This window comes from Triticum aestivum, chromosome 6B, assembly GCF_018294505.1.
Source record: "Triticum aestivum cultivar Chinese Spring chromosome 6B, IWGSC CS RefSeq v2.1, whole genome shotgun sequence".
NCBI lineage: Eukaryota > Viridiplantae > Streptophyta > Magnoliopsida > Poales > Poaceae > Triticum > Triticum aestivum.
In genome coordinates this window covers 613,847,274-613,919,362 of record NC_057810.1, presented here as the reverse complement: position 1 = coordinate 613,919,362, position 72,089 = coordinate 613,847,274, and positions in this window count along the sequence as shown.

The following is a 72,089-nucleotide window of genomic DNA, read 5'->3' as shown; positions in this document are numbered from 1 at the left end:
GAGAGAGAGTGTTGCTTTTTATCTCTCTTGCTTTTGGTTGAACTTCTTGTTTGTGTGCTTATGAGCTACTTGTTTACTTGTTTGATCATGTGTTTGATCACATGCTACATTTAATGCTTGTTGGATGATATTATCTCTTATATCCCTATATGATCATTCACTTGCTTGGTGAAGAGTGCATGCTTTTAACTTCTATCATTTTGAGCGCTCCACCAAGATGTATGTGACATGAAAGAGTAACCCATGATCCTAACACATTGTGCATTTGCAGTCCAAATCAAATTTTAAATAATGCACAAATTTTGGGGGAGCTCTTGCTTATCACATACTTCTCAAAGCGACGATGTTTTTCAATCTTATTATCATTTGTCAAAGCTTTGATCTATATGTTGTCATCAGTTACCAAAAAGGGGGAGATTGAAAGTGCAACTATCCCTAGGTGGTTTTGGTAATTCCTAACAACATATATCTCATTGAGCTAATGCTATTTCAAGATAAATATTTCAGGAAAGCTCAATGTTTGGCATGGCATGGATGAGAAACGTGGACTCCTCAAAATGCTAAGGACAAAAGGATTGACTCAAGCTCAAAGCACAAGACTCTACATTTTACTTTTAGTGATCCAAGATCACATTGAGTCCATAGGAAAGCCAATACTATTAAGAGGGGATGAGGTGTTGCTAAATGGCTTACATGCTCAAAGTGCTTAGTGATATGCTCCAAAGCCCTCAACTACTTTATCACATCCACATTTGTCCCAAACCAAAAGTCAAACTCGTCCCCACCGAATCTTTCTATCTGGCGCCACCGAGTTCAGTTGACATAGCCACTGCCAGAAACCCTAGTCTTTTCGATCTCACCGATAGGGATCTCGGTCTCACTGAGATGGGATTGTAATCTCTCTATTTCCCTTCGTAATGTTTTGGTCCAATGAGATGAGCGATCGGTCCCACTGAGATTGCAATGCAAACTCTCTGTTTCCCTTTCGTAACATTTAGGTCCAACCGAGATGAGCGAATCGGTCCCACCGAGTTTGCCTGACCAACTCTCTGGTTAGCTTATTACCAAAATCGGTCTCACCAAGTTTGTGTAACCAGTCTCACCGAGATTACGTTATGCCCTAACCCTAACGATATCGGTCCCACCGAGTTGACATGTCGGTCCCACCGAAATACCTAAAGGTCACATTATGAACTAAATCGGTCTGACCGGGTTTAACGATTCGGTCCCACCGAGTTTGGTAAATTGTGTGTAATGGTTAGATTTTGTGTGGAGGCTATATATACCCCTCCACCCACTCTTCATTCGTGGAGAGAGGCATCAGAACATGCCTACACTTCCAACATACATTTTCTGAGAGAGAACCACCTACACTTGTGTTGAGGTCAAGATATTCCATTCCTACCACATGAATCTTGATCTCTAGCCTTCCCCAAGTTGCTTTCCACTCAAATCTTCTTTCAACCAAATCCATATCCTATGAGAGAGAGTTGAGTGTTGGGGAGACTATCATTTGAAGCACAAGAGCAAGGAGTTCATCTCAACACACCATCTATTACCTTTTGGAGAGTGGTGTCTCCTAGATTGGTTAGGTGTCACTTGGGAGCCTCCGTCAAGATTGTGGAGTTGAACCAAGGAGTTTGTAAGGGCAAGGAGATCGCCTACTTCGTGAAGATCTACCCTAGTGAGGCAAGTCCTTCGTGGGCGACGACCATGGTGGGATAGACGAGGTTGCTTCTTCGTGGACTCTTCGTGGGTGGATCCCTCCGTGGACTCGCGCAGCCTTTACCCTTCGTGGGTTGAAGTCTCCATCAACGTGGATGTACGATAGCACCACCTATCAGAACCACAACAAAAACATCCGTGTCTCCTATTGCGTTTGCACTCTCCAAACCCCTCCCTTTACATTCTTGCAAGTTGCATGCTTTACTTTCCGCTACTTATATACTCATTGCATGCTTTCTTGAATTGTGCTAAGATTGCTTGGCTTGTGCTAAGCTGTTAAAATCTGCCAAGAACTAAAATTAGGAAAAGGCTAGATTTTTATTTGGTCAAGTAGTCTAATCACCCCCCTCTAGACATACTTTCGATCCTACACCGGGGCCGCGGAGGCCGCCCCAGCAAGGGTCTTGCCGGGGGAGTCCACCTCGCCTCCTTGCTCTTTGCGCTTCTGGTCTCGGTGTCGCCTTGATCGTCTTGCGGCCTCGGCTTCCCTCCTCTGCCCTGCTAAGTGTGGCCGTGGGCGCGGCTCTGACTGCCCGTGCACAAGTAAAGGGGTACAAAAAGAGTGCCCCTATTTTTGTACACCGACAGGAGCCCCCAATCCTGGGCCACACATAAGCGCAACGCGTTGTTGGGCTAGGCCCAGAACGGTACGCGGGCAGGCGGGGCCTTTTTTATCGCAGTAACTCTTTCGTCCGCTGCGCTTCCCCACATCTCGCGTTGAATGCGTGACGTGGGGATCGTGCGCGGGGATGACTGAAGCATGCCTGCATCATCTTGTGGTGAATAGTAAAGAGGCGGCTTGTGTGTCCTTTTAAGACCGCAGGGCCGCTGCTCATTTACTTTCTTTGCCTTGCAACCGTTGTTCCACGTGTCCCACTACACCCGCCCCTTGCGCCACGTACACCGCATGCACGGTGCGGGGTAGTTGACAGGCGCATGGAATATGGGAAGGCGTGTGCGCGCGCGGGCCAATACCCACGCGCCTTCAATTGGGTGAGGAGGGCGGTCGACGGCCTCGCCTGCTGCCACCTTAATGAGCTGGATTGGTTGAGAGAGGCGGCCGAGCCCCGATCCCTCCCCTTTATAAGGAGGGAAGGGGAAGGGATGACACCCCTCAATCTTTTGCCATCCACCTCCTCCTACCTTGGCTTATTTCTTCCTTCCGCTATGGCGAGAGGGCACGCCGGTGCTTCGATGGTGGCGACGAGGGTCTCCGCCCGACAACATGCCCCTCCTTCCCAAGAGTTTGTGGTGGCGGAGCCGGCCATGAGGGGAAGGGGGAGGGGACGAGGCCGAGGTCGCCCTGGAGCTCGAGAAAGAGGAGGACAGGGCGGCGCATCGGCCTTGCCTCCACCGGCGGTCCCTGTCACAATGGAGGGCCACGTCGGGGACCAGCCTCGCGAATTCTTCATCAGGCTGCGCCGGCCAGCGCGTCGTCGTCTTTGTCTCCCTACTCCATTTGCTCGGGAGATGGAGCTCGACCCGCCACAGACTCTGAGATTGCATATGAGGGGCTGTGGGAATAGCGGCATGTGGGTTGATGTCGACTTCCCGACCCCTCATTTCATGTATCTTCGTCGCGGATGGAAGACCTTTGCTCGTATCCACAACCTGACGGTAGAACTCGTTCTCTATTTCAAACTAATGGAGAACGGTCTGCTCTCTATCAAGGTCTTTGGAGACTTTGGAACTTGCCTAAAGTGCTGCATGGAGAGCTCCTCTGATGACGAAGACTCTTCCTCAAGCGGGAGTGATGAGGAGGACATCGACATCGACAACAAGGGTGTCAGGCGAGAGGATGACAGTTCCGACTAGGTGCCGGATGCACCGTCCCTGGGCGGCGCCGACAACAGCATCATCTGCACTTGGCCCTTCCTCCTGACAGAGCAATTTGCCGGGGGTGGGGCCAGTTCCTTGAACTTCTTGGGGTCGCCTCCTTGGGCGGCTGGTGTGGGAAGGCCGGAGAAGGCGAAGAAGGTAGGTGGCAGGCCGTCAAGTCGGAGTACGATGGCACCGACGCCTTCATAGCGTATTGGCGGCCCGCTGCCTCATCTTCCAGCTCTTCTCCTGGCCCCATCATCACAAACCCTCTCCTGGGCGGCCGCCGATATGTTCTTTTGGTGCTTTATGCTGCTCGTACCTCGCCTAGGCACTCCTTTTGCCCTCCTGCTATCTTGTTCTGTTTCCTGAGGAGAGGGACAAGAAAGGGATTACGGGCATCTTATCTCTTTTTAGTTTGTAAGCCTACGTGCCTTAGTCAAATTTAAAACTTGTAATCCCCTTGCTCATGTTTACATTCCATACGAACTGTACCTGTATGGGACGTATTAATGAAAAAGGGTGCTTGCCGGGTTCTTTGTGCGTGAGCGAGGCCCATGCCAAGGAATAAATCCTTGTTATTTTTAAGATAAATGCTGTCGCCTGGCAACAGGCCTTGCCGCCCCCCACTTCATTCGACCATACTTGCGCTCTTGGTGGAGGCAGGGGCGAAGTAGGGTTAGGCCCTATGCTTGCTTCCTCGTTGCTTCGACTACAACCGGGTTCCGATCCAGAAAAAGTCCTTGGATACAGGAAAAGGGGAGCACGACAACCTAGGAATAAAACGAGGTTTCATATGTCCCAATTTCATATGGAGATGCATAACAGGGGATGAAAGACTTATCTGAATCTGCAGCCCACCCCCGGCAACTTTGGCTTGCCGTGGTTGGACCCTTGTGTTTGCAGCCCCCGACAACCTTGGCTTGCCGGGACTGGAGCACCCACTTGTTCTCTTTCTTCCAAATAGCTCAGCAGAAATGTCCATGTACCCTATGAACCAAAGAGGATGGAAAGGAATAGAGAGACGCAGACTCGACCTCTATGCTAGGGGTTAGTCGCCGCTAAGCACTATCAACCCTAACCGAGGGAGAGACTCGACCTAGCATGCATGCTATAACTTAGGGAGCCAGCGCTTCATTTATTTATGCTCAGGGTCTGCGTCTGGCTTGTATAGAGGGTTACATGCCTTGCCGGCAAGGCTCGTACAAAAGGTGGCTTGCCGGGGGGCCCGGCAAGCCGCGCCTTATGGGTAAAACTTGCGAAGATGTTCGATGTTCCAGGAGTTGCTCACTGGAATGGCATCTTTGGTCTCCAGGCGGACTGCGCCGGGCCTGGTGACTCGTATTACCCGATAAGGGCCTTCCCAGTTTGGCGTCAACTTGTTGGAATTCTTGGCCGATTGAACGTGTGGAAGAACAAGGTCACCTTCCTCAAAGCTTCGGGCATGAACTGTGCGGCTATGGTAGCGACGCAAGGCTTGCTAGTAGCATGCTGCTCTCACAGCTGCCCAAAGACGATCTTCCTCGAGGACCTTTGCGTCATCTTGCCGCAATAGCTCTTGCTCAAGCTCGTCATAAGCGAGCATTCGAGGTGACCTGTATATGAGTTCCGTGGGGTGAACTGCCTCTGCCCCGTATACCAAGGCAAAGGGTGTCTGGCCGGTGGCTCGATTTGGCATCGTTCTGATCGACCAAAGAACCACTGGCAACTCATCAATCCAACACCTTCCGCTCTTGTGCAGCCTGTCAAAAGTCTTCATCCTCAGGCCTCGCAGTACTTCAACATTTGCCCTCTCCGCTTGGCTGTTGCTTCGTGGGTGTGCCACGGAAGCAAAACAGACCTTGCTGCCGAGATCTTCAATGTATTGCATGAAGGTGTGGCTTGTGAACTGCGTGCCATTGTCGGTGATGACTCTGTTTGGCACACCAAAACGGCAAACTAGCCCCTTGAAGAATTTGACGGCTGACTGCGCTGTCACCTTCCTCACTGCTTCCACCTCCGGCCACTTTGTGAACTTGTCGATTGCAACGTACAAGTACTCAAAGCCCCCGACAGCACGGGTGAAAGGGCCCAGTATGTTGATCCCCCAGACCGAGAATGGCCAGGAGAGAGGGATTGTTTGAAGGGCTTGAGCTGGCTGATGAAGCTTCTTTGAATGGAACTGACATGCTTCGCACTTGGTTACTAGTGTCGTTGCATCCTGGAGGGCAGTGGGCCAGAAGAAACCTTGCCGGAAAGCCTTGCCGGCAAGGGCCCTCGACCCTATGTGGGAGCCACATATGCCTCCACGTATCTCTGCCAACAGCTCCAGTCCTTCCTCCCGGGGAATGCACTTCAATTTCACACCGTTTGGTGTTTTCCTGTACAGAACATTGTCAACGAACTGATACATGGCAGACCGACGGGCTACTTTCTCGGCTTCTCCCTGCTCCGCAGGAGGCTCCCCTTTCTGTAGGAAAGGAACAAAGAGACACAGACTCGACCTCTATGCTAGGGGTTAGTCGCCTCTAAGCACTATCAACCCTAACCGAGGGAGAGACTCGACCTAGCATGCATGCTATAACTTAGGGCGCCATCACTTCATTTATTTATGCTCAGGGTCTGCGCCTGGCTTTGTACAGAGGGTCCTTGGGCTAAGAGATGAAAAATCAAAGGCAACCTCTGTGTCAACATTTGCGGGAGGGGGCGTTTTCTTCTTGGACACCGCGGCCTTCTTCTTTGCTCCCGCGGCCTTCGTCACACGCGTGGCCTCCCCATTGACCCCTTCCCGCTGCTCGGCCCTGCCGGACCAGACCGGCTCGCCAGAGCTGGCCCACCGCAGGACACACCTTTTCTCCATGGCCGAAGGGTCGTCAGCTTCCGCCTCTGCCATGGGAGCGGCTGTCTCTACGGCTAGGGCTTGACGCCCTGCCGGAGTCGGTTGCCCCACGACAGGCTCAGTGTCCACGGCAACATCTTCGCCAGCGGCTCCAGGGAGCTCGGTGAGAAAGTACTTGCCGGGGTCTGATTTCCTCCGTTTGTTCTACTCTGTTGATGGTTCAACAGACGGTTGAGTTAACCAAAGCACAAAAGTACCTGGTTCCACAAGTAGTTTGAGGGCAACGCGCTTCGAGAGATAGTCGGCGATGTCGTTCTCCACTCGGGGGACATGCTCTGCCTGTATCTCGTCAAAATGCTCCTCCAGCTTCCTCACCTCGTCTATGTATGCTTCCATCAATGGCTTTGATAATCCTTGTTGATTTGTCTGACGACAAGCTGTGAATCACCCCTGACGATGAGCTTTTTGACCCCGAGGTCAACCGTGATCCTGAGACCGGCAAGCAATCCCTCTTATTCAGCGGTGTTGTTCATCGACATCTCCCTGGGTAAGTGCATCTGGATTACATACTTGAGGTGCTCTCCGGTGGGTGCGACGAGCAGCACGCCATCACCGGCGCCTTGTAGCGAGAAAGCTCCATCAAAGTACATAACCTAGTTGCGACTTGTTCCCTTGCCGGGGAGAGTGGTTTCCTGGATCTCCTCGTCAGGCGTCGAGGTCCACTCTGCAACGAACTCTGTGAAGACTCGGCTGTGAATTGTTGGAGTACTTTCAAACTTCAAACCAAAACTTGATAGCTCCAAGGCCCATTCCACAATCCTCCCCGTTGCATCTGGGTTATTGAAAGTGCAACCATCCCTAGGTGGTTTTGGTAATTCCTAACAACATATAGCTCATTTAGCTAATGCTATCCCAAGATAAATATTTCAGGAAAGCTCAATGATTGGCATGGAATGGATGAGAAAAGTGGACCCCTCAAAATGCTAAGGACAAAAGGATTGGCGCAAGCTCAAAGCTCAAGACTCTACATTTTCTATTTTAGTGATCCAAGATCACATTGAGTCTATAGGAAAAGCCAATACTATCAAGGAGGGATGAGGTGTTGCTTAATGAGGTTCTTGCTCAAAGTGCTTAGTGATATGCTCAAAAGCCCTCAACTACTTTCTCACACCCACATATGACCTAAACCAAAAGTCAAACTCGGCCCACCGATTCTTTCTATCCGGCGCCACCGAGTTCAGATGTCATAGCCATTGCCACAAACCCTAGGCAAATCGGTCTCACCGATAGGGATCTCGGTCTCAGCGAGGTGGGATTGTAATCTCTCTGTTTCCCTTCGTAACGTTTCGGTCCCACCGAGATGAGCGATCGGTCCCACCGAGATTGCAATGTAAAGTCTCCGTTTCCCTTTCGTAACGTTTCGGTCCCACCGAGATGAGCAAATCGGTCCCACCGAGTTTACCTGACCAACTTTCTGGTTAGCTTATTACCAAAATCGGTCTCACCGAGTTTGTGTAATCGGTCTCACCGAGATTATGTTATGCCCTAACCCTAACCATATCGGTCCTACCAAGTTGCATGTCGGTCCCACTGAAAATCCTAACGGTCACTAGATTTACGAATCGGTCTGACAGAGTTTCTCAACTCGGTCCCACCGAGATTGGTAAGTTGTGTGTAACTGTTAGATTTTGTGTGGAGGCTATATATAGCCCTCACCTCCTCTTTATTCGTGGAGAGAGCCATCAGAACATGCCTACACTTCCAACTTACATTTTCTGAGAGAGAACCACCTACACTTGTGTTGAGGTCAAGATATTCCAATCCTACCATATGAATCTTGATCTCTAGCCTTCCCCAAGTTGCTTTCCACTCAAATCTTCTTTCCACCAAATCCATATCCTGTGAGAGAGAGTTGAGTGTTGGGGAGACTATCATTTGAAGCACAAGAGCAAGGAGTTCATCATCAACACACCATTTGTTACTTCTTGGAGAGTGGTGTCTCCTAGATTAGCTAGGTGACACTTAGGAGTCTCCGACAAGATTGTGGAGTTGAACCAAGGAGTTTGTACGCGCAAGGAGATCGCCTACTTCGTGAAGATCTACCCCTAGTGAGGCAAGTCCTTTGTGGGCGACGACCATGGTGGGATAGACAAGGTTGCTACTTCATGGACCCTTCGTGGGTGGAGCCCTCCGTGGACTCGCGCAACTGTTACCCTTCGTGGGTTGAAGTCTCCATCAACGTGGATGTACGATAGCACCACCTATCGGAACCACGGCTCAAAAATCTCTGTGTCTCCAAATTGCGTTTGCCTCCTCAAACTCCTCATGTTTACCTTCATATGCAATTGTGTTACTTTCCGCTGCTATACTCTAGAATTGCATCTGTAGGTTGATTGCTTGACTCATGCTAAGTTGCTATACCTGCCAAGAATTAAAATTGGGAAAAGGCTAAGATTTTATTTTGTCAAGTAGTCTAATCACCCCCCTCTAGACATACTTTCGATCCTACAAGTGGTATCAGAGCCTTGATCTCCATTTGCTTTTATTTCCATAGCTTTTGGTGGTCATAGCCTTGGTTTCACAACCTAGGAGAGTATGTGTCTAGCGAGGGAAATTATCACCGTAGAGGTCCTTACTTTGATGGTACTAATTTTGCTAGTTGGAAGCATAAGATGAAAATGCACATTCTTGTACATAACCCTGCCGTATGGGCTATTGTGTGTATTGGCTTGCAAGGTGAATTCTTTGATGGGAGAGAACCGAATCGTGAAGCTAGCGCGGAAGAGTTGAAGATGCTGCAATACAATGCTCAAGCTTGTGATATCCTCTTCAACGGATGGTGCCCCGAAGAATTCAACAAAATCAGCCGTCTTGAGAATGCAAAGGAAATTTGGGACACTTTGATTGACATGCACGAAGGTACCGACTCCGTCAAGGAATCCAAATTGGATGTGTTGCAAAGTAAACTTGACAAGTTCAAGATGAAGGATGGTGAAGGCGTTGCTGAAATGTAATCTAGGCTTGCTCTCATCACAAATGAGATTGTCGGCTTAGGAAGTGAAGAGATGACCGACAAGTTCATCATCAAGAAGATCGTAAGAGCCTTGGATGGAAAATATGATACCGTGTGCATATTGATCCAAATGATGCCCAATTAAAAGAATCTTAAGCCAACAGATGTCATTGGAAGAATTCACTACAAAAAAAAGACACATCCGTGACATTTTGGGCTGAACGAATTTTTTTCTGTCATACATATGACACTTCTATGACGATAATTGTGACAAAACCCGGTATCATCATAGATGTGGTGGGCTCCTACTTCTATGACAAACAATCATGATAGAAAATGGGCTTTTCGTCCTGGGCAGGCCGGAGACGCAACTGCATGACATTCTTTGGGCCGTCCATGAAGGAAAAAACCATGATAGAAGCGAGGGCGAGGAAAATTTCGGGGAGTTCCCGGTTATGGTGGGAGGTCAGGGGCCGAGCGATGCGCGTTTCTCTCATACACGTACGCGCGTGTGTGCGAGGCGTTGGCTCTAACTGAACCCGAGCGAGGCGTTGGGCTCTAACTGAACCCGAGCGATTGCACTGCAGGCTACGCATTACTGAACCCGAGCGATCGATTCCTTCGCTACTGCTGCTAACTGAAGCCGATCGATGCTGCCTCTCTGGATGAACAGTGGTTGTTTAGGGGGGGGGGTGAAAGAACATGCGGTGCCCCCATGTTTGGTTTTGGTAATTGATGACAATCTCTATGGACTAATGGTTGTCTTGAGTTGTATTTGAAGGATTTGTCCATAGGTTTTTCTTGAAGTCCATGTGTTGGTTTCAAGGAGTTTTTGAGTTGACCAAGGTGCTATTAAGGAATTATCCGAAGATTGGTCATGCGAGTGTTGAGCTTATTGCAAGCATGTCTTGAAGAAGAAGGTTGTGTGATCATTCATGTTTACCTTCAAGACATCATCCAAATGAAGAGAGTTGCAAAGATTCAAGGTTGATCAAGACTAAGTCAAGAGTGAATCAAGTTGATCAAGTCACAAAGCGTAGAAGATGTACCGAGAGGGATCAAGTGATCCCATGGTATGGTAAGCATTGTCCATTACACTTCATGTACTAACCCATGGTCTATGTGAGAGTTGTATGTGGGGTTAGGTACATATCCATGGGCTTGCGTCAAGAGGAAGATATCATACAACCCATGGAAAGGATGACATCAAGTGGTGATCGTCATCAAGATTGCCGTGTGCAAGTTCAAGTGGAGCATCACGAAGAGATCAAGTGCTTGAATCTTGCCATCCATTGTGGTGTCAATGGACTTGTGAAGATGTGCCGAAGAGTGGCTGACCCATAGTGAACTATGGGGGAGCAATCATCTAGTCTTCATCGAGCCAACGCAATCAAGAAAGGTGGTCCAACTTGAGGGAGTCAAGATCGTCTTCATCTAGCTCAAGTGGACCATGTGCAAGGCAAAGGTTTTTCCTTGATAGGTTTTCTATTTTACCGGTCTTGTGGTGGTAGTTGGGAGACCGAGTTATAGGATCGTTTGCCGTACTATCAAGGGGGCTCTCAAGTTGGTAGCTTGATCGTATCGTTAGTAGAGAGCTCAAACCATTGCATCCTTGCATCATGTTTCTTGGTTCTTGTTTGCTTATCTTTGTGAGTCTTAGAGCTTATGGTCATCTTGATGACAAGCTTGAGTTCATCGAAAACGGAGTTCGCATGCGTCTTCTATGATGTTTTCGGTGTTGGAGGTTTTACCGGTCTTATCCGATGAAGGGTTCTCACCATTTTCTTATGGGACTTTTCTCATTTGCTTATTCTTGATATTTCTATCAATATTGTGTTAGCCCATGTCGTTAGCTTTCCAACAAACTTGGTTTCGTTGAATTCGGAGTCCGTTTGCAGAAGTTGTGGCTGTTTTGGTAAAGGCTGCATCGGTACTACCGCGACTAGAGCGGATGAGTACCGCTCCAGAGCAGTACTCCCGTGGCTCCTATGCGGTAGTACCGCCCCGGACCAAAATCTCGTGTTTTCTCTCTTGTTTGGGCTGTTTTGGCCGTGCTAAGCGGTAGTACCGCTCCTCCAAGCGGCAGTACCGCTTGTGCACGACCTGAGCACATATCGGTTGGATTCGGGAGGTCCTATAAAAGGGGGTCTTCTTCCCCAATGAACCTAATCCTTTGAGCTCGTGTTCTTCCCCCATTGTTGACCTTCTTCGAGCTTGCTAACTCTCAATCCCTCCATGGATTCTTGCTAGTTTTTGAGGGAAAAGAGAGAGGAGATCTAGATCCACATTTCCACCAATCACTTTCTCCTCTATGTGAGGGGAACCCCTTGGATCTAGTTCTTGGAGTTCTTGGTGTTCTCCTTCTTGTTCTTCCTCTCATTTTCCTCCCTAGCATTAGTTGCTTCGGTGGGATTTGAGAGACAAGGACTTGGGCACTCTGTGTGCCCTTGCCATTGCATTTGGTGCATCGGTTTGAGTTCTCCACAGTGATACGTGGAAGTTACAAGTTGAGAAGCTTATTACTCTTGGGTGCTTGGTACCCTTGAGCTTGTTCCTCTTGGGTGCTTGGGCGCCCTAGACGGTTGGTGGTGTTCGGAGCTCAATCATTGTGGTGTAAAGCTCCGGGCAAGCGTTGGGGTCTCCAATTAGGTTGTGGAGATCACCCCAAGCAATTTGACGGGTACCGGTGACCGCCCCCAAGGGTTGCCAAAGTGTACTGGTTCGGTGACCACCCCCAAGGGTTGCCATTTGTACGGGTTCGGTGACCGCCCTCAAGGGTCCCTTAGTGGAATCACGACATCTTGCATTGTGCGAGGGCGTGAGGAGATTACGGTGGCCCTAGTGGCTTCTTGGGGAGCATTGTGCCTCCACACCGCTCCAAACGGAGATTAGCATCCGCAAGGGTGTGAACTTCGGGATACATCATCGTCTCCGCGTGCCTCGGTTATCTCTTACCCGAGCCCTTTACTTATGCACTTTACTTTGTGATAGCCATATTGTTTCTTGTCATATATCTTGCTATCACCTAAGTAGTTTTTCTTGCTTAGCATAAGTTGTTGGTGCACATAGGTGAGCCTAGTTGTTTTAGGTTTTGTGCTTGACAAATTAACCGCTAGGTTTATTCCGCATTTGTTCAAGCCTCAACCGTAATTATTTTAAAGTGCCTATTCACCCCCCCTCTAGGCGACATCCACAATCTTTCAGGGGGGTTTGGATGAACAGTGAGCGGTGGGAGTGGATGAACAGAACCCGCGGCGTTGCCTCTGGATGAACAGGACCCCGTGGTGTGGAGGGGTGGATGAACAGGATGGCCCCGTGGAGGGGTGGATGAACAGTAGATGGTGGAGGGGTGGATGACAGTAGCCCATGGATGGGTGGTTGAATAGGAGCCCGTGGAGAGGGGTGGTTGAATAGTACCCGGTGGAGTAGCGGAGGCTGGATGAACAGGAGCCCGTGGATGAACAGTCGCAGGTGGAGGCTGGAGGAGGTCGACGGTGGATGAACAATAGCCGTGGAGGCTGGAGGAGGTCGACGATGGAGATGAACAATATCCCGTGGAGTCCCGTTTTGCGGTACGCCACACCCCTCCTGATGAACATGACCCCTGTTTCGACCGTAGCGCTCCAACACAAGTCCGTTTCGTCCGTTTTGAGGTACGCCACACCCCTCCCGATCAACAGGACCCCCATTTCGACCGTAGGAGGTCCGTTTCGTCCGTTTTGCGGTATGCCACACCCCTCCTGATCAATAGGACCCCTGTTTTGACCGAGGAGTTCCATTTCCTCCATTTTGCAGTACGCCACACCCCTCCCGATGAACAGGATCCCGTTTCGAACGTGGCCGGTCGAACACAAGGCCGTTTCCTTCGTTCTGCGGTACGCCAGGCCTCGTTTCCATCGCCTGTTCCATCCAAGCCCTCCCGATGAACACGACGCATTCCGTTCCGACCCAGCCGGTTGGCTCCCCATGAACACGACGACGATGCTATTTCTCCGTTCCGACCCAGCCATGTACACAAGCCCTGGCTGTATGTATGCGCGAGTAGGCGTTCGAGACCCCGCCCGTATGTACACATACGTGGTCGTATTTTCTTTCTTGCGCACTGGCCGCTGTACGTACGTGTACATGCTACGTGCGCACCTCTACTACGACACGTGCGCACCTCTACTACGACCAGTATATATGTACATACACGTTCGTGACCAGAATGACTACGCTACGTACGCTTCGACCAGGTGGATCCCGACTGCCAGGCACTTCCTTGCGTGCGAAGATGTAGCTGGTGGGTCCCAACAGTCAGGGGGAAATGTTTTTTTTCGTGAAATACGGTGGCCCGTCCGGTGGGTACCCGCTGTTAGGTGGAGGAGTAATTATTTTGCATGTAATAAGGAGGCACTTCCTTGCTGCGGCCGTGGACCCAACTGTTAGCCTCTCCACGTACAGTCCACATCTGATGGAAGCCGTTCCTTGACCACGTTGACCACGCCGCGCCGAGAGCACCAGGGCGGTGGACGACGGCAAGGCCTAGGAAAGGGACGACGTGGAGCCGGGGAAGATGCGATAGTGGATGCCCACGCGTAGAGGAGTACGAGGGTGCACTGGTTCGCTGCGGTGTGAGGCTGCCATCGCCGTAGAATAACAGGGGGTGTGGGTGAGTAGAGGGATGGCCTGGCCAGCGGTGGGAGTAGTAGGCGGCGGTGAGGCCTCCGCCGCATCGCAGCCGGCCACGGGAGGCAGGAGCACGAGGCACGACCGGCGCTGGTTTGGGCGGCTGGAGCAAGAAGACCAGAGGTTGAAGAAGCACTACGACCGTTGGATGGACATCGTACGATCACTGGAGCTAGAATCGTGCATATTGACTAAGTTGACAAAGCCCTCCGTTCCCGTCAACTTAGTAGGTCCACAAGTCAGCCTGCCACTATACTGGGTCCCAGCTAACAGGGGGAGTATTCATTTTTTGTGTAATAAGGAGGCACTTCCTTGAATGCGAAGATATAGCTGGTGGGTCCAAGCTGTCAGCGACGGTAACGTTTTTTTCGCGAAATACAGAGGCCCTTTTGGTGGGTACCTGATGTCAGGTGGAGGAATCATTATTTTGCGTGTAATAAGGAGGCATTTCCTTGCGTGCGGCCGTGGACCCAGCTATCGGCCTCTCCACGTACAGTCCACTTCAGATGCATGTCGATCGTTGACCATGTTGACTAGGCCGCGGCGAGAACACCAGGGCGGTGGATGACGGCGAGGCCTAGGAAGGGAACGACATGGAGGCAGGGAAGACTCGGTAGTTGTTTCCCACGCGGAGGGGAGTACGACTGTACAAGGGTTTACTAGTTCGTCTGCCATCGCCGGAGAATAGCAGCAGGTGTGGGTGAGTAGAGGGATGGCTAGGCCAGCGATGAGAGTACGGTGGGGCGGTGAGGCCTGCGCGGCAGCATAGCCAGCCGCGGGGAGGAGGGAGCAGGCAGTCCCGCCGGCGCTTGTTTGACCGGCTGGAGCAGGAAGAGCAGAGATTGAAGAAGCACGACGGTCGTTCGATGGACATCCAACAGTCACTGCTTGTGCATCAACCTTTTTTAGGAAAGCCTCAAATCTGTGGAAAACATCATACAACCCATCTGCCATTATTTCTAATAATTAACAGCCCATTTGCTAATTCTTAAGGTTTTTTTGGAGCCCATATTATTTTTGTTAGCATTACATCCCATATTGTGACCACGGTTAAAAAATTATATGAAATTTTGCATATTTCGGTGCGGTCCGAACTGTTTTTAATCCCGAAATTTTGAGTCACATTCAAACTGATTTTAAAAATAAATGTATATCAATATAAAGTCCAACAAATTGTCCACGCAAAAAAATCAATGCAATTTAAAATCTCGAAATGAAAAAAAGAAATTTGAAACTAATTGCCGGTTTGATGTGTTTTAAAAATGTACAACCCATTTCTCATTACTGATAGGCCATTTTCTCGGCCAGCCGAATGAAGCTCTCCTCGTCTTGAAAGATTTGCAGCCCAACAGGCTTGACAAAGCAACTTACTTGGCAAATCACAAAAAAACTGGGCTGTGGCCATGGACCCAGCTGTCAGCCTCTCCACGTACAGTACTCTTCCGACGAAAGTCGGTCGTTGACCACATTGACCACGCCGTGCCGAGAGCACCACGGCGGTGGATGACGGCGAGGCCTAGGAAGGGGACGACACGGAGCCGGGGAAGACGCAGCAATGGATGCCCACGCGGAGAGGAGTACAAGGGTTCACTGGTTCGGCTGCGGCGTGAGGCTGCCGTCGCTGCAGAATAACAGGGGGTGTGGGTGAGTAGAGGGATACCCTGGGACAGCGGTGGGAGTAGTAGGGGGCGGTGAGGCCTCCGCAGCATCACAACCGGCCACAAGAGGCAGGAGCACGTGGCACGACCGGCGCTGCTTTGGGCGGCTGGAGCAAGAAGACCAGAGGTTGAAGAAGCACTATGGCCGTTGGATGGACATCGTACGGTCACTGTTGCTAGAATCGTTCATATTGACTAAGTTGATAAAGCCCTCTGTCCTCGTCAACTTAGTAGGCCGACAAGTCAGCCATCCACTATGGTGGGTCCCAGCTAGCAGGGGGTATTCATTTTTTGGTGTGTAATAAGGAGGCACTTCCTTGCGTGCGTAGATATAGCTGGTGGGTCCGACCTGTCAGCGAGGGGAACATTTTTTCGCGAAATACAGAAGCCCTTCTCACGTACAGTGCACATACATTGCGTAATATGGAGGAACTTTCCTTGCGTGCGACCATGGACCTCGTGGGTCCCAGCCGTCAGGCTCTCCACGTATAGTCCTCTTCCGACGACTCTCGTATGTTGACCACGCCGTGCCGAGCGCACCAAGGCGGTGGACGATGACGAGGCCCCAGACTGGAACGACCCGGAGATGGGGAAGACGCAGCAGTGGAGTCGCAGACGGAGAGGAGTGGGAAACTTGACTGGTTCAGGTGCGGGGTGGGCCTACACTCGGCAGAGAATAACAGGAGGTGCAGAGTGGAGGGATGGCCTGGCCGTCGGCGGGGTAGCGTTTAGCTGAGGACCGCAAAACAACGCCGCTGGACGACGAAGGCTGGAACAGGCGGTTCCGGCAGCGCTGGGGGAAGAAGACGAGAGATTGAAGAAGAATGCCGGCCGTTGGATGTAAATCCAACGCCTTCTGAGGCTTCGACCTACTGGCCCACATGTCAGCCAATCCATTTATTTTTTAGTCCATTTGGTGGGCTGGGTGAAACAGTGATGTAATATCTATGCAGCCCGTTTAAATCCCATTTGCATTTTTCTCAAAATCCGTGGACTTGCTGGGCTGGGTGAAAATATCATGTTGGGCTAGACGGAGAAATGTTATAAAAACATAAACACATGATTGCACGTCAGTAAAATCTTTGCAAGCTTATGTACGCAATCACTAGGAGTTAACTTGCCAAGTTATATATAAACAATTATTATTATTATTTTGTAAGAACTTTCAACTTACGAAATAAAATATCATTTTAATTTGATGAGTTAATAGTACGTGGGGTATTATTATTTTTTAGGCTGGATGTGGGATAGTTGAGTTGGTTCTAGGGGGAAGTACTGGGAGAAAACTTAGTTTACATCAAAAAAGAAAGTGGGAGAAAATTCAGAGACCTGCTGGGTCCACCTGAGGAGGGAACTATGTTGGGAGGAAGGAGATTCAAAGCACGGCAACTGAGTGAACTAGCTTTTTACGGACAAGTGAACTAGTTTACATACATACAAAAATATCCACTAAAAACCAATCAGGTTAATGGGTTCTTAAAAGAAATATTTCAGACAAAACAGATAATTACGACACATAGGCTAATGCATGAAACACCCAGATGATAAAGGTGCTTATAAACAGATAAAGTACAACATCTAGACCTTCCTGACAAGCTTGATCATGACGCTGCGGCTGTCCGTGTACTCGTCGGTTACAGGAAGCAGACATGCCCTCATGTCCAAGATCTGCCTGTACATGTGGTAGCATGCGTATGCGTCCTTGGCCGCGTAGGTTATGTAGGCTAGATTCAAAGGTACCTCCCACGTGTTCAGGTCGTCTTCTTTCATGTTGGCGTATCAGGGGTCGATGATGGTCTTAGTGAGGTCAACCACAGAGTCCTTCTCCTGCCCGTTGATGATGATCTTGTATTGCTTATGGATGTCGACAAGCTTGTTGCACCAGATGGCCGAATCGTCGCGTTCTTCCTTCTCTCCACCGTAGCGAAGGTGCAGTCGGCGCTGCCGATGAAACGGGCGAATGCTCCAGAACCTGGTGCAGCCATAGGACTGAGGCGAGGCAGAGCTTCACCGAGTCCTTATCATTGGTGTACATCACATTCAACTTGGTGCAGCCATATGACTGAACGGCGAACTCAAAGAGGAACTCCTTGCTGAAGTCCATATCCAGTAGGCTCACCCCTCGGATCGCCATTGGAGTCACTTCGAGTGAACGAGTGTGTAGGCGGCGGAAGCAGTTCGTTTTTCAGCTCTTGGGGAACTGGATTCAACAGTAAGCTGAGTGTGTACAAGCGACAACAGTTACTACCCCTCCCTCGTCCGCTGCACGCCCGGCAGAAGATGCACCCTCAGTTCATTGAAATGCCTCCATTAAGAAACCTACTCCGGCCACACGTCAGCTCACGAGTGGGTCTGTATTGGTACTGTAATAACAGGAGTTAGTGGTCACTTTACTTAAATTTAATTAGCTTTAATAGAAATTTATACTTAAAACAGGCAATGCATTCGCTCGTTCTATCAGTGCCACAGGAACAACATGCACAACAATTAGAATTATTATTCTCAGGACACACACGATCAGCACATTTGTCACACTTTCACAAAGATAATACTACCAAGTTTGAACTGTTTGTTATGGTTGTTGTCCTCTGCATCATCATGCCGTGTTTCCCAGCTTGCAAGATTCAGAACCAACAAATAAGATCCAAATAATAAGTACAACAAAGATGCCTACACATCTCATTGATTCACAGCTTGCAAGATTCAGAACCAACAAATAAGATCCAAATAATAAGTACAACAAAGATGCCTACACATCTCATTGATTCCCAGCTTGCAAGATTCAGAACCAACAAATAAGATTCAAATAATAAGTACAACAAAGATGCCTACACATCTCACTGATTCCCAGCTTGCAAGATTCAGAACCAACCCATTAGAGCCTTTTGATAAAGTGAATATCGGGATTAAATCCATCTTGGCTAGCCATGTCATACAATCGAAGAACTTGGCGAATGCTCTTGACCGTCACAACATCTGTAGTTGAGTATTCCTGTTTGCACAGCATGTTTGCACAACACAAACAAGGAGACATGAGAGCATGATTTCGCTTTAATAGCGGCCTCCTTGAACTCAACCTCCAGCTCTACTTGGATGAGGTCTGCCTGGAGTTCCATGATTCAATTCATGCGCCTTTTTCTGCAGTTCACCTGAAATGAAGCAAAGATTGCATCATTCAGCTAGCAAGAAGTACTTGCTCTTGTGAGCTGGCAGCCTCTTCTTTAGTAGTTGCACTAAAATTGAGGAACATTAAGGTTGGCTGTCCGGCTCATGTAAGGTGCAACTATAATTTTCTTATCCTTTTGTGCAGTTCCACTAAAATAAAGTGCCATTGTGGTGACAGTGATGGCTCCATCTTGCAAAGGCTAATAAAATGTTGCACGAGATTACCGGCAGAACTTGACGGAGATTTTGGAAACTCCAATCACCATTTTGTGCAGTTCCACCAAAATTGAGAGATGTTGCCCACGTGACATTTTAGTTGAACTGCACAAGACACTCATTCCAAAAAAAGTGTTTTGTGCAGTTCACCAAAAGGTCACAATAGCAACAAGGTGAAATGGATATCCCTATCTGCACAAAAAGATAGAAAGTAAACAGTTGCTGGTCAATAAGAATATACAAAACATATACAAAATGAAAATAAGCATCTTAATTATGTTCATAGGAATCACGCAAGGACAGTAGAAATTTTAAAACGTCAATAATGCTTCATGTTACCAGAAGCATTATGATCAACAATGAGATTCCTCAAATATGGGATTACTTTAATGGTGGCATTGCTTGTTTACCAGACACAGTAAATCAACAACAGCTAAGGAGTTGGTTTAAGGGCATGGGACCGTGGGGACACCAGGACACTCTACAGCGTAAAGGAGCAACTTACTTATCATACTGGGAAAAACAGCAGGAGTGCCATTTGTAACATAGTTTAGTTACATCTTATCATGAGAGGCATTAGATTAACAATAACACTGGTTAAACATGTCCCTGAGGTAACGGTGTGATCGCTTCATTTTACATGTGCCCTTACATTAACAACAGCAAAAGGTTGGTATAAGGACATGCAACTGTGGACGCATCAGCACAATGTACCTACAAGGAGGCATAAAGTGGTGATGCAGAGTTTGTTCATGCTATGTGAGGGCAGCAAACCTTCCTGGAGACCTTGTACTATGTGAGGGCAGCAAATCTAATCCTGGAGACCTTTTACTATGTGAGGGCAGAAAATCTAATCCTGGAGACCTTTTACTATGTGAGGGCAGCAAATCTAATCCTGAGACCTTTTACTATGTGAGGGCAGCAAATCTAATCCTGAGACCTTTTACTATGCGAGGGCAGCAAATCTAATCCTGGAGACCTTTTACTATGTGATGGCAGCAAATCTAATCCTAGACATACTCTGTTGACTTGTCCACCAGCCGCCACTTTCTATCCTTTTTCAACCAATAATAGATCTATTCCTTATCCAGTTTGTACTGCGTTTTCCCATTATTTCCCTTTTCAACCAAGAGGCCGGTTGGGTATCCGGTCTCTACTACTTTCACCATATTATTTCCTCTTTGAATCAAGTCCTAGATTCATGCTACACCTTTCCCCCCTTTCTTCGTTGTTTGAACAAAGCCCTAGATTCGAATGCATGAAGTAGCTTTACCTCTAATAATACTAAAAATTTAGGTGGCTTTGGAAGAGCTGATGGGAGTAGAAAAAGATGCACATGCAGACACGTGGGGAGCTGGGGCAGTAGAGCAAGGCCGCTTTCGAAGAACTTATACCTGAGGGTCGCCGGGATGTCGGCGGCGGCAGGTCGGATCTGCGGACAATACGGCAGGGAGGAAGAAGGGTCGGAGGACCTCCCGAGCCGGCGCTGTGTCGGAGAGAACGGCACGGGCAGAGGATCGGGCCCCTCCGGCAGCTGTGGGTTTCCTCCCTCGGCGGTGATGACCGCGTGAACGATGCACCTTTTAGTCCTCTACACACACCGGCCGAAGGGATCCGGCCGGATCTGTGACCAGCGGTGAGCAGAGAGAAAATGTCGCTACCGCTGTCTTGTTTATATCTGGAGAGGATGAGAGAATGAAGAGAGCAACCCTAGTAAAGCAAGCGCTCAGGCCCCTGCGTCCATATATAGTGGAGTGATTATCTTTTTCTCTCCACAACAAGCGTTTCAATTTGTGTACGTGGCATTAAAGAAAAGAAACTCTCTATTTAAGGTGACTACTGTACGACTCCTACTTACTACTAGTAGTACTACAGTATTGTTCACTTGTGCTCCCCGCCCCTCCATTCATTGAACAACCCCACGGGTGAATAAACATACAGTAAGTACTGTATTTATATAGAACGAACAAGCTCGAACTATTTTCGCGTAGTTAAAAGTTGAGGGCGGGGCTTTTCCCGGGCAGTACGCGCGGCAGTTTTCGGGTAGGCGGTTTGACAGAGAGGCGAGGAGGGTGAGCGAGTGGGGCTGTGCGATTTGATGGCGCGTTACTGCTGGAAAGACTTGTGATATGACCACTCACTATAGTCATGAATTACTGGCGCTCCGACCGGGGTGATGCCCCCCTTCCGTTCCGCGCTCTAATCTGGTGCATGACACGTCGACCCGGATGCTGGCTCTCCCACATGTCTGAGTAGTAAGAAGGAGCAAAGAATGATGCGGTATATACTAGTACTATACTATGTACTACACAGGTCGGAGGAGTGCGAACCACGGCAGCCCAGTGAACCAGCAGTGCGAACCACGGTAGCCCAGTGAACCAGCAGTAGAAAACAATGTGGTGATATGGCCATAAAAACAATGTGCTACGGTCCACACTGTAGCATGTACAGTAACACTCCTCTTTGTTTGGATCCCTGAGTTAGAGCTAGTTTGGGTTGAAATAGCCTCAAATTATCGAAACAAGAGGGGTTAGTTTGAGCTAGTTTGCTCTAACCCAGCTAAAAAAACTAGCCCGGTGGAGAGGTTCTAATTGGGTTAGTTATCCTCGGGCCCACTAAAAGAGAACTAAAAAAATCTCCCCTGCCCGCACCAGATCGCTCCCCCCTCTCGCACGACTCCTCTCTGTTCCCCATAGGGCCGCCGCCCAAGTGCCGCTCGCCCTCTCTCTCCTCCGGCCGCCCTCTCCTTCCGGCCTCCGCCGCCCTACTCCGGCCGCCCTCTCCCTCCGGCCTTCGAAGGTCGCCCTGCTCCCCCTTCACCAGTCGTTTTTCTCCCTCTGTCGTGCGCGGCGGCGGCGCATCTACCAGGGAGGTCGCGAGAGGGGTGAGTTTGTTCGTTCCTTCTCTGTCTCACGGCCATATCATTGATCTTGCTTGCTCTAGCGCTAATTCTGATTTGGAAAAGTAGATCCTGATCAAACTTGGTATAGATTTGTGGTGCACGCATGGAATTGTTTGATGCTGCTTGAGGAGGTAATAAATCTTTCTAGAGGCCCAAAGATTCAGGTCACCTTTCTAGGTATTTCAATTTCAGGCTTGCATTATTTCTAGAGGCCCAAAGATTCAGTTCACCTTTCTAGGTATTTCAATTTTAGGCTTGCATTATTTCTAGAGGCCCAAAGATTCAGTTCACCTTTCTAGGTATTTCAGTTTCAGGCTTGCATTATTTCTAGAGGCCCAAAGATTCAGTTCACCTTTCTAGGTATTTCACTTTCAGGCTTGCATTATTTCTAGAGGCCCAAAGATTCAGTTCACCTTTCTAGGTATTTCAGTTTCAGGCTTGCATTATTTCTAGAGGCCCAAAGATTCAGTTCACCTTTCTAGGTATTTTAGTTACAGGCTTGCATTATTTCTAGAGGCCCAAAGATTAAGTTCCCAGTCGGCGGCAAGCGGCCCTGCTACCCATGCCGGTGTCGACCTCAACTCGCAAGGGCCGGCGTCGGAGGGGTTCCCGGGGCTTGGGCTCTACAGAGCCTTCCTCCAGAGCGACGATGGCGAGCTCCTCCCTCGGTGCGTGAGGGGCTCCGGGCTCCCTCCCTATCGTGAATGACTTCCGTGATGAGTTAGCTCATTCTTTGTTTCATGAAGTGTTTTTTTATTTTGTGAAGCTTGATTGACGACTTGTATGTTTAAGTGGGATATCTCATTTGTATGGACAAAGTAAAAATTATCATGTTTTGCATGCTTGATTTGTATAGATGGTTCGTTTATGTCAATTGTGAGCGGGAGGAGGCCACAGAAGAGCCGGCCACAAATCCGGCAGGAAATAGGGTCCAAAGTAGTCAAATCATTGAGATAGAGCATTTATTTTCAATCGAACCCTGCCATCCATACACCTCTTTGGTTTAGAGTTAGTTCAGGGTTAGAATCTAACTCTAACCTCTAACTGAGTTAGAGTTCTCCTCGTCTCGGTTCATCGCCATCATACTTTCCCCATTCCTGTGTTTTCAGTATCCTGCGAATCAAGGAGGCCCGTTTTTGCGGGAAAAATCAAAGAGGCCCTTAGACTAGTTTAGGTCCGGTCATTTTTTATAAACGTGTTAAGCCCAAAATTTAATGAACGTGCTCCGGTTTCCACGAAAATAATCCGGTTTCATGTAGTAATTCATTCATTTATTTATTCTTCTTCGGGGAGTTTGCATGTAATTCGTGAGGTCTGAAATGTAAAGTACCCTGGCATATGCTCCGAGTCGTGCATGCACTACGACCCAGATGCTCTATGTCCCACATGTCGGCGAATGGGAGCACGTGGAAATAGCCTAGGAGTACATATAGGAGGATAAATGCGTGAAAAAATATGTACTGTGAAGCGTAGCCGCGGTTCGAAAAGGAGACCTAAAGTGATGACAGCTATAGGTCGCACGCACCCAACTAGTGGTACTAGACATACGACTAATTTTTCCCTCAAAAAAAGAGGCACGAGTGCTCAGTACTCCTATTCTATAAAACACGAGCGAAAGAACTCATCTGACAACAGCGTCCGTGCTACAGCTAGCTCTCCTCCCTCGTTTCTCTCTTCTAATTCTAAACTCGGCCGACGCCCGGTGGGCGGGGTGGGTTTGCTCAACTGCGGCCCCACCTCACAGTGAAAACGTTACGACTGGAATAAAAATGCCATATACTCCCTCCGTTCATAAATATAAGCCTTTTTAGATACTATTTCAAATGGAATACAGCATACAGATGTATGTAGACATAGTTTAGAGTGTAGATTCACTCATTTTGCTTCGTATGTAGTAGTCACTTGCTGGAATCTTTAGAAAGACTTATATTTGGGAACGGAGGGAGTACTATACTAATAAAACATTAAGGCCACGAGGTGATGCAGTGCTGGTTACAGGAGGCAAGAAGAAGAGATGCATCCATCGACGACGTCCACCTCCTCGACTCAGGGCACCGGCCCACCGAACGGCACCTAAGTAGCAGCGGCTTTCGTGGCCAGGTCGACGTGCTTCTGAACAATGGCATCCAAAGATTCCAGCCGCTGGAAGAAGGCCAACGTCTTTCTGTCCTTGCTTGCCTTGTAGTGGCCTATGTAGACGATTTCCTCGTAGACGTGGATGTGCAGGTCGACGGTTTCTTGCATGGCGAGGCGCTGCGCGGCGAGCGCGGCCTCGAGGTGCACATTCTTCGTCGCGACCTCCGGCACCTGCAGGGCCACCAGGGCTTGAAAGAGTTCGTCACCATGGAGGCCGATGAGGGTGGCAGGCAATGAGGAGCCTGGGCGCGCGGGCTGGAGCAGTACGGCAAGGTCGTCCGCGCGCTTCTTGACGGCGGTGAACTTGCGGATGGAGTTGACCATCATGTCGTCCATGCGAGAGGCGAAGCCGGCGTCGGCGAGGGCTACGATGCCTGCGGTCGCCAGCACCGTCTGGAAACGCTGCATGGTGCGGGGCCGCAGGCCGGCGCCTTGGATGATTTGGCACAGCCGACTGCCGCTCGCGTCCATCGCCTCCATAGGTGCTTGTGGCTTCTGGTCACTTGGTCTTGGATTGGAGTGAGCAGTGTTGCGCAGAGACTTGGGAGTAGATGGATTGGAGTGGTGGGGCGCCTTTATTATATGAGAGTCCAAACTCTGTTGCATTCACATCGTGCTGGCTCTTTTATGCTTCTCCAATTAATTCCCTCTGCATGTAATTGAGGATGCATCATTGACCGTTCAACGTCTCGGGAACCGCTACCCTCTCCCTCCTTGGCATTCAAGCACCTATGGACCCGTCGACGACGAGGTGCCTATGGTGACTTCGTAAATTTCAAGATGATAGTGCCGTGCGTGTGTGCGTTCATAGGGGTGAGTGTATGCGCGTGTATATGAGCGCTTGCGTCTGTACTGTGTCAAAAAAACGTAAATGCGTGTCAAAAAGAGACTAGTCAGTATACTCAATATTGTGCACCTTGGAGAGGAAAATGATAGAACTAGTACGTATTTATTTACGGTGCAGATTCACTCATTTTGCTCCATATGTACTCCGTCTCGGTGTAGTCTAGTCACTTGTTGAAATCTCTAGAAGGGCAAATACTCCTTTCTGGTTTACAGGGCTATACTAGCAAGTAGTTGTAGTACAATAGTGGGCTCACATAGCAATTTTGTCTCATGCAACATTCGGTTTGCGCTTGGCTCTTCGCCTCTTCGAGAAGACGAACAATGATGTTACTACTACTGCTTCTACAGTGTCGAATCCACTTCTGCATGTCTGTCCACCGCGAGCGGGACGGATAGCTTGTTGTAGAAGTATACTACTAAGCAAAAGCCTGTCCCCGTTTGCGAGCAACCGCGCGCATGGGCGAGGGAGAAGGCGTGTAGTAAAATCAAGCTTCTCCTCGTGCTTCTCCTCGTTGTACGAGTTGACGCGACACATCATAGCACTGGCCCCACATGCTTGCCTCTAAACTTGGCTGAAAGACCCGCAATGTACAATATATTTGCTGCAACCTCTAACATTTACCCACCACAAATTAAAATATATGTGGCCGTATGCATCGTTCTGATGCAGAGGCCGGGGAGTCCCCCCTTTTAAAAAAACAAATTAAAATATATATTCCTGTCTTGACCAGATGAGCGTGCAAACTACAATCACCAGGGTGACAGGTAGGGCCAGAAGACTATTTTAATTTTTTTAAAAAACTTTGAGACGGCCACATAGCATGGAGCCGACCCGAACGATTTTAAGCTTACAGGCACGGTACACGCTATCCTAGACTACTCTACACATGAAACTGCCACACGAGCGTCCGGGCTGCGCTTGGCTCTTCGCCTCTTTGGGAAGTCGAACAATGATGGAGTACTACTGCACTGGAGGAGTTCTACAGTACGATTCTGGCCATCTGACACCGATAGAACTGCTGCATGTCCACCGCGTGCGGGAGGGAGAGCGTGTAGCGAAAGCTTCTCCTAGTCTTGCCAGCCACCACGCTCATGGGCGAGGGAGGGACGCTCCTGCCTTTGCGTGTATGACATGTGGGCCCGACAGGTGGGTGGCCAACCTGTCATACAGCCAAAGGCAGGTGCAGTTAAGTCCGCGAGGGAGAGGATAATCAAACTTCTCGTTGATGTACGAGTTGACGCGACACATCAAAGCACTGCACTCGATATATTTCAATAATTTGCGGTTACCGATGCATTAATTACAACGCATGCATGCATGCCGTGACTCTCCTTTTGATACTTGCATGTGTTGATTTAATGCACCTTGAAGTAGTACTCCCTCCGATTCCTTTTACTTTGCGTATAACTTTTTCTTGTTTTTCTCAGATTAGTCTGCGCGTCCGCGTTGGTTTCCATCTGTGCCCCCGCTCGATTAGTTCTGCCCCCATTAATCGCGCCAGTTTCCAAAGCAGAAAATGGCTACAGGCAAACGCATGCAGCGCCGGATGCGGCTTGACCGCCTGGGGAAGCCAACTCAAGCGAAAAGGAAGGAGGACCAGCCAACCATTGCATGCGCATTTACTGTCGATATTTATGCAGCTTACTCATGCGCAGGGGAAAATTTGTCCAGAAAACTCAAAGTACTTCCTTCCTTGGTATGCGGGAGGAGAGTTATGTGCAGAGTATAAAATATGTGACGGTAAATCTTTGTAATGCCCCGGCCCAAGCGAGAGATGGTTGTGCACGAGGAGGGCGAGATCATGCAGACGGAACAGGAACCGACGAGGGAGCTCACTAAGGTCTCCATGGACCTCACCGTGCTCCACTGCACCTTGTGCCTCCGCCCCTTGACGCCTCCAGTGTATGAGGTTCGAATACACCTCGTCCGTTCGGCTGATTGAGCAAGGTGCAGGTTTCTTGATTGATGTGTTGTTCGATTGAGTTCTGCAGTGCAAGGGAGGGCACCTGGCCTGCGCGGATTGCCGCGTCGAGCGCCCCGGGAACCAGTGGTAGTGCCAGAAGTGCGAGTGCGGCGACATGAGGAGCACGGCGGTGGAAGCCGTCGTTTTGTCGCTGAGGGTGGTGTGCTAGCACGAAGGCTGTGGGCTCTACGTCATTTACCACAAGCTCGCCGATCACCAGAGCTTGTGTCCGCTCGCGCCCTGCAAATGCCCCGTGCCCGTCTGCGGATACGAAGGCCCGCCGCCGGCGCTCTACCACCACATCAGCAACGCGCATCCCATGCCTGTGCACAGGATCCAGTACGACAAGGTGCTCCAGCTGCAAGTGCCACTGTCGGAGCCACAACTCTTGCTGTTCGCGGAGGAGGACGGCCGCACGTTTTTCTTGGTCAGTGGCGTGCTCGACATCAGCGCGCCTATTTCCATGTCAGTGGTCTGCATCAGAGTGGGGGCGTCCCCATTGCCGCACTACGTGGCCAAACTGTGGGCGAACGGCCCGCCGGGGGAGCCCAAAGGCATGACCGACGCCGTCAAGGTGGAAATGGAGGTGACAAGCAGCAAGGATCCCGGCGACGTCGACGTGCAGGAGCTGACCTTCTTCACAGTTCCGCCCAAGCTGCTTGCCGGGGCTAAGCTGGTGTCCCTCCACATTCAGATTTACAAGCTCACGTCCTAAATGTTTCATACAGTGCCTTCTGTTTATCTTAGTAATATGATAATATAGTGATTACCTCAGTCTACTTTAGCTTAAGAAATGGTGGGTTTTGGTGGCGATGCAGCAATTACTTCGACATCAGATCAGTAATTTCCAACAGTCGAACGGATATTTTGTGTCTGTTGGATATAAAGTTCCTTTGGGTAAGAAGTACTAGATAAAAGGAGATGTATGTAGACGTATTTTAGTTTTAGATACGTCCCTTTTTATCCATTTTGATGACAAGCACTCCCTCCGTTCCACAATACATGCCTTCCATTTGTCAAAATATAGATATATCTAGACATGTTTTAGTATATAGGTACATCCATGATAGAGCCAGTCGGATGGTTGAGAACACTACAATTCATAGCTACAGATGAATGTGTGACTCCCAGATGCAGAAGCCGGGGGTCATCATCCTCCTTTTCGAGAAAAAACAGACACGTGTGTGAGAGGACGAGTGCGTGCGTGCACCTCTTCTCTTCCTGTATAACGTACTAAACACATAGTACAAGTTTTTGTGGGTGGCACGATGGTGCGTGCGAGAAGTCCCGAGAGATAGGTTTAATGCGTCTAAAAAAAGACTACCCTATAGCTCGCCACGCTGCTATTCCTGTCGAGCGCCCCATTAACAATAAGATATATATACGACGGTGCCAGTTATTGCACGTACACAGTAGAAAAAGTAAACCACGACTAAGAACACGTGCCCACGTAACGCCATCCGGGAATAGTGCCGCACTTCGAAACTAGAACCGTCAATAAATTTTGAGCTTGCGTCTCGTCACATTCCAAATTACTCCATGCTATATTGAATTGCAAACCTGTTCACACTGATCAAAACCTAAATGGTTTCCCACTTAGGAGCGTATTAGTACTCGGTTATAAATACTAGTATGCCAAGATGACTGCACATTCCTCCTCAACTCCTCATCCACAGAAACAAACAAGTCATTCAACATCCTTCCCTTGCATCTACCATGGCCAGTGTGAGTTCTGGGTCGAGAGATTGCCACCAGGGAGAGGCGAGTATGGATGCGGAAGCACGAGAGATGTCCCGCCTCGCTACGAAAGCAGCCGACATGTCCCGCTGCACGGAAGTAGCAGCAGAGAGGTCCTGCCGCGCTGCTGAAGCAGCACGGAGGTCCCTTCACGCCGTCAATGCAACAGACTGGTCCGGCCGCGCCGCAGAAGTAGCAGAGATGTCTCGCCGTGCCGCAAATGCAGTAGAGATGTCCCGCCGCGCCGCGGCGGCCTGGGAAAATTTCTCGCGGGTAGGCGACGACTGTTACAGGCGCATGCATGCGATCGTCCATAGCCAGATGGATCAGATCTCTGGCTGGGCGAGGTTGCATGACGACATGAAAGCCTCCTTTGAACAGGCTACCGGTGTCATCCGATAACTAAGGGAGGGCAATGAGAGGCTCCGGGCCGAGTGCGACCTACTGAGGGCGAAGTTCGTCCGAAGTGCAGACCAGCAGGAGGAGACCAGTGCCTTGTTGAAGAGGACCGGCGTCATCATCAAGAAACTTATGGACGAGAATGACATGCTCCGCATCGAGCGCCAAAGGCTGGTGGAGGAATCTGTGGATGTTCTCAAGCAGCATCTTGAGGACACGAAATAGCTCATCGCCGTTCCCCGCGGAGACTAGTTCCCGCGACCTGCAGCAATGCATCAAGAAAGTAGAGACCAGCGAGCCAGATCCTTGTCTTCCTTCTTCTTTTGCCCTTGTGTATTTCGGGCATAGCCGCATGTGGCTTTTTTAATTATCTTTCTAATTATGTAAGACAATTAATCGTCCTTATATATTCATCAGTCTTGCTATAAGTCGCAGTAGATGCTATATAGGTCCGTCGGATCTTACATCAAGATCCGTGCTTCCAGATTTTCTTTTTTCTCTCTTAAATCTGAGTCGAGTGAGACATGGCCACGCCTTTAAATAGAGGCTTAGGCGCCATTAATGGAGACCTTGGGAGAGAGGTAGATGGCAGATGGAGGTCAAAGGGCTCTCCTCCCGATAAGCACGCGCAGGGGTCTGATCGCACGCCTCTCGTACTCAAATAGCTACCCCGCATGGCGCCTGCTAGCTAATAAAAAATGGGGACGCGTGGCGGCACGTAAATGGTAGTAAATAGAACGCCCACGGTTTCAATAATACTTGTGTTTCCGATTGTAACGTGACAACACTTGTTCCAAAATGACTTTGTTGATTGTTAATGTGTGCGCCTTCGCAAATCGGACATGGCACCAAGCCAAGTTTCATTATTTTCATGCGTGTTTTGGATTTACAGGAATTAAAAAACTAAGTTTCTCAATGTTTCCAGCCCAGCCACGACGCCCAGAATTTTGAATTTCATTCCCATTTCTTGCATGGAACCTAGAAATTTACCCGAGGACACACATGTGATTTTTCAACCAACTTTGGTGCACTGGAACATGTGCTTGTATTTCAAATTTGAATTATGCACACAAAGGTGACACGTTCCCTCTCAGAACCACGAGCCTTCTTGAGAGAAGCTCCGATTTGCAAGAAGCTTATACCCAAATTTGTTCCTATTCGGCCAATTTTTTTACCACGGCATGGTACTACCATGACATGACACCATGCCAAGTATCATGATTTTAAAACCAAGTTTCTCAATGTTCTCGACCGAGCCACGATGCCCAGATGTTTGAATTTTATTCTCATTTTTTGCATGGGACCTAGAAATTCACCCGAGGACACAAATGTGATTTTTCAACCAACTTTGGTGCACGGGAGCATGTGCTTGTAGTTCAAATTTGAATTATGCACATTAAATGACCAAAAACTCAATTAATGTGTAAAAAAGGCCAAACGAAGCCGGAATGATTTCCAAAATTTAACAGGGCACTCATGTAGTTCTATGTTGCCTTTGTAAATAAACTCAAGGGGGACAACGTATATCGTTTCGCACTCAAAGGTGGCACGTTCCCTCTCAGAACCACGAGCCTTCTTGAGAGAAGCTTCGGTTTGCAAGAAGCTTATACCAAAATCTGTTCCTATTCGGCCAATTCTTTTACCACAGCATGGTAGTACCATGACATGACACCCATGCCAAGTTTCATGATTTTCAGACGTGTTTTGGATTTACAAGAATTTAAAAACCAAGTTTCTCAATGTTCTCGGCCGAGCCACGATGCCCAGATGTTTGAATTTTATTCTCATTTCTTGCATGGGACCTAGAAATTCACCCGAGGACACAAATGTGATTTTTCAACCAACTTTGGTGCACGAGAGCATGTGCTTGTAGTTCAAATTTGACTTATGCACATTAAATGACCAGAAACTCAATTAATGTATAAAAACGACAAACGAACCCGGAATAATTCCAAAATTTAACAGGGCACTCATGTAGTTCTATGTTGCCTTTGTTAAGAAACTCAAGGGTGGGGGGGGCAGCGTATATCGTTTCACACTCAAAGGTGGCACGTTCCCTCTTAGAACCACGAGCTTCCAAATCGGCCCAATTTTTTACCACAACATGTTAGTGCCATGACATGACACCATGCCAAGTTTCTTGATTTCCAGACGAGTTTTGGATTTACATGAATTTAAAATCTAAGTTTCTCGATGTTCTCGGCCGAGTCACGACGCCCAGATGTTTGAATTTCATTCTCATTTCTTCCATGGGACCTAGAAATTCAACCAAGGACACACATGTGATTTTTCAACCAACTTTGGTGCACCGGAGCATGTGCATGCAGTTCATATTTAGATTATGCACTTTAAAAGTCCAGAAACTCAATTAATGTATAAAAAGGCCAAACGAACCCGAAATAATTCCAAAATTTAACAGGGCGCTCATATAGTTCTATGTTGCCTCTGTAAAGAAAATCAGGGGGGAGGCAGCGTATATCGTTTCGCACACAAAGGTGACACGTTCCCTCTCGGAACCACGAGGCTTGTTGAGAGAATCTCCGGTTTTGCAAGAAGCTTATACCAAAACTTGTCCCAATTCAGCCAAAAATTATACATATGAAAACAGGGTTTAGATTATCCCGAACATCTCGCTACCTAGACCAATAATGTACTATGATTTGAATTCAACATAAAATGGATACAAATATTTGAATTGGAGAGCGTATGGTACATGTAGTTCATAGTGAAATATGATTACTGCTATATGCATGTTTTTTGTTATCAAGATAATATTTAAATTATTGTATAACTTGACAACAATCGTATTCAAATAAGGAAAATTGATTCAAATTTAGTCCATATGGTAGACGACAATATATATGTTCACATGGTGGAGTAAAATGTTCATATATGATGGAAGATCAAAATGTACGACTACATCAATTATAAACCGCAAGGTCACCTAACGATATATTCGAATTCAACATAACGTGGATTCAAAAATTGAAATTCGAGATCATGGCATCTGTAATCATATAAAAAGGGACATTACTCTTTCTTTGGTGGGAATTGATTTGTTTTTTGTTGTTGTTGAGGGAAGTGCGAATCGATTTGGTACTGTGCAGGGTAATCTTGTTCTCCCGATTTTTTTACATTTTTCTTGTAGTTTTTTCAATGGCATCTATAGAAATATAGTAAAAGGGGACATGACTCTCTTGTGTCTTGTATGAATTGTTTTTTTACACGTTAAGTTTGTTCTGCCGAACAAGGAATCCACACCTTGTTATCCCGAAATTTTCAAGATTGAGTATCTTTTGTCTCACCTGCTTTGAAACTCCCGCTTCTTCCACCCACGCCGCGCCTTGTTATCCCAAAATTTGGACGCACGCGAGAACTCCCTCCTCATCCGAAATCACTCCCACAGCCCAGACACGCGAATCCCCCTTCTACCCCTCAGCCGGAAATGAAGCTCCACGTCACGGTGTCAAAACCGGTGGGGGTACGCTGGTAACTTATCCTACATTTCGGACAAGCGCGTCCCTAAGCTTGGCTCCCCCTCCCCCTTCTCGCCCCCCATTCATACACCAAGGCCGCCAAAACCCATGAAACCCCACGCTCCTCCGTCGGCCCAGCCGGAGACTCTTCTCCGACTACATCGTCCACCACAACAGCTCACCGTCCCTCATCCACCGCACTAGATGAGGATCCGTTGTCGATCTCGTCGTCTCGCCGGATCAGCCGCCCCGTCCTCCACCTCCAAGGAGCCGCCCCAATGTTCGCCTCATCTATCGCGCCACCTCAATCCCCACAGCGCTGTCTTGACCTGCCCCACTGGAACCGCAGCACCCTCACCAATTCCTTCGATGAAGCCGAGGCCAACTCGGCGCCACCAAGGAGGTTCTGCACTCACCGCTGCATTTTATATTTTATTCGATCTCACAGGGCTGTTGGTGCTCGATACCGAGCATACATGGCGGGTCTCCATCGACGGTGCCGTCGCCGGCCACATCATCCATGGCGTCTCTCCCTCACATCGTTGCTTCCTCGGCGGCGACTTCCACAACGACACTAGCTGCAGCTGCTCTGGCTCTCGCTCGCGCTGCGGCTCTATTCTTGCTGTCAATCGTGCTGCTGCACTGCTCCTACTTTCGTTCGTGCTGCTGCTCTGCTCTTGCTCTCGCTTGCACTGCTGCTGCTGCTGCACGACCTCTCGCAGCTATAGGAGTTGCTGCTTTAGCACTCGCTTGCGGTGCTACTGCACGACTTGCTCTTTGCTAGTGCGTTCCCTACTCGAGCGTCTGCTGATTTAGATCACTGCTTCTCTGCTACTAGTGCTCGAACGCCCTAAACATCTATTGCAATGCTCTGTTACTAGTTCAATCAGTTTCGACAGTAAAATTCAGTTTCGACTGTGAAGTTCATTTTCTTCAGTTAAGTTCAGAGTGAACAGTACTTACAGCATCTGTCAGAGCGGCCGTGGCGCGGCTGATGCGTTTTACATCTAGCACTTTTTGGTGATGTATTTTACATCATCTATTGCAGATGATATTAGGGTCCCACTTCAGATTAACATTGTCTGTCTTGTCATGCTTCAGCCTCATCGCCGTACACCTTAGCGGAGCTGCTCCAACGACGGAACCGTCCATCACAGCGGAGCAGTACCCTCGGCGCCGTTTCCAGAGGCCTCGGATCTTCTTCCCCGCCTCCGACAGTCACACCAGCATCATCACCATCCTCCACGTTCAACCCAATGATGCTGAGGTCCACAAGGCTATGCCAAAGAGGTTGTACACTCGTCGCATCACTTTGTTTCTCCATTCCTCTGTTCTTCCAATTCATGTGAGCCAAACACCCAGGTTGACTGAAATCCTATGTTTCCAAATGCTCGGTTTTGCACGTGCATTCCTATCCTATTCCTGTGTTTTTCCTGTCCCTGCGTTTATAGAATCCTCCAATTCTAAGGAGCCCTTACAGATTTACTTCATTTTCAGATAGGCGTCAAAGAAAACTCTGTGTGTTATGTCCTGCTCCTGCCGTGCCGTCATCCACCCCACCTGAGGTGCACCATCGACAGAAGCGTTTACTACAGCAGAGACCCCCCCTGCAGACTTTCTTTCGCCGCCTCAGATCATCTTCCCCGTTGCTGGCAGCCACGCCAACTGCATTACCATCATCGACTGAGCAGATGAACCTGAGGACTACACAGTTCCGGAAGAGAGGTCGCAGTCTTTCGTGTTTGCTTACGTTATACATCAGTTATTATTACCTGCAACTTTATCGTTCAATCTTGAGTTTTGAATTGCCCATGGGTCTCATATCAAGCCAGCAACGAATAGTATCTGTCTACTATCTGGTTCCTCTAGGGTCTTCTATGTGGTTCATGTTGGGTGGGCAACAAACAATAGATGATCCATTGTCTATCTTTTTAAACTAAATCTATAATCTACCTGCTATCATTAGTTTTGGATCCATCCACTCATTTGCTACCATCAGTCTTGATTTTTGCATGCACCCCTTAGGCCTTACAAAATCTAACTATTTTTTTATTGTGCATGTCAGATATTGTACACAATCGTACTGAACATGTAGAGAAAAAGAGAAAACCGTTGCGTGCGAATATAATGTCATGCAGATGCCGCTCCATGGTGGGCGAAGTGCCCCCCCTCCTGCACTTCCAGATTGTATTCCAGAGGAAGATAATTGTTCATATGGAGATTCAGAAGGAGTCGACCACACCTGTTTACCACCTGAGGTGTTTGCTCTAACCTGGCATGCTGATGTTGGTCATATCATGCATATGGCGCCTTACATTGCTTACATTATACATCTTATATGTCATCAGCTTAGTTTAGATTTGCTTTGTGTGAATGCCACCTGCTTGGTTTCTATATCATACTCCCACCATTCCTAAATATTTGTCTTTTTAGAGATTTCAACAAGCGACTACATACGGAACAAAATGAGTGAATCTACACTCTAAAATATGTCTATATACATCCGTATGTGGTAGTCCATTTGAAATCTCTAAAAAGACAAATATTTAGGAACAGAGGGAGTATATGGGAATTATGCAATGCCATCTTCTTTAGCCAGACATCATATATGTGAATCATGCATTGCCATCCTGTTTAGCCAGTCATCGTATATGTGAATTCTATCGTGCCATATTTTTTTCCATAATGTATTCCATTTGTCAACAATGTTTATACATTCATCTACTCTTCCTGTGCATCAGCCATTTGAGTCGGTCATGGGAAAATCTGGAGTGAGAACAAGGTCTTCTGAGCAGTCAGTGCTACCTGTCGATGCAGATTTCTTGCTGGTTACAGATAGCTCCTCAGAGGAGGATTCAGAGAGAGATGACTAGTCGTATCCCCCCCACCCGAGGTGCATGCTCTAACTTGGCTGGGTTATATTGCTCATATCATGCATATGGTATCCGGTGTGGTGTGAATTTTGCATGGCCTATTGAGCCATCCCTCCAATACAGTTCCGCGCCCTGTGGTGGGCTTCGTCTTCTTCATGATTGGATCAGGTGACCGATGAGGGTACACCCTTTTTGTTCGGACAAGGGGTTTAGTGAGAGCCACTGGGTCCCAAGAGGCTGCCTGGGTTTTCCAGGCGCTTTCTATTGTGCAATAATTTTGTACAATGGCTGCCAAGTCAGCAAAGTGTGATATGTGACGGCGTCTTATGGCGTTTAGAATTCCCTTGTCCGTGCAATTTCTTCAAAAGAACGAGATTGCGTCTTCCTCGCGACATTCCTTGACCTTGTTCATTACAAGGAGGAATCTGGCCCAAAAGTAATATACTGTCTCTTGGGGCTGTTGTCTAATATGGGACAGACCGCTTGCATCTGGGCGGGTGGGCGGATTTAAATTCGAATCCCGACCCGGTCTGAGACCCAGAGCTTGAAGGGTTTCCGAATTCAACAATCCGGCTTCTGGGAAGTTACCCAACTTTTCGGAGCCACAGTTCGGTTCTAAGTCCGGGACTTGGGGCACGTCTTCCCACGAATGGGTATCTGGCTCGGTGAGCTCGGTAATCCAGACATAGTCCGTCCTCAGTATGGGAGGAGAGTTATTGCTTGGCTCCTCGACCACCGCTATCTGATGGGTGACTAGAGGGGAATTAATCTCCCTCTGATCGGGTTTAAGCCCAATCTAGTCGTGGTCCGTGGCGACTCCCAGGGCGGCGATGCAATCTAAAAGCTTGTTCAAAGACGATAGCTCCATCGGATCCATCTGCTCGGCAAGTTCCGAGCTGACGCGGAGTCGATTCTTGATGACCCCAGAGGTCATCGTGGGCTCGACAGCTGTGCGGGCGGTCATGATGAAACCGCCCAACCGGAGGGTTTGGCCCGAGGCCAGGGTTCCCCCGGAGATGATGTTGTCCTTGATAACAAGGCGAGCCATCAACCTTATTTTTGACGTCACAGTGGAACTCTCAATGAAAGCACCAATGTCGGTGTAAAAATTGACAGATCTCAGGTAGGGGGTCCCGAACTGTGCATCTAAGGCTAATGGTAATAGGAGGCGGGGGACACAATGTTTACCCAGGTTCGGGCCCTCTCTATGGAGGTAATACCCTACTTCCTACTAGATTGATCTTGATGATATGAGTATTACAAGAGTTGATCTACCACGAGATCAATGAGGCTAACCCTAGAAGCTAGCCTATGATTATGATTGTTCTGGTCCTACAGACTAAACCCTCCGGTTTCTATAGAGATGCCGGAGGGGGTTAGGGTTACATCAGGTCGGTTACAGAGAAAGGAATCTACATATCCGAATCACCAAGCTTGCCTTCCACGCAAAGGAGTGTCCCACTCGGACACGGGACGAAGTCTTCTATCTTGTATCTTCATAGTCCAACAGCCTGGCCAAAGTATATAGTCTGTCTGTCCGAGGACCCCTTAATCCAGGACTCCCTCAAACGGCAAGGCCTGTTGCCGGGCGACATCATTTATCTTAAAAATAACAAGGATTTATTCCTTGGCATGGGTCACACTCACACACAAAGAACCCGGCAAGCACCATTTTTCATTAATATGTCCCATACATGTACAGTTTGTACGGAATGTAAACATGAGCAAGGGGATTACACGTTTTAAATTTGACTAAGGCCCGTAGGCTTACAAACTAAAAAGAGATTAGATGCTCATAATCCCTTTCTTGTCCCTCTCCTGAGGAAACGAAACAAGGGAGCAGGAGGGCAAAAGGAGCGCCTAGGCGAGGTACGAGCAGCAGAAAGCACCAACAGAACGTATCAACGGCCGCCCAAGAGAGGGCTGGTGATGATGGGGCCGGGAGAAGAGCTGGAAGATGAGGCAACGGGCCGCCAATACACTACGAAGGTGTCGATGCCATCATACTCCGACTTGACGGCCCGCACCCGCCTTATTCGCCTTCTCCGGTCTTCCCACGCCAGCCGCTCAAGGAGGCGACCCCGGGAAGTTCAAGGAGCTGGCCCCACCCCTGGCAAATTGCTCTGCCAGGAGGAAGAGCCAGGTGTAGATGTTGCCGCTGCTAGCGCCGCCCGGGGACGATGCATCCGGCGCCTAGTCGACCTGTTATCCTCTCGCCTGACGCCCTTGTCGTCGCTGTCGCTGTCCTCCTCATCACTCCTGCTCGAGGAAGAGTCTTCATCATCAGAGGAGCTCTCCACGCAGCACTTTAGGCGAGTTCCAAAGTCTCCAAAGACCTTGACGGAGAGCTGGTCGTTCTCCATTAGTTTGAAATAGAGAATGAGTCCCACCGTCAAGCTGTGGATACGAGCGAAGGTCTTCCATCCGCGACGAAGACATGAGGGGCTGGGAAGTCGCTGCTATTCCCGCAGCCCCTCATATGCAATCTTAGAGTCTGTGGCGGGTCGAGCTCCATCTCCCGAGCAAATGGAGTAGGGAGACAAAGAAGACGACGTGCTGGCCGGTGCAGCCTGATGAAGAATTTGCGGTGCTGCTCACCGACGTGGCCCTCCATTGGGGGAGGGACTGCCGGCGGAGGCAAGCCCGATGCCCTGCCCCGTCCTCCTCTTCCCCGAGCACCACGGCGATCGGCCTCGTCCCCTTCCCCTTCCCCTCGTGGCCGGCTCTGCCGCCACAAACTCTTTGGAAGGAGAGGCACATTGTCGGGCAGAGACCCTCGTCGCCACCATCAAAGCACCGGCGCGCCCTCTCACCATAGCGGAAGGAAGAAAGAAGCGAAGGTGGGAGGAGGTGGATGGCGAAAGATTGAGGGGTGCCGTCCCTCCCCCTCCCCTCCTTATAAAGGGGCGGGATCAGGGCTCGGCCGCCTCTCTCAACAAATCCAGCTCATTAAGGTGGCAGCAGGCGAGGCCGCGACCGCCCTCCTCGCCCAATTGAAGGCGCATGGGTATCGGCCCGCACGCGCGCGCACACCTTCCCATATTCCATGCGCCTGCCACCTACCCCGCGTCGTGCATGCGGCGTACGTGGCGCAAGGGGCGGGCGTAGTGGGACACATGGAACGATGGTTCCAAGGCAAAGAAAGTAAATGAGCAACGGCCCTGCGGTCTTAAAAGGACAAGTAAGCTGCCTCTTTACTATTCACCACAAGATGACGCACGCATGCTTTGGTCATCCCCGCGCACGATCCCCACATCATGCATTAAACGTGAGTTGTGGGGAAGCGCAGCGGACGAAAGAGTTACTACGATAAAAAACGGCCCTGCCTTCCCGTGCACCGTTCTGGGCCTAGCCCAACAACGTGTTGCACTTATGTGCGGCCCAGGCCCGGGGGCTCCTGTCGGTGTACAAAAATAGGGGCACTCTTTTTGTACCCCTTTACTTGTGCACGGGTAGTCAGAGCCACGCCCATGGCCACAGTTAGCAGGGCAAAGGAGGGAAGCCGAGGCCGCAAGATGATCAAGGCGACGCCAAGACCAGAAGCACAAAGAGCAAGGAGGCAAGGTGGATTCCCCCGGAAATACCCTTGCCGGGGCAGCCTCCACGGCCCCGGCAAGAGCCTTGCTGGGGCAACTTGCCCAACACCAGTGGAGCGCGCCACCCTTGAGCCCCAGGGGTTCCCAACGCCATCAACTACATTGGAACCAGGGCTCGGGAGGCACCTCTATGGTGGCATGCAGATCTTTGTGAAGATCATAAACACACAAGATCATATGAGGATCAGAAGATGACAATCCTCAGCAAGATTCTTGCCGAGGAAATCTACGAGACCTCCGGTCCTTGCCGGGGACGACCACGGTGCCACGGCAAGACCCTTGTCGGGGCCCCGGCAAGGCCCTTGCCGAGGACATCCGCGGGGCCATAGCCAGGCCCACATCCACCAAGACTCCACCATCGTTCCCATGCAGCTGCCACCCCACCAACTAGGCAGGCACCTGCGTATCGACGTAAGGCCTCCAAGCCAACTCAGCAAGCGCTTACATGGTGGCATGCAGATCTTCGTGAAGATCCTACCACCGTGCCAACTCAGCAGCCTGCCAGGCTACATGGCACTACATGCCTCATTGGCCTGGACGCGTGTCGACACAAGGCAGAGCGGCGACGGACAGGACGGGCCTTGTTTCCGCCCCCGATAAAGTAAGAGGACACCTAAGGGGCGCATTAAATGCATCTTGTCCCAAATGACTATCGATAAGCTCAGCTACTGTACACCTTTCCACCTCCTGTGTGCCACTTTGGTGATCCCCTTGACTATAAAAGGAGGCCCGAGGCATACTGGAGAGGGATTCAGACCCTTGGAGAAGTTACACATCATAGCTAGTTCAAGAACTCCAAGAACACTCAAATAGACACTAAAGCAGGGCTAGGGTATTACACATCCTCGCGGCCCGAACCTGGGTAAACGATCCTTGTGCTTGCTGACTACTGATCCCGCTCTTTTCACAACCTCGCGCCCGCCGAACTGTAGTAGGGATTCCTGTGATCCCATAGGTGTTGTTTTCCACCGACAGAAGGGGAGGCCCGAGGCATACTAGAGAGGGATTCAGACCCTTGGACAAGTTGCGCATCGTAGCTAGGTCAAGAACTCCAAGAACACTCAAATAGACACTAAAGCAGGACCAGGGTATTACGCATTCTCGCGGCCCAAACCTGGGTAAATGATCCTTGTGCTTGCTGACTGTTGATCCCGCTCTTTTCACAACCTCGCGTCAGCCGAACCGTAGTAGGGATTCCTGTGATCCCATAGGTGTCATTTTCCACTGACATCTTTGACGACCACGGTGCCACGGCAAGGGCCTTTCCAGGGCTAGTCATTACGGGACAAGACGCATTTAATGTGCCCCTTAGGTGTCCTCTTACTTTATCAGGGACGAAAATGAGGCCCGTCCCGTTCGTCGCCGCTCCGCCTTGTGTCAACACGCGTCCAGGCCAACGGGGCGTTATCATGGTTTTATGTGAGATAGGTGCTAGCGTGAGTGCTATTCCTTTTTCCTTATATTAAGAAATTATGAATGATATAGCACCTGCTGAAATAGAAGACATAGATGTTACTATTAAGCTTGCTAATAGAGACACTATATCACCAATTAGGATTGTTAGAGATGTTGAAGTCTTGTGTGGGAAAATAAAATACCCTACTAATTTTCTTGTTCTTGGTTCCTCACAAGATGAGTTTTGTCCCATTATCTTTGGTAGACCTTTCTTGAACACCGTTAATGCTAAAATAGATTGTGAGAAACAAATTGTCGGTGTTAGCTTTGGTGATGAATCTCACGAGTTTAATTTCTCTAAGTTTAGTAGAAAACCTCATAAGAAAGATTTGCCTAGTAAGGATGAAATTATTGGTCTTGCTTCTATTGCTGTACCTCCTACTAATCCCTTAGAACAATATTTGCTAGATCATGAAAATGATTTGCATACGCATGAAAGAAATGAAATAGATAGAATCTTGTTCGAACAATAATCTCTACTTAAACACAATTTGCCTATTGAAACTCTAGGAGGTCCTCCTCCACCTAAAGGCGATCCCGTGTTCGAATTAAAACAATTGCCAGACACTTTGAAATATGCTTATCTTAATGAGAAAAAGATATATCCTTTTATTATTCATGCTAACCTTTTAGAAGATGAAGACGAAAGATTATTGAAAGTTCTAAGGAAGCACCGGGTATACTCTTGATGATCTTAAGGGCATTAGTCCCACTCTATGTCAGCACAAGATTAATATGGAACCAGATGCTAAACCCATTGTTGATCACCAACGTCGGTTAAACCCGAAAATGAAAGAAGTGGTAAGAACAAAAATATTGAAACTTCTGGAAGCTTGTATAATCTATCCTATAGCTGATAGTAGATGGGTAAGTCCTGTTCATTGTGTCCCTAAGAAGGGAGGTATTACTGTTGTTCCAAATGATAAGAATGAACTCATTCCACAAATAATTGTCACAGGCTATAGAATGGTAATTGATTTTAGAAAATTAAACAAAGCAACAATAAAAGATCATTACCCTCTGCCTTTTATTGATCAAATTCTAGAAAGATTATCTAAGCATCACACATTTTTGCTTCTTTGAGGGATATTATGCTTTTTCACAAATACCTATTTCTCAACCTGATCAAGAAAAGACCACTTTTACTTGTCCTTTTGGAACTTATGCTTATAGACGTATGCCTTTTGGTTTATGCAATGCACTTGCTACCTTTCAAAGATGTATGACTGCTATATTCTCTGATTTTTGTGAAAAGATTATTGAGGTTTTGATGGATGACTTTTCTGTTTCTGGGAAGTCTTTTGATGATTGTTTACAATCTTGATCGATTTTTGCAGAGATGTGAGCAAACAAATCTTGTCTTGAATTGGGAGAAGTGACACTTTATGGTTAATGAAGGTATTGTTTTGGGCCATAAAATTTCTAAAATAGGTATTGAAGTGGACAAGACCAAGGTTGATGCAATTGAGAAAATGACATGTCCTAAAGATATCAAAGGTATTCGTAGTTTCCTTGGTCATGCTAGTTTCTATAGGAGATTTATCAAAGACTTTTCTAAAATTTCTAGGCCTCTTACAAATCTTTTGCAAAAGGATATCCCTTTTGTTTTTATGATGATTTTTTGGAAGCCTTTGAAACACTAAAGAAATCCTTAATTTCTGCACCTATTGTTCAACCACCTGATTGGAACTTGCCTTTTGAAATTATGTGTGATGCTAGTGACTATGCTCTTGGTGCTGTTCTAGGACAAAGAGTTGATAAGAAATTAAATTTTATCCACTATGCTAGTAAAACTCTAGACAGTGCTCAACAAAATTATGCTACTACTGAAAAAGAATTCTTAGTAGTGATGTTTGCTTGTGATAAATTTAGATCCTATATTGTTGATTCCAAAGTGACTGTTCACACTAATCATGCTGCTATAAAATATCTTATGGAAAAGAAAGATGCTAAGCCTAGACTCATTAGGTGGGTTCTTCTACTACAAGAATTTGATTTGCATATCACTGTTAGAAAAGGAGCAGAGAACCCCGTAGCTGATAACTTGTCTAGGCTTGAAAACATTCTTGATGACCCACAACCTATTAATGATAGCTTTCCTGATGAATAGTTAGCTATAATAAGTGTTTCTAATAGTATACCTTGGTATGCTGACTATGCTAATTATATTGTTGCTAAATACATACCACCTAGCTTCACTTACCAACAAAAGAAAAAAAATTCTTCTATGATTTAAGACATTACTTTTTGGATGACCCATATCTTTATAAAGGAGTAGATGGTATGATTAGACGTTGTGTACCTAAGCATGAATGGGAACCAATCCTATAGAAATGTCACTCCGAAGCTTATGGAGGACATCATGCGGGAGACATAACCGCTCATAAGGTATTGCAATCTGGGTTTTATCAGCATACTCTCTTCAAGGATGCCCGTAAGTTTGTCTTATCTTGTGATGAATGTCAAAGAATAGGTAATATCGGTAAGCATCAAGAAATGCCTATGAATTATTCACTAGCTGTTGAACCATTTGATGTTTGGGGATTTGATTTCATGGGACCTTTTCCTTCCTCTAATGGGTATACTCATATCTTTGTTGCTGTTGATTATGTTACTAAGTGGGTAGAAGCTATTCCAACTAGTAGTGATGATCACAACACCTCTATTAAAATGCTTAAGGAAGTTATTTTCCCAAGGTTTGGAGTCCCTAGATACTTAATGACTGATGGTGGTTCACACTTTATTCATGATGCTTTCCGTAAAATGCTTGCTAAGTATGATGTTAACCATAGAATTACATCACCCTATCATCCCCAGTCTAGTGGTCAAGTTGAACTTAGCAATAGAGAAATAAAACTGATTTTGCAAAAGACTGTCAATAGGTCCCGAAAGAATTGGTCTAAGAAATTATATGATGCACTTTGGGCTTATAGAACAACATATAAAAATCCTATGGGTATGTCTCCCTATAAAATGGTTTATTGAAAAGCTTGTCATTTGCCTCTTGAGTTAGAACATAAAGCATATTGGAAAATTAAAGAACTCAACTATGATTTCAAACTTGCTGGTGAAAATAGGTTATTTGATATTACTCATTAGATGAATGGAGAAGCCAAGCTTATGAAAATGCAAAGTTATTCAAAGAAAATTTTAAAAGATGGCATGATAAAAGAATCCAAAAGAGCAAGATCAAAGTTGGAGAATATGTTCTTTTGTACAACTCTCGTTTCAGATTCTTTGCAGGAAGACTCCTCTTCAAATGGGAAGGACCCAATGTTATCAAGGAGGTTTATCGATTCGGAGCTATCCAAATAAATAATGCCGAAGGTACTAACCCGAAGGTTGTCAATGGGCAACGAATAAAACATTATATCTCGGGTACGCCCATTAATGTTGAAAGCAATATTATCCAAACTATGACACCGGAAGAACACATACAAGAAACCTTCCAGAACACTCCAAAATCATGAAAAAGAGGAGGTACGTGATAAGTAAAAGGACTCCAAAAAATCCGCAAAAATATTTTTTGTCATTTTTGGAATATTTAGAAAATTAGGAAAATAAGAAACTATCAGGAAGGTGACCCTTGCGGGCACAAGACATCAGGGTGCGCCTGGCTTGCCAGGCGTGCCCACCCGGGGTACCTTCTGGACTCCGTTTTCTTCCATTTGCTTCTTTCCCAAGATAAAATAAATCTTCATATACCCACCAAACCTGTTAACCTTCGTATCGCGGAGAAATCTCATGTTTCCTTTTTGTTGCTGTTTTCTGTCAGATCCGTTAAGGCATGCATCATGTATTCCCCCTCTTCCAACAACAGAGAAGACGATGTAGGGTTGCTGCAGGAGGAGTTAGAGGAGGAGAGAATTCAGGAGGTTGCCATAGAGGAAGATGAAGGGAATTCCCTTGGAGTTTACCCTCCGGTTTCCGAGAGAGGCACACTAGCTGTCATCTCTACCCGTCCTAATCTTCATCAAGCCATGAGATCATCAAACAATCAAGAGAGCTCTGAAGTACAATAAGAACTTCCTTCCAAGAGGCCTTTACACAGGTTACATCATAACAATTTTCACAATTTGATTCATAACTATGGGTTCGAAAACACTCCTCGTGTGCATATACCGTCCAACTAGGACATATCTCGTCCAAGAGAAAGTGATGCAGGAACAAACTCTTGGGGTCCGAAAAATAAGCATATCAATGCAGAAGTAAAGAAGAACACTGAGTTGCTTCACCAAGTTCTTTGGGAGATTCACAGTTTAAGAGAGGCATTCGGAGATATATTGGACAAGGTCTCTACTACTTCATCACCACCACCTCCTTCTTCACCACCAAGAAAATTGAGTATCGGGTATGGGCACTCCCCTTGGCTTTCGCCAAGATTGGTGGAGGTGCCCCTGTATCGTATCACCTCCTCCATCTTTTGCCTTTACTTTTCTTAGTTCGACCCATAGTTATCTGTTGCTTTAGATGAAGAAAAGTTTAGTTCGATCCTTTCTTTTTGAGAGTTTGCTTAGTGATCTATCCTTGTAATTGTGTGCGAGATATATAATAAAGTTTAGTTTGAGTTCTGCTTCTTTTACTTTCATGTTTCAATAAAAGAAAGGAAATAAATGAAAAAGATCATATGGTAATCTTATGGTGAGTAATGACATCACATAAGGAAAAGTATAAGTAGAAAATTTTTATTGTAGATTGACAAACATAACATTGGTCAATGATGCAACTCATGAAAGAATTAATAACGGAAGAGAAGATTCAATGCAAATACACTATCCTGGAAATCTTTTGTGATTGTGAGCACCCATCAAAATATTATATGCCAAAATTGTTGACGTTGGACAAGGAAGACAACATAATGATTTATGTTTGTTCATATTCACATAGAAGTTATATTGTCATATATCCTTCAACATGTGGTGTTTGCCCCTATCTTCGCTAGCCAAAAATTCCGCACCAAGTAGAGATACTACTTGTGCATCCAAAACCCCTTAAACCCAAATCTTGTTTTGAGAGTCCACCATACCTACCTATGGATTGAGTAAGATCCTTCAAGTAAGTTGTCATCGGTGCAATAAGGTAATAAAAATTACTTCTAAAAGTGTTAGATCAATTAGTGTAAGAGAAAATTGAGCATTGTACGAACTTGTGATGGCGAAGAATAAAAGTGAGAGGAAGCATAATAAAGGTTGCCATCATAAGGGGCAATATAATGTGACGTTCTCTTGCACTAAGGGGTTGATCATACAAACAAAAAGCGCATGGCAATCTCTGCTTCCCTCTGCGAAGGGCCTATCTTTTACTTTTATGTATTTACTTTCATGCAAGAGTCAAAGTTCTTCTCTCTATTCCTTTTATTTTCTCTTTTGGCAAGCATCATGTGGTGAGGAAAGCTCTAGGCACATATATCTGATTGAATATGGATAGTATGAGTTATTATTGTTGACATCACCGTTGAGGTGAGTACGTTGGGAGGCGAAACTATAAGCCCCTGTCTTTATATGTGTTTGGTTGAAATGTTTTGCTCATGTGTACGTGGTGAGTGTTAGCAATCATAGAAGACTATATGATGGTTGAGTATGTGGACTTGCCTAAATGCTCCGATACGTGACCCTTCCTGAAAAGATGATGAATTGTAGTTGCAAAGTTGACTAAGAACATAGTTTATTGGTTTCCAATAGAGTCTATGCTTGATACTTCGATGTTGTGATGAATTATTACTTGTTCATGAGAAGTCTATGATAAAAGTTCTATGATAAACGTTTTATGTTAAAGTTTATTGCTGTCATAATAAGTTACATGATGCTTCTATGTCTGTATTTTGTTTTTATCGACACCTCTCTCTCTAAGCATGTGGACATGTTTTGATTTCAGTTTTCGCTTGAGGACAAGCGAGGTCTAAGCTTGGGGGAGTTGATACGTCCATTTTTCATCATGGTATTTATGTTGTTTTATTGCGTAATAATGCTTTTTGGAGTAATTCTAATGCATTTTCCCTCATAATATGCAAGGTACACACAAAGGGGGGAATTCCGGCAGCTGGAAATCTGAACCTGAAAGAGCTAAGTCAGGCTACCTATTCTGCACAACTCCAAATGAGCTGAAACTTTATGAGGATTTTTTATGGAATAAATGAGGATTTTTGGAGCAAATAAGTACCAGAGGGGGCCCACCAGGTGGGTATAACCCACCTGGGCGCGCCAGGAAGCCCAAGCGCGCCCTGGTGGGTTATGCTCACCTCGGCCCACCTCCGGTGCTCCTCTTCTGGTACATATGTCATTTTGATGTAGAAAAAAAAAATAAGGAGATGACTTTCGGGACGAAGCGCCGCCATCTCGAGGTGGAACCTGGGCTGGAGCACTTTTGCCCTCCAGCGGAGCGATTCCACCAGGGGAACTTCCCTCTAGGAGGGGGAAATCATCGTCATAATCATCACCAACAACTCTCCCATCTTGGGGAGTGCAATCTCCATCAACATCTTCAACAACACCATCTCCTCTCAAACCCTAGTTCATCTCTTGTGTTCAATCTTTGTACCAGAACTATAGATTGGTGCTTGTGGGTGACTAGTATGTTGATTACATCTTGTAGTTGATTACTATATGGTTTATTTGGTGGAAGATTATATGTTCAGATCCATTACGCTATTTAATTACCCTCTGATCTTGAGCATGATTATCATTTGTGAGTAGTTACTTTTGTTCTTGAGGTCACGGGAGAAATCATGTTGCAAGTAATCATGTGAACTTCATATGTCTTCGATACTTTTATGATATGTATGCTGTGATTCCCTTAGTGGTGTCATGTGAACGTCGACTACATGACACTTCACCATATTTGGGCCTAAGGGAATGCATTGTGGAGTAGTTATTAGATGATGGGTTGCGAGAGTGACAGAAGCTTAATCCCTAGTTTATGCGCTATTCCATAAGGGATCGATTGGATCCAAAAGTTTAATGCTATGGTTAGAATTTATTCTTAATACTTTCTCGTAGTTGCGGATGCTTGCATGGGGGTTAATCATAAGTAGGAGTTTTGTTCAAGTAAGAACAACACCTAAGCACCGGTCCACCCACATACCAAATTATCAAAGTAGCGAACACGAATTGAGCCAACATGATGAAAGTGACTAGATGAAATTTCCGTGTACCCTCAAGAACACTTTGCTTATCATAAGAGACCATTTTGGCATGTCATTTGCCTCAAAAGGATTGGGCAACCTTGCTGCAATTTTGTTACTACTGATAACCCACAAGTATAGGGGATCACAACAGTTTTAGAGGGTAAGTATTTAACCCAAATTTATAGATTTGACACGAGGGGAGCCAAAGAATATTTGAAGGTATTAACCACTGAGTTGTCAATTCAACCACACCTGGAGATTAATTACCTGCAGCAAAGTGATTAGTAGCAAAGTAGTATGATAGTTTTGATGATAGCAACAGTAGTAACAGTAACAATAATAGTGGTAGCAGTGATATTGTAGCAGTAGTGATAGCAGTAGTAACTTAGCAAGAACAAAATATGATAAATTCGTAGGCATTGGATCGGTGACTTGTTGGGTGATATTCATCATGTGACAGTTATAACCTAGGGCGATACGACACTAGCTCCAGTTCATCGATATAATGTAGGCATGTATTCCGTAAATAGGCATACATGCTTTATTAAAAGAACTTGCATGGCATCTTTTGTCCTACCCTCCCGTGGCAGCGGGGTCCATATTGGAAACTCAGGGATATTAAGGCCTCCTTTTAATAGAGAACCGGAACAAAGCATTAACACATAGTGAACACATGAACTCCCCAAACTACGGTCATCACCGAGAGTGGGCCCACTTGTTGTCACTCCGGGGTTGCCGGGTCATAACCGTAGTAGGTAACTATAACTTGCAAGATCAGATCTAAAACCTGAATATAATGATGAATTCATAAACGGCTCAGATCTGAGTTCATGGCACCCGGGCCCAAAGTGACAAGCATTCAGCATAGCAAAGTCATAACAACATCAATCTAAGAACATAGTGGATACTAGGGATCAGGCCCTAACAAAAATAACTCGATTACATGATGAATCTCATCCAACTCCTCATCAACTAGCGAGCCTACGAAGGAATTACTCACTCCCGGTGGGGAGGATCATGGAATTGGCGATGGAGATGGGTTGGTGATGATGAAGAACGAAGGCCCCCCTCTCCAGAGCCCCAAACGGACTCCAGATCTGCCCTCCCAAGGAAGAACAGGGCTTGACGACGGCTCCATCTCGTGGATTGCGATAATTCTTTCTCCTTGATTTTTTCCTGGAAATATGTGATTTTATAGTATTAGGGGGGTCGTCTGCGGGGCCACCAGGTGGGTACAACCCACCTGGGCGCGCCAGGAGAGGGGGGCGCGCCGTGGTGGGTTGTGCCCACCCAGGTGCCCCTCTCCTGCAGGTCTTGGCTTCAGAAATTTTTATTATTGATATAAAAAATCCTCGCAAAGTTTCGTTCCATTCTGAGAACTTTTATTTCTGCACAAAAACAACACCACGGTAGTTCTACTGAAAACATCGTCAGTCCGGGGTTAGTTTCATTCAAATCATGCAAATGAGAGTCCAAAACAAGAGAAAAAGTGTGAGAAAAAGTAGATACATTGGAGACGTATCGACTTCCCTAAGCTTAAACCTTTGCTTGTCCTCAAGCAATTCAGTTGATAAAATGAAAGTGAGAAAGAAAAACTTTTACGAACTCTTCTGCTCTTGTTTGCATAAATAAGCTTAAACAACACCCATGTTTTCAACAAACATTATAACTAACCATGTCAACAATAATATTTAAAGATTATAATGACTCATATCAATGACATAATCAGCTAGCAAGCAATAATAGAATATCTCAAACAGCAACACATTGTCAAAACAACCATGATATAATATGACAATAGTGGTATGTCGCTAGCCCTTTCCGAGACCGCAAAACTTAAATGCAGAGCACCTCCAAAGTTCAAGCAGTGACTAAACATTGTAATTCATGGTACATGATGCACCCAACATTAGCTACACATAATGCATAAATCATGACAGCTGTGCTCTACTCAGTTTCTGGAGCTTGTTTTAGAAGGTGGTGACACAACATAAAAGTAAATAGATAGTCCCTTCGCAGAGGGGAGGAGTGATTTGCAAAGGTGCCAGAGCTCAATTTTTAAAACAGAGATAAATGATATTTTGAGACATGCACCCTTCTTATTCAATTCATGACCATCAATTATCAATATCTTCCATGCTAAGCACGCTATAGTGGCGGTTCCCAAGTGATAAAAAGTAAAGGTTTACTCCCCTCCACCATCAATCACACTCCACGGCTTGTCCAAAACAATGGGTGCCGTCCATACCAACATCAGTCCCGGGGGAGTTTTGTTTAATTATTTGCATTTTTTAGTTCGGGACTGGGAATCCCTATTACCGCCCATTTTCTCGTGCAATGGCGAGTGAATAAACACTCGACCTGAGAATAACCCACTTAACATGGAAGATACCGACCACCTCCTGTCGTTCCATGGATGATCCAAGCACACAAAAAGGATATTTTTTAGAAGTTTTTAGAGGTGGCACATGCAAATTTACTTAAGACAGCAGGGTAATACCGCATATAGGTAGGTATGGTGGACTCATCTGGAATAACTTTGGGTTCAAGGTTTTTGATGTACAAGCAGAGTTCCCACTTAGTACAAGCGAAGGCTAGCAATTTAGATTGAGAAGTTGCCAGCTAGAGAGCAACAATGATCATAACCATGCATTATGCGTAAGTAACATTGGACACTAGCATGAGCAGGATATGGACACCATGAACATAAATATCATAGAGGCTATGTTGGTTTTGATTCAGCTACATGCATGAACATGTGCCAAGTCAAGCCACTCGAACATTCAGAGGAGGATACCATATCATCATACAACATTACAATCATTTTAACGCTATGTTGATATCCAAGATAAATCATTATCAACTCCCAGCTACTTATGCATGGCATGAGAAACTATAATCTCTAATTGTCATTGCAAACATGTTTAATCATAATGGGTTGAATCATGGATACTAGGCTAAACATATTTACAAAAACAAAACAAGTCGAGTTCATACCAGTTTCTCCCTGCCACGACTAGTTCATCGGATGTCGTCATTATTTCCTTTCACTTGCACGACCGAATGCTATAAAAATAATAATAGTGCAAGAGTGCCATGGACTAAGCTAGAATATGCAAGACATTTTATTCAACAGGAGAAGACAAGGTAAAGTGTGCTCTTATTAGTTGAACAATTATTCATATGAGAGCCACTCAACATTTTCATCGTGGTCTTCTCCTTAGTAAGACTCGAATAAAAAGAAAAGAAGTTCAGAGAAACACATTGAAATATTTTTGGAGTTTTTAATTTCGTAGAACAGGCAAATAAAAGGGAAAAGCAAAAATGAGAAAAACTATTTACACAGGAAAGCTCCCAACAAGCAAAAGAAGAACAAGGAAATGTTTTTGGATTTTCTTTTTAATACTTCTACTAAGCATGCAAAGAAAGTAAACTAGCTACAACTATTTTTTTGGTTTTTCTGAAGTTTTTCAAACACACAAGAAGAAAGTAGGAAAATAAATCTAAGCATGGATGATACAATGAAAAAGTGTGAACACCGACTAATGAAATATTTGGACATGAATGTAATGTCGGTGGAAACACGTACTCCCCGAAGCTTAGGCTTTTGGCCTAAGTTGGTAATCAATCAGTAGCCTGGATGGTAGTAGGGGTGCTGAGGAGCCGACATCCACTGATCCCACTGCTGAGGCTCCTCCTGTGCTACCTCCGCGGCAGCCTGCGCATTTTGGTAGGCAATGATGTCTATAGGCATAATCCTATATCCAGCCTAGCAACAAAATCAAACAAGGTAGGAGCAGGCAACGGAATAATATCACGAGTTCTTACATTGAAAACCAGGTTATAAGGAATGGGGATGTTAGGAGATTTTTTATCAGTGAAGTTGTGGTGATCCATGGCTGCTCGGTCTAGGTAAACCTTGGTCAGAGGGTAGTCATGAGGGCGTATCTCAACCTCAAAGTGAGCCGCCAAATGAGTAGCAAAAATCCTACCATGTATTTCACCCTGAGATTTATTAAGATGCAGGCGACGAGCCACAATAGCTCCCAAGCTATAAGTGTTGTCACCGTCCAGTGCCCGGCATAAAATAGCAAAGTCTAGTGCGCCGAGCGCGCCTACTTTCTTTCTAGTAAGCAGACACTTAGCAACAAATAAAGCAAAATAATGTACATTAGGAAAGTGTAAGCTAGCAGCTGTGGTGACCGACACCCCTCTCTCATCCCCCACTGTCAAAGTGCGATAAAAATCCTCAAACCCAGCCGGCCTAGGCTCAGCCAAGCTCCCATCAGAAGGGATCATGCATATATTACAAAAATCAGTAAGTGGTATCTGATGGTTTTCAACATATAAATCAAAGCTCACTTCAGGAGGATTATTCCTAGGCAGGAAAGTAAAACTTTGAACAAAGATGTTTGTGAGGATTTGGTGCTGGTCACACTCATCTGTGATGAAGTCGGTGAGGCCGACATTAGCAATATATTGCATGAACTCCTCAAGAATTCCAGCCTCTTGTAGGAAAGGGGTGTGCGGCTGTCGGTGTTCTGGGAACGGGGGTCCCCAGACTTGCCTGCCTGCGGCCTGCGGCGTGGCTCAAAGGGGGGCCCAGCATGGCCCATCTTCATCAACACAAGCTCCAGACCATCGCGAGGGGCCAAGCCTCGCGGGGCGGATGACAAGGAGCTTCCTCAGGCACGGCCTCGTCAGGCTAGCTCACAAGGAGGCGGAGAGTTCAAGGCGGGGTACCTCGCGAGGTGCCCATGACGCAAGACATGATGACCAAGGGCGTCAGCCGGGCGGCAGCCCGCGCAGTGTCCTTCTTTCCTCTTCGGTGCAAGGGGAGCAAGCGCAGGCGAGAGCATCAAGCAAAGGCATCCATTTCGGTGCAACAAGACCAAGACCAGTCCAACGGCAGGATGGAGGTCACCGTGGAGCCCAAGCCAGCGTCACCACCAGAGCCTTTGACAGGCGAGGACCAACTTTAGTCAGGATAAATGTACTAAATGTTCCCCTTGAAAATGGCCAATTGTTGGCTCCCTTCCCTCTCAATATTTGGGAAGAGGCCCAGGTCCTTTGCCTATAAATAGGACTAACCACCCACAGGGTAGAGGCATCTGGAGATAAGATAGGCATCTAGAATCAACCCCTCCAAAGTGACAACGCCACCACAAGAACAGACCCTCGCGAGGCTGTTCTTCCTTGTATTGTTCATCATCAGCCCAAGAGGCAATCCACCACACGACACACTAGAGTAGGGTATTACACCACAATGGTGGCCTGAACCAGTATAAACCCTGTGTCTCTTGTGTTGATCTTCTCGTAGTTAGATCCTAGCGATTCGGCGAGGAACAGGTAGGTAGAAGGCGAAACCTCCGCGCGCACCCCAGTGTTCGAACCTCAAGGGTCTGCCGGGACCCTAAATCCGACATTTGGCGCGCCAGGTAGGGGTGCGCCGGGATCCACCTTCTGCCGCCTCGCGTCCCGTCACGTCGTCATCACCATGTCCGGTGACCAAGCGGGCAACCCCGCCCCCTGGGCGGCTTGGCCCGCCCGCGCAGAGCCGCTCGCCCCGGGCGACCCAGCGCCCCAGGCAGCTTGCGGTCCGCAAGGCGCTGCGGGCCGTGGGCAACGCGGATAGACCCCGACAGCTCTCACACCGCGACAGACGTGGTCGGTAGCAAGAGCCTCCAACCACGCTGCGGCCACGGCGCCGTACACTCGTCGGGAGCAGGCGAACTCAAGGGTCGCGCTCACGGTGGCCCGAGAGCTGCTGCAGTGCAGGCTAATGGAAGGCGGCCGCGACGTGATGCTAGAGCGGGTGGCAGAGCTTCTGGGCTTCGCCGCCTCGGGGGCTCACCCCTTCTGCACTCAACTCCCATCTCAGGCCCAGAGCAGCCCGCGCAGGGGCCCCACACGCGCCCGCAGGCTCAAAGGCTACCCCGACACCGATGAAGCCGTCAGCCTCGGGCCGGTGGCTGCACTGACTCCGCTCCCCGCCAGTGAGGAAGGACTCGTCGCAACCCACGGCCCCAGTGGGCTGCCGCGCTACCACCCCCAGGTTGGCACATCAAGCAGAGCTGCGTGGCGCGCGGAGCACTATGACGTGGCCTTCGGGGTGGAGGCCCCCGAAGAGTACGTGCCCCGCATGTTGGACCAAGGGCACCCGCGCGAGGGCGAACAAGGCTCGCTCCTCAGCCCGAGCTGGGGGGACGAAGCACCAGAAGCTGAGCTCTTCCAGGAGTCCTGGGACGGCCCCACCGGCCGCGCTGGAAGCGACGATTATCGGGTACCACTAATTCCTCAGGAGCAGACATACGCTAATCATGGGTCGCAGGACATGCAGGTCGCCACAGCAAGCAGCTGCCCCGCTCCCTCAGCCTCCTGCCCCTTAGCAGGAGGGCATCGAGGGCTGCAGGGGAGGGGCCGGGATCCGACATCACCACCGCGGCGTTCGGAGCAAGGCGTTCCCAGGAGGTAGGCCCTCCGCTGGGGAGGCGCCTCAGGGCCTGCCCCTGGCGGAGGACCCATGGTCGTTGGGGGAACCGCTGGCGACCGCTCTACCCCATCGGCGGCGTCCTGGTTTCCGGTCGTCGTTGATGGCACTAGAGTGTGGTGCAAGGTGGGGCCCTCGTCTGGCGATATGAAGCAAGGCCGGTACCTATGAAGAAGGCCTAGTGCCTGTGAAGCTCGCCACCCCATAACACTCTCACGTAATAATGAGTGGGGCTGTACACGCCCTGGAGTCTCAGGGGTGCCAGCCTCAGGCCCCGTGGCTCCCTCCCACGCCCAGTGGTAGCACTTAGCTCCGCGCTAGTGAGAAGACGTCCATGACTAGACTAGGTGCCGGACGCGGCCTTTTTCTGCCTTCGTTGCTTTTCCCTTGGTTGTTGCTTTCCCCCGCTGGATTTAAGTTGGATTCGAATTCGAAGATTTGCGTGTGTTCGGGGAAGGGGTGCTTAGTCTCGTTCGAGCAGTCTCTCGCGTTTTGGTTACGACCTCGCCTCAGCTGCCTCCCCTCGTGAGCCCCTCGTGAGCCGGGTCTGGCCTAGCTTGCGTGCAGCCCAGACTGCCGCCGCCATATCCTCTCAGGAGGCTTTTTCATTGCAGATCCTACGGATTCGATCAAGGGGCATTCGAGACACCGCGGCCTCCCGCGTATTATCTCAAGACCCACACGGGACAAAGGTAAACTAGCCATCCGGTTCTTCACCTAGCCAACCACTTGGCGCGGGCACATGGGCGATACATCACCCACTAGTACGTTGAACATAAGCTTTACATGAGGGGCACCCCCTCCCAAAATGCTCTTACAATCGGCAAGTCGAAAGCCTGGGTTCTATTCATGTAGGGTAAGGAAACATGAGCAATGCGCGGCCAGTCGGATAAATCCCCCAATGCATCCTTAGGAGCACCACCCGAACTGTCGCTGGTGTCGCTGGCCTCGCCATCGCCCTCTGCGTTGTCGCCGGCGGCGTCAGGGCCGTTCACCACGCCGCCCTCGTTGGCGGCCATGATCGCGTCATCATCGTCTGAAGCGAAGGCCCTGACAAGAGCGTCCACGTTGTCTTCCACCCAGTCCGCCAGGTCACCCTGGACGGCCTGGGGAACTGGGGCGATGGCGGCGTCAAAGTCGAAGTGAGGATCCATGTTCTGGAGATGGCTGAAGACACAAGATAAGGCGCGCCCGAGCAAGGCGCGGCTCTTTTCCTCCACCAACCTGTTAGCCCTGACCGACCGAGCCTCCAGCTGCGTCACGATGTCGGTGAAGAACTGAATGTTGCCGGCCTAGTTGGTTGCATGCGGCGCGCCAACGGCCGCCTCGCAGATGTTGCCCAAGGCCGTGTTGGCTCTCTCTCGGAGCGTGGTGAGCATGGGGGCGTGCACATGTTCCAGGAGCCGCCGCTGGCGTATCTCATCCGCATTCTGGCGCGCAACGGCCTCAGCCTCGTCCAGCCGTTGGCGAAGAAGAAGCACCTCGGCATGAGAAGTAGTTGACTCCCCCTGCGCCACTTCAAGTGTGGCCCGCAAGGCATCAACCTGCCGCATCGCTTCCTCCAGCTTGGTCCTCAGGGCGGTGGTCCTGCCTTCAGCCTTGGTCCGGATCAACGCCAGCCTCTCCTTGAACTCGCGCTCGAGGCTCGAGCACGCTGTTGCCACCCGACGTCCGATCTCCTCCAAGACACGGGTTTCCCGTGCAGCGACATCATTCTCCTCTCGTGTCACCAAGCGCTCCCTTGTCTCCAGGCATTCGTACTCACGTGCGCGTTCGGCAGCCTCCAGCGTCAGCGGTTCCTCACGCTTCTGGAGCTCCGCTGGGTCACCGGAAGTCACCTTCATCGACGCGAGGGCCGCCTCACGCAGCTCAACCTGCTCCTCCAGTAAGCGGCACGGGGCCAGGAGTTCCCGTGCCCGCTCTTCCGTCGCCTCTTGCCGCTAGTCAGCTTCCCGGGCTTCCTCGACGGCCTAGGAACGGGCCACCCGAGAGGCCGCCAGTGATGCCTTGGCCTCCTCATCGTCAAGATCGCGTTGGCGGCGCGTGAGGGCGACTGCCACCTCTAGCTCGCGCCTCTCCGCAAGCAAGCGCAAGCCCTCGGCCTCAAGGCGCGCGTCTTCATCAGCAAGCTCCTCACCAAGCAGGCTCACTGCGTTAGCCGACCTTCGAAGGAACCCTTGGCGAAGAGCGCGACGCTCTTGAGCGCGCTCAAGTACGTCTTCCACGTCGTCATCTGCCCCAAGCAAGTGCCGGGGGGCACTGATTAGCGCTCCCCCTCCGGGCTGGGGGCTGGGGGCTAGCGCCCTTGAGGCGATCGGGCGCGCCTCGCCAGGAGCCCTGCCTGGGGCCAGTCCATCCCCAGGTGAAGAGCGCTGGGAGTACCCCAGCCAATCACTGTCCACGACCAGACGAGAAGCCCACGGCAGGCTGGCTGGGCCCCGAGAAGGCTCCCAAAGGAAGGTCACGAGGCGCGCGGGGCCGCGTTGCGCCTTGGGGCGATTCATCTCTTCGACCGACCTCACCACAAGGGCTCTACTGCTCGAAGCGACCGGAGACGGTGGAGAAGGCGGAAGCAGGGGGGATGGCTCCTCAGTCATCTCCGTGAGCTCGGGAGGAAGGGCCCTGCGGAGCAAGGTTCAGGAAGGGCAGCAGAAGAATCTGGAGCTGGGAAGGGAGAAGGCTTACTCATCGATGGTGAAGTACATTCTACGCTTCAGCAGGCGGCAAGGGTAATCGTCGCCCAGGGCCTCCCTTCTCTTCCAAAGGGCCTCAAAGTCCACACAGAAGCGGCCCAAGAGTTGAGCGCAGGGGTCAGCCTGCGACGAGGAGGGAACGTCAAGACGACCCGCGTCAGGGGTGTCTGCCTGATGCGCACCTCCGGTCGCCTCGCCAAGAAAAGCGGCCAGGGCCACGGAGGCCTCGGCCCCGGGAGCAGCAGGCGGCTGCTCACCGCCCTCAGCCTCGGCAGCACGGGCCTCAGGGGACGCTCCCTCTTGAGCGCTGCCCGGCGCTGTCGCCCCGGCGGGGGCACCCTCGGCCTCCGGAGGTTCATGCCTCCCTGCTCCACCACTTGAGGAAGGACCGCCTCGACCAATTGAAAGGGCGGCCACTGTCACTGGATTCTCCCGAGGCCCCTGGAGGCTGACAGGGCGTGGTCCCCATTCGTCGAAAGCAGGCATCTGATTCACAAAGTCTCTCCTGCCCGAACAGAGGTACAACAAGGCCCCCCCTTGCTGGATGCTGCCAGGGTTGGGGTCCCCGGTCAGAACCAAGAGTATCTTCCTCAATGCTTCAGGCGTCAGGTCCTCTTCTTGGAGCCTCATGCGATCCTCGCGCCCGTTGAAGGCCCACATTCGGCGAGAGTGGCGCTGGAGAGGGGCGATGCGGCGTAGCAGGAACTCCTTCACCACCTTGGGCGCCGTCACGTCAAGCAATCTCAAGCAGTTGAAGCGACGCCAGACGAAGAAGAGCTGGGGGCTTGTGAGCGTCTCCTGGCCCAGCATGAATTAGGAATAGCAGGCGAGGTCGGCTTTGACAGCAGGGGGCTGGGCACCCCCATGTCCACATACAGCCATCGCTCGCGGAACCTAGGCGTGGGCAGAGGAAGACCAAAGTCAATCCCTGAGTCCGCCGTCTCGGGTGCAGCGATGAAGCTTGCACATACCGAGCATTGGGCGGGGTCGACAAGGTGCAGAGCGAAGAAGTGGCGCAACAGGGCAACCAAAGGGATGATGCCAACCATAGCCTCGCAAACGAAGGCGAAGACCGCTAGAAGAGTAATGGAGTTAGGACCCAGATGCATCATGTGGATCTGATAATGGGAGAGCATGGCGTTGAAGAAATCCGAAAAGGGGGAAATTAGCCCCGCCCACAGGGCATCGACGAAATAAGGGACCTCGGTGATTATCCTATCGATGGAGAACCGAGACGCGGACCAGGCCGTCGTCCTCCCGCACTCATTGAAGATGGTGGCCAGGGCCGAGCTAACCTTGCCAAAGCCCTCTCGATTGACTATGATTGACCGGTCCACGGCGGGGGCCGCCAACGGTGGCGAGCAAGGCGAAGGCATGGGTCCCTTCCCTCTCCCCTTCTTTGTCGGAGCCATGGCGACGGAAGGGGGGGGAGGAAAGGTTCGAGATTGGCTTCGAAGCAGAAGCTGGAGTTCAAAAGGAGGAAGGACAGAGGGCGCACGAGCAACGAAAAGGGGAGTGGCTGTGTACAACAACAAGTCCGCCTAGCCTGGCACCAAATGAGGAGGTGTGGGGGAACAGTGCCACTCGCGTCCGATCAACCGCCACGCGACGCCCAAGGCCGCAGGCTTAGGGCCCGTGACGCTTCGCACTTGCCCTTTCGCCTCTCTGCTCGGCCAAGTCCGGGCGTGCCTTGGGGCCGGGGCTACTGTCGGCGTTCTGGGAATGGGGGTCCCCAGACTTGGCTGCCTGCGGCCTGCGGCGTGGCTCAAAGGGCGCCCCAGCATGGCCCATCTTCATCAGCACAAGCTCAAGACCCTCGCGAGGGGCCAAGCCTCGCAGGGCGGATGACAAGGAGCTTCCTCAGGCACGGCCTCGTCAGGCTAGCTCACGAGGAGGCGGAGAGTTCAAGGCGGGGTACCTCGCGAGGTGCCCATGACGCAAGCCATGACGACCAAGGGCGCCAGCCGGGCGCCAGCCCGCGCAGTGTCCTTCTTTCCTCTTTGGTGCAAGGGGAGCAAGCACAGGCGAGAGAATCAAGCAAAGGCATCCATTTCGGTGCAACAAGACCAAGACCAGTCCAACGACAGGATGGCGGTCACCGTGGAGCCCAAGTCGGCGTCACCACCAGAGCCTTTGACAGGCGAGGACCAACTTTAGTCAGGATAAGTGTACTAGATGTTCCCCTTCAAAATGGCCAATTGTTGGCGCCCTTCCCGCTCAATATTTGGGAAGAGGCCTAGGGCCTTTGCCTATAAATAGGACTAGCCACCCATAGGGTAGAGGCATCTGGATAGGAATCTGGAGATAAGATAGGCATCTAGAATCAACCCCTCCAAATGGATAACGCCACCACAAGAATAGACCCTCGCGAGGTTGTTCTTCCTTGTATTGTTCATCATCAGCCCAAGGGGCAATCCACCACGCCACACACTGGAGTAGGGTATTACACCACAATGGCGGCCTGAACCAATATAAACCCTGTGTCTCTTGTGTTGATCTTCTCGTAGTTAGATCCTAGCGATTCGGCGAGGAACAGGTAGGTAGAAGGCGAAACCTCCACGCGCACCCCAGTGTTCGAACCTCAAGGGTCTGCCGGAACCCTAAATCCGACAGCGGCATTCGCACGGCCGTACTTCCGCCAACCTCAGAGGGTGGAGATCACTGTCAGAAGACTCCCCAATAACAGCCTTAGAGTTCTTCTTTGAGCCAAACTTCCTGAAGACATACATGTTTGCGTACAATTTTTCCAAGCAACAATCCCGCGAAATAGTTTCAGAAATAGAGCTTCGAGCTAAGAGATCGAAATCCACGGGTTTGAGCTCAAGAACATGGGGGAGAGAGCAGTGGGGATTTTTTTTCTGGAGGTAAGTGATGATGTGGGCTAAAGAGATTAGTGAGGGGGGCCACGTGGGGACTAAAACCCACCAGGGCGCACCTGGGGGTCCTGGCGCGCCTAGGTGGGTTGTGCCCACCTGGTGCACCTCCCTCTGGTATTATTTGCACCAGAAATTCATAAATAATCAGGAAACAATTGTATCAGGTTTTCAGAGCATTTCGAGAACTTTTTTTTAGGTCATTTTTTATTACATGGAAAAAGCAGAAAACAGACGAAGCATTTTATTTTATTTTATTTAACTAATAAAAACAGAAAACGAAAGGTAGGGACAAAAGGTAGTGCTTACTAAATTCATCAACTTCATACCATTCAAAAATGATTCATTAATAAAGCTGATCAGGTCTTATTAACAACCACTTTCGATTAGCATGAAATCGAAGAAGTTTCGTAAATCACTAAGTTACCTCAATGGGGATATGCATTTCCCCAACAATAAGCATTTCATATTTCTTTTTGACAGTAGGTAGAGGTATTTGAAAACTTCCAATAGTGATTGTCGGAGATTTTTCAATAACATTAATACCATTCACTTGGAATTGTTTCTTTGGAAAGTGCACCGTATGCTCATTACTATTAATATGAAAAGTGATCTTGCTTTTATTGCAATCAATAAAAGCCCCTGCAGTATTCAAGAAGGGTCTACCAAGGATAATCGACATGTTGTCATCCTCGGGCATCTCAAGTATAACAAAGTCAGTCAAAATAGTAACATTAGCAACAACAACGGGCACATCCTCATAGATACCGATAGGTATGGCAGTTGATTTGTCAGCCATTTGCAAAGATATTTCAGTAGGTGTGAGTTTATTCAAGTCAAGTCTTTTATATAAAGAGAAAGGCATAACAGTAACACCAGCTCCTAAATCACACAAAGCAGTTTTCACATAATTCTTTTTGATAGAGCAAGGTATAATTGGTATACCCGGATCTCCAAGTTTTTTAGGTACTCCATCTTTAAAAGTATAGTTAGCAAGAAAAGTGGAGATTTCAGCTTCCGGTATTTTTCTCTTATTTGTGATGATATCTTTCATATACTTCACATAAGGAGGCATTTTAAGGATAACAGTCAAGCGAGTACACAAAAAGACTGGCCTCAGCATTTCAGCAAATCGTTCAAATTCTTCATCATCATTATTTTTAGTTGACTTGGGTGGAAAAGGCATAGGTTTTTGAATGCATGGTTCTCTTTCTTTACCATGTTTTCTAGCAACAAAGTCTCTTTTATCATATCTTTTATTCTTAGGTTGTGGGTTATCAAGATCGACAGGTGGCTCTATCTCAACATCATTATCTGGTTCATTATCATATTTGGTTGAGTGTCTTCATGAACCTCATCATTGTCTTTGTTATTATCACTAGGTGGATGTTCATTACTAGATTGAGTTTCAGCATCAGAGATAGAAGTTTCTTTTTCATTATTAGGAGGTTTGTCTGTTTCAGGTTCACTAGAAGCATGCAAAGTCCTATCATTTTTTTCCTTTTCTTTTTAGAAGGACTAGGTGCACTATGTTATTTCTTTGCAGATCTTGTTCAATTCTTTTTGGGTGTCCCTCAGGATAAAGTGGTTCTTGAGTCGTTTTACCTCCTCTAGTTGCAACTCTAATAGCAAAGTCATGTATATTATGATTCATTTCATCAAGTAATTCTCTTTGTGATTTAGCAACTTGTTCTAACTAGGTTTGAACCATAGAAGCATGTTTTCCAACACCTCTAACATCATTTGAGATTCTAAATAACAAGTCACTCAAGCGAGCAATCATATCAGAATTATAATTCAATTGTTTCATAACATTTGCATTGAAGTGGTCTTGTTTTCTAATGTAGTTTTCAATCTCATAAAGGCATTGGCTAGGATGCATATTGTGAGGATTATCATTTTCATTGAACTTCATAAGAGAATTTACCTCTACCACCTTAGGCAGTGGTGGTGTATCAAGCCCATGTATTTCTCCAATAGGAGGTAAATTTTTAACATCTGTCAGGACCCCGACTCAATGCCACATAGATCTAGCATGTAACACCTCATATCACTTTGCGGCCTCATGCATGGTATCCCCACGGGTGTTGCCTTACCTTTGCCTGGGACCGTTTGCGCCTTTTGGCACACGTATATGATAGTGTCGCTAGCATCCATATGATAAGGAGCCCGGGCTGACATGGCTAGTCGTAAACCCAAAGTGGCACAAACTTACAGGGACAGGCATCCATGACCCATCATCGAACGTGTCGGTCATCAGCGAGTGAATCCAGGCTGTAGCACTAGGCTAGCAGGACTCTGGTGAACCGGGCTGTAGCGGGCTAACAGGACTCCGGTATTCATCGCGTGACATTTCCCTGAAGGGACAGACACAGGAACAAAGAAGGACACATGCCGGCCAGCCTAAGTGTTCCGGAGCAGTAGCAAGCTACCATGGCTAAGTGGAAGCACAAGGAGACATTTCTCGGTAAGAGAGGCTACTAAGGATAAACAACTAGATAGTCAGATCCCACACATATCAAGCATTTCAATAACATACACACAATATGCTCGATATGTGCAAATACAACATGGCATCACAACATGACTCTACAACTCAAGTATTTATTCAATAGGCTCCGAGGAGCGAGATATTAAAAACATGGGTCTCATGAACCAACAATCAGAGCATACAAGTCAAAGCACATGCGGAAGCTTAACATGTCTGAGTACAGATAACTACAAAAGAAAAAGGCTGAGAAGCCCAACTGTCAATCAGATCCTGCCGAGGGCACAAGATCATAGCTGAGGTAACAAGCTAAACGTCGAAGTCCACGCGGTACTACTAGTGAGACTGAAGTCTCTCTGCAAAAACATAAATTAAGCAACATGAGTACAAATGTACCCAGCAAGACTTACATCAGATCTAACTACATATGCATCATTATCAACAAGGGGATGGTGGGGTTTAACTGCAGCAAGCCAGGTTTGACTCCGTGGCTATCCTGAACTATGACTGCAAGTAACTCTTTTGAGGTGGCGCACACGAGTCCACATATTCACCATATCAATACACCACTATGGATCCGCTCCCGTCTCCCTACGAGAACGCCATCCATAGCACTCATGCTTATCTTGCATATTCTAGAGTATCCACTTTCACTTGTCTATGAACTGTACAGGCAACCCAGAAGTCCTTTACCGCGGACACGACTATTCGAATAGATAATGTTAACCCTGGAGGGGTGTACTTCTTCACACACGCTCTCGCCACTTACCGCCATGTACACGTCATGTATCTCGGCAACCTTCAAGCGGAAGCCTGGCGAGGGAGTCGGCCACGACCTGACTAACCACACAAGTCTCTAGTCCAGGTTTATCGCCTATTCGGGTTCCATCCGCAAGGAGATCCGGTCGGGGTGTCGGTCACGGCCCCAAACGATGTGTGCAGGGTTCCCAAGTCCACCTTCCGGGTGCCACTTGGTACACCGGGCCACGGTGCCTAGTCTGTCCCAAGCCCACCAGTATCGGGTGCCACTTGGTAGACTACTAACACTACCTACAAACACCAGAAACTAGTTGCAACTCCTGGACAGAGATCATGTTGATTAATAAGTCGAGAGGGGTCGAGTTACCGGAACCCAATGTGTGGTAGTAACTGTTCATGGATCGCAAACACAGAACTCAGTTCCTGAGGACGGTTTCAATGAGACAACCCACCATGTACTCCTACATGGCCTCTCACCGCTACCTTTACCAAATCGTGTTCACACACTTAGCTCACACACAGTAGGACATGTTCACCACATTCCAATTCATTCCCGATGAATCAGACCTGACTCAACTCTAAGCAGTAGCAGGCATGGAAAACAAGCATGAATGAGTAGGCACATCAGGGCTCAAACAACTCCTACTCATGCTAGTGGGTTTCATCTATTTACTGTGGCAATGACAGGTCATGCAGAGGATAAAGGGGTTCAGCTACCGCAGCAAGTAACAAATATGTCGTTGTTGTCCTAATGCAGTAAAAGAGAGCAGGAGCGAGAGAGTGGGATTTTATCGGAATGAACAAGGGGGGTTTTGCTTGCCTGGCACTTCTGAAGATAGCATTGAGTCTTCATCAGTGTCAACGATCATAACGGCGGAACATCGTCTACCGAGAGGGGACAAGCACCGACAAACAAAGAAGAAACACAATCAATGCAATGCCCAATATGATGCATGATCATGACATGGCAATATGCTGTGGTTTGGGCTAATGCAACTAGCAACAAGTTAAATGAAGTTGGTTTGAACCCTAAGTTCAAATCCAAAGTCCATATGTGAAATTCCAATGTCATTTATATGATTTGTACTATACAGCAGCCTTAAGTTGTTCTAACATGCATGGAAATGGCACTGATGGATAGATTGGATTTTTCTGATCATTTTTCATATATAAATTATTTGATTTGGAGCTATGGTTGAATTTCTATGAATTTTAGAAGTTTTGGGCATTTTCTGGAATTTTCAGAATTAAATTAAATCTAGAAAATGGTTAACTGCATCAGCATTGCGTCACTATGACATCAGCGGGTCAACTGCGGTTGACCAGGTCAAATCTGACTAGTGGGGTCCACTGGTCAGTGACCCAGTGTTGTTAGTGACACTGACAGGTGGGGTCGGGTCAACGGACATGTCAGCATAGTCAACTCTGACTGGTGGGTCCCACCTTATTAACCTAATCTAAACAGAAATTAAACCTAGATTAGTTAGGGCATGGGGCCCAGGTGTCAGTGAGCTAGGGGGTTTGTTAGGGCGTAATTAGTGGCTAATGACAGCGCCACCTCGGCTTCGCCGGAGTTCTGCCGGCGGCGACCAAAACGCGGCGGAGGGCATCGGGATTTCGCTATGGGGTCCGGTTTGGCGCGCGGGGAGCATCTACGGGGAGCTGGCGGAGTGGCGCATCCAGTGGTGGAGGCGGCTGGAGCTGGGGTGGCCAACAGAGGCACCAGCGACGAGCTTTGCGGCGGCCGGAGCTCGGGGGCGTGTGGGGACGCGGTTGCGGTGGCCATGGCGATGTGCAATTAGCACCTACGGCGTCTACGTGGTGCTGTGAGTACGATGGGCGCATGCCCGGGACCAAATGGTCACCGGAGCATCACCGACGACGAGCTCGTGCGGCGGTGGGTTTCGGCCTTGACAGAAGATGCAGCTAGAGGACGCGCGGGAGTGAGGTAGTAGGGGGATAGAGAGAGAAGCTCACGACGGGGGCAACAAAGGTGACGGCGAGGTCGGGGAAGCTCTGGGGGTGGCGCATCGACGACGGGGATCTCCGGCGATCCGAGGACGAAGATGACGATGATGGCGTCGATGCAGGGCCTCCGGCGAGGCGTGGCTAGACGGGGAGGACGAGGGAGGCGTGGCGATGCTCGTGGACACGTCGGGGAGGTGAGGGGAGCGCGGAGGCTGCGTCTACGGCGTACGGCGGCGGCGAGCTCCGCTCGGGCAGAGAGGGAGAGAGAGCAGAGGAGGGGGAAGAGCACGAGAGAGAGTGAGAGGGGCCAAGGGGGCTGCGGGGTGGCGCCGAGGAGAAGACGCGAGGCATCGCGGTGGCCAGGCGACGTAGGCAGACAGCCTGGTGGCGTGGCGCCCGCGCTTGCGCCGGCACGCTCCTCTCTGCCTGCCTGGCGAGAGGAAGCAGGTGGCTGGCACGGGCCAGCACAGTGCTGGGCCGGCCAGTGGGCTGCTAGGTGGGCTGGCTGGGCTGCCAGGTGAGCGCCAGGTAAGCTCTCCCTCTCTTCTGTTTTCTAATTTGTTTTTGTTTTCTAATTATTTGCCTCTATTTTGAGCTTAGGAAAAATACCAAGGCATTTCCTAAAATCCTGAAAATATTCATGGACACTTGCTGAATTATTTCAATGGCCCAAAAATAGTTCCAACATTATTTGAACATGTCACCTCCCTGGTCCTGTTATGCACTAGGCTAGACCTCATGTGAGTATCATGTTTTAATTCAAATGAAATTTGAATTGAGGAATTTTTAAAGCCTCAGAAACCTTCTAAAAATGACCAACATTAAAATCTCCTCAAAGAAGTCCAAGAAAATGTTCCTCTTAGTCTCTGAAAATATTGCAAAGAGGTAAAACTCAAAACAATATTTTTGGTATCTCAGAGTTAATTATTTTGGGCCTTTGAATTAAATAAATAGCTATTTGCATTGGATATATATTTGATATATAAATAATATATGTCCAATAAGTACTGGAACATTTTATGTGGTTTGGTATATTTTAGTCCTAGCCACATAACTATTTCCAGGATTTTATAAAATGGTTTAGTGTCTAAAACTAAATCAAAACAAACTACAGAAAATAGAAAACAGAATTAAATAGAAATGAAAGAGAGAGAGAGAAGGACTTATCTGGCGCTCACCCGGTAGCCAGCCGTCCCAGCTCCTGTGCGGCCCAGCCCATCTCCACTCCCCCCCCCTGTCGCCTTCCTCCTCGCGCCAGTAGGCACAGGCGCGTGGCCGACGCACGCCGGCGCACGCCCCGGCCACCTCCTGCTTGCCGCTCCACCTCGACACCCCCGGACGCCTCCATGCGTGCCACGCCACCCCCCTGGAACTCCCTCACTCTCCCGAACTCTCCCCCCTCCTCTGCTTCCTCTCTCCCTCACTCGCCCGAACGGAGCCGCCGCCACCGACGAGCTCCCTCGCAGCCACCGCCACCCCCTAGCCTCGCCGATGCGCTCAAAGGCTCCGCCTCGACCCCCTCTTCCTCCCCACCGATCCACGGCCCTCCGGAAGCCCTGGATGCTGCCAGCTTCGCCGTTCCCCTCCTCGGCCACCGCGGATCGCCGCCGTCAAATCCGCCCCCGTCCGGCCTCCCTCAAGCTCGCCATCCACCTCTACAGGGTCTACGTGAGCTCTCCGTCCGTTTCCCCCTCTCTGTTTCGTCGTTCGCGCGCCGTAGCTAGGTTATCCACCGCGGCTGAGAGCTTCTCGCCGCCAGCCATGGCGTGGCCGTGGCCACAGCCACCGCAGCTCGCTCCCGAGCCCACCGTCGTGCTCACCACAACCCCAGGAGGCCGCAGCGCCCTTCCGTTTCCCCTCTTGTGCACCGTAGCGCCGTTCCCGCCAACGCCCGAGGTCCGGCAGTCGCTGAGCTCGACGCCGGCGAGGATTACGGCCGCCCTAGCTTTTCCCGTTTGCCCTGTTAGATGCGCGCGAGCCTGGGCATTCCGTAGATGCCCTCCGCCGGCCATTTGGTCGCCGGAGCAAGAAACCCGAAGGCCTCCGCCGCCTCGGCCTCGCCGGCGACTCAACGCCGGCGGGATTGAGTCGTTTGACCAGGGGTTTGACCTCCCCTGGGTCTATGACAGGTGGGCCCCCGCCATCAGGTGATTAGTTTAAGCTAATCACCACCTAAGCTAACCCCCTGACACTGACATGTGGGCCCTAGTGCCCCTAATCTTTAATTAAACTAAACTAACCCCCCCTGTCTAACCTGTGTCACTGACGTGTGGCCCCCACACGTCAGGTTTGACTCTGGGCGACCCAGTTGACCTGCTGACCTCAGCCTTACGCCATGCTGACGCAATATTCCTTTTCTGGAATTTAGTTCATTTTATAAATATTCAGGAAATTCCAGAAATTTGTAAAAACTTCTAAAAATCATAGAAATTCAACCGTAACTCCAAATTAGATAATTTATATATGAAAAATTATCAGAAAAATTCAAGGAATCCATCTGTACCATTTTCATGCATGTTAGAACACTTATAGCTGCTGTTTAGCACAAATCAATTAAATGGCATTTGAATAATCACATATGGAGTTTGAATTTGAATCTTGTATTCAAACCAACTTCATTTAATCTGTTGCTAGTTGCATTAGCCCAAAACACATTCATTTTGCCATGTCATGATCATGCATCATATTGTGCATTGCATTGATTGTGTTCCCTTCTGTGTTGCCGGTATTTGTCCCCTCTCGATAGATGTGATACCGATGATGTGATCGTTGACACTGATGAAGACTCAATGTTATCTTCAGAAGTGCCGGGCAAGCAAAACCCCCTTGTTCATTCCGATACAATCCTACTCTCTCGCTCCTGCTCTCTTTTACTGCATTAGGACAACACCGATTCATCTGTTACTTGCTGCGGTAGCTGAACCCCTTTATCCTTTGCATGACCTGTCATTGCCACAGTAAATAGATGAAACCCACTAGCATGAGTAGGAGTTGTTTGAGCCCTAATGTGCCTACTCATTCATGCTTGTTTGTCATGCCTGCTACTGCTTAGAGTTGAGTCAGGTCTGATTCATCGAGGATGAATCAGAGGTGTGTGAACACGTCCTACTATGTGTGAGCTAAGTGTGTGAACACGATTTGGTAAAAGGTGTCGGTGAGAGGCCATGTAGGAGTACATGGTGGGTTGTCTCATTGAAGCCGTCCTTAGGAACTGAGTTCTGTGTTTGTGATCCATGATTCAGCTACTACCATGCATTGGGCCCTAAAATATGACCCCGCTCGACTTCTTATTCACCCTAGTCCTCTGTCCAGGTGTTCCAAGTAGTTTCTGGTGTTTGTAGCTTACTGGAGGCCGTGGACAGCGCTGACCGTAGGGGTGGGCTGTGATGCGGTAGGTACGTGGCACGGTGTACCGGATGCCCGTTTGGTATCTCGGGAACCCCGTTCACATCGTTTGGGGCTGTGAGCAAAACTCCGGCCGGATCTCCTCATGGATGGAACCCGAATAGGCGATAAACCTGGACTAGAGACTTGAGTGTTTAGGTAGGTCGTGGTCTACACCCACGTCGGCTTTCGCTTGAAGTCTGCCGAGCACATGTCGTGTGCAGACGCTAAGTGGTGGAAACATGTATGAAGAAGTACACCCCTGCAGGGTTAACATCATCTATTCGAATAGCCGTGTCCACGGAAAAGGACTTCTGGATTGCTTATATCAGTTCATAGACAAGTGAAAGTGGATACTTTAAAATGCGCAAGATAAGCGTGAGTGCTATGGATGGCGTTCTCGTAGGGAGACGGGAGCGGATCCATAGTGGTGTATTTATATGGTGAATATGTGGACTCGTGTGCGCCACCTCAAAAGAGTCGCTTGTAGTCATAGTTTAGGATAGCCACCGAGTCAAAGCTGGCTTGCTGCAGTTAAACCCCACCATCCCCTTGTTGAAAATGATGCATATGTAGTTAGCTCTGATGTAAGTCTTGCTGGGTACATTTGTACTCACGTTTGCTTATTTTATGTTTTTGCAGAGAGACTTCGGTCTCGCTAGTAGTTCCACGTGGACTTCGACGTTTAGCTTGATACCTCAGCTACGATCTTGTGCCCTCGGCAGGATCTGATAGATAGCCAGGCTTCTCAGCCTTTTTCATTTATAGATGTCTGTACTCAGACATGATAGCTTCCGCTTGTGCTTTGACTTGTATGCTCTGAATGTTGGGTCGTGAGACCCCTGTTTGTAATATCTCGCTCCTCGGAGCCTATTGAATAAATTACTTGAGTCGTAGAGTCGTGTTGTGATGCCGTGTTGTATTTGCACATATCGAGCATATTGTGTGTATGTTATTGAAATGCTTGGTATGTGTGGGATCTGACCATCTAGTTGTTTATCTTTAGTAGCCTCTCTTACGGGGAAATGTCTCCTAGTGTTTCACTGAGCCATGGTAGCTTGCTACTGCTCCGGAACACTTAGGCTAGCCGGCATGTGTCCTTCTTCATTCCTGTGTCTGTCCCTTCGGGGAAATGTCACGCGATGATTACCGGAGTCCTGTTAGCCCGCTACAGCCCGGTTCACCGGAGTCCTGCTAGCCCAGTGCTACAGCCTGGATTCACTCGCTGATGACCGACACGTTCGATGCTGGGTCATGGATGCCTGTCCCTGTAAGTCTGTGCCACTTTGGGTTTACGACTAGCCATGTCAGCCCGGGCTCCTTATCATATGGATGCTAGCGACACTGTCATATACGTGTGCCAAAAGGCGCAAACGGTCCCGGGGAAAGGTAAGGCGACACCCGTGGGAATACCGTGCGTGACGCCACAAAGTGATATGATGTGTTACATGCTAGATCGATGTGGTACTGAGTCGGGGTCCTGACAGCGTTGGTATCAGAGCTTGACTGCCTGTAGGATTACCAAGCCAAACTGGTCGAAGTTGAGTCTAGAAATTCTTTAGTTATATGTAGGGGAATTGATTGTGGGATGGAATGTAAGGCTCTTTTTACTCCTTATACCTCATGGCCTTCTGATCTGAGTCATCATCTTCTCTTCTACGGGGATTAAGAACTAGGCTATCTCTTCTTTCTATTAGGATCACGTGTTACTAATCAGTGGACTTATAAGATTGTTGGATTTAAGTCTCAGTTCAGTTCCTACTACTTCCGTATGTTAATTGTTGATCTCGAAACCTTGATATTGTGCTTCTGAGTGGTTATGCCACCATTTTTGTGAATGTCTCAAATCTTTTCTGAGCATTTACAGCCGTTATGATGTCCGAGTCATCCCAGGTTTCTAAGTAGTTTGATGCATTTGCAAATCCTTTCTTCCCGTTTCAATGTTCCCATGGGCCAGATTAACCACACTAATCAGTGAGTTGAGGTACTCTGTTACCTTGACATATATGTTGGAGATATTATTATGACCCTAGGTGTCTTAGAGGATCATCTAGTAATTTAGCCATGATTTGTGTTCCCAGTGTGATGATTCTGGCCATCATTCTCGAAAGCATCCTGTGATGCTACTTAGTAATAGGTATTCTATTCCTGGGTTCTTGAACCCGAGATTCACTCTACCTACTTCATGTTGATAGTAATTGCTAGTGCCTTTAGGATATTAGTAACCTTTGCGATAGTCCTTGAAGTCCGTGGTATCTTCTTCTTCCAAATACCATGAACCACTTATGGCAGAAGTTCCTCGTTGAACTGAAATATCACAACAGGATTATTCTTGATGAGTTCTCCATTATATATTGTGGCTCTGCCAGTTCTACCTTTCTGCATGGGTTATCCGGAAGAAATATGTTGAACTTCGTTCGACATGCTAATCCATGCATCCACAACTCAGAAAATCATATGTTCTTTTGAGTTGTCCCATATTAGTTGTTTCCGACCCTCGCCTATCAATTGATAGTCAAGAGTATGCGTGCATTCGTTCGTCGATGCCTATTACCCTTGTGGTCCGCCAAGCCATTCTATTTCAGAATGAATAGGAGAAACAAACTCCAGAATCTCATCCATATCTAGGATTGGGTCAAAGCAATTGTATTCCGCAGATCAAAATGCCAATCCAGCTTCTGGTCTGTTCTACCTTGAAGCATTACCATCTTTATATCAGGAATATCATGGGAATTGCACACCATCTTATGAATTCTTGACGCAGTAATACTTCTGATCATCATTGATAATTTCTCGGTTTCCGTGTTATTGTAACCGGAATGCCGACAAATGAATCATGGCGTGTGAAATCAATACTGCTAGCAACTCCATTGCTTGGTAGTTAAATGGACGATAACCTCATTCTTAGCGTGTCGATTATTGAATCATCCTTCTAAGACTAATCGTGCTACCTAGTCCTTATTTCGGTGCACCCTTCGATTGATGAGTTAGGATCTTGTCAAGTCCTCACTCATTTGATCATATCGTCTTGCCCTCAAAAGCGAGATTGTTCTCGAGCTTAGTAACATACCGGTGGTTCGTGATTTTCCGAATATATTCTGGGAAGTATTACCAGGTTGTTCCCTGACTGTTATGTTGAGCTCGTGATCAAGTTGGTTTCTTGTGAACCACCTTCTCTCCAAGAATCGGTGTTAGATATCCCTGAGCTAGTTGGTTAAGCTAGACAACAACTTGGAGAATTGGAAGATAAAAGCTTGCCTAACTTAGTTCGTTCCAAAGGGATATTCTTGTGTAGTGTGTGTTGAAGAAAGATGATATCTTCATCGATTGGTCCCTGTGATCAGTTGCTGGACCTATTGTCTTATCAATCCTTTGATTTGAGTGTGGGCTATCGTCAAATCAAATCAGAACCAACGATATTCGTAATGTTGTCTTACTCGTGGTTTTTCCTCGAGCATACACCATTATATTTTTTTGATCTGACCAATACTATCACCGTGTTCACATGATGGTGGAAGTCCAGTGATATGGAAATTCCGATGAGTTGTTGTTGAGCCCATTGACAACATCCTTATCTCCTCCATGATTTTGTTGAACATTAAGCTAGTGTTGGAAACTTTTGAAAGCATTTCCTCATGCTAACTCATGAAGTATTTGTTTGATGAAAGGAGTGACTTCCTCTTATACACGTGCATTTGGTGAAAGTTGCCGCCGTGGATTTGAGAAAGTTAGTTTTGCTTCCTCTGGAATCATCCCAAGTCAGTCATGCATACGTGCGAAGTATTCTGTGGTCTGGAGACTTGCAACCTTCATTCCATATGTGTTCCGAGCACACCAAGCCACTGA